Source organism: Onychomys torridus, chromosome 2 (genome assembly GCF_903995425.1).
Source record: "Onychomys torridus chromosome 2, mOncTor1.1, whole genome shotgun sequence".
In the NCBI taxonomy this organism is placed as follows: domain Eukaryota; kingdom Metazoa; phylum Chordata; class Mammalia; order Rodentia; family Cricetidae; genus Onychomys; species Onychomys torridus.
In genome coordinates this window covers 6,178,012-6,250,100 of record NC_050444.1, presented here as the reverse complement: position 1 = coordinate 6,250,100, position 72,089 = coordinate 6,178,012, and the positions used below count along the sequence as shown (strand labels likewise).

Below are 72,089 nucleotides of genomic sequence, written 5' to 3'. Positions count from 1 at the left end.
GCCTCTTCAAACCCAAGACTGACTCCATAGAGTTGTATTCAATTTTCAGTACAATTATGTTTCTGAGATTTTTTTTTTTTATTTTTTTTGAGACAGGGTTTCTCTGTGTAGTTTTGTGCCTGTCCTGGATCTCACTTTGTAGACCAGGCTGGACTCGAACTCACAAAGAGTGAGTCCCAGGAAAGGTGCAAAGCTACACAGAGAAATCCTGTCTCCAAAAACAAAAGACAAAACAAACAAAAAACAGAAGGTGGAATATTATCAAGTATATTTAGAGGTCCTCCTCTGCCTGACTTTAGCAAATTGTGTCTCCCAGCTATGCAGGGTAAATTATAAATGCCACAGTACAGGTGTACAAATGAAGAAGAAGCACAATGGATCTGACTGGGGATATTATAAAGACTCAGAAAATACCTGAGAGCTGAGCCTGAGAAAAGAGCGAGCTGAGGGCAGTGGAGTACAGACATTCAAGATCAGAAAACCGTGTGTGATTGGCAGTAGTGAGTGAAAATGGCGCCAAGCGGGGTGGCGCACGCCTTTAATCCCAGCACTCGGGAGGCAGAGCCAGGTGGATCTCTGTGAGTTCGAGGCCAGCCTGGGATACCAGGTGAGTTACAGGAAAGGCACAAAGCTACACAGAGAAACCCTGTCTCAAAAAACCAAAAAAAAAAAAAAAAAAAAAAAAGCAAGAAGTCACTGCATAAAAGGTATTTTAATAATTTCATGCTTCATTCCTGAAATCTAAGGTCACTGGGCACAAGCACTGGAGTAACTTCTTCCAATCTGCTCCCTTCATTTCCAGATTGCAGAGTCTAGTTGCTTGTTTTTTCACTCTTGCTCTATTTTTTTTTGGGTGGGGGGGCTTCCACCCAGCCTTCCATAGGCCTATTATTTCTTATGAATGTCTGGCCTTAGCTTGGCTTGTTTCTAACCAGCTTTTCTTAAATTATTCCATCTATCTTTTTTCCTTTGGGCTTTTATCTTTGTCTATTTCTGTATACCTTTCTTTATTTCTTTCTCCATGGCTTGCTGTCTAGCTGGGTGACTGATCCCTGGAGTCTTTCTCTCCTCCTCTCTCATTCCTTGATCCCTCTTTTCTCTTTCTATTTATTCTCTCTGCCTACCAGCCCTGCCTATCCTTTCTCCTGCCCAACTATTGGCCATTCAGTTCTTCACTAGACCATCAGGTGTTTTAGACAGGCACAGTAACACAGCTTCAGAGTTAAACAAATGCAACATAAAAGAATGCAATACATCTTTACATCATTAAACAAATGTTCCATGGCATAAACAAGTATAATACACCTTAAAATAATATTCCACAAGAACAGAAATTTTGTAAACCATTGGAAGGAATTTGGGCATTAGCCTAAGAGGGTGGGTATGTTCCTACACTGTTAGCCTAGCATCCATGCGCTCCTGCACTGTTAGCTGAGCATGTCACACACCAGAGGCACTTGGCAGATATTTGTTGGGATAACTGAACTGGTAGCAGTATTTGTATTTGTCATTTAGTAATTTCAAACTTCAAAAATAAGAAATAAAATGACCCAGTTAGTTACATGGTGACATAAAATACTGTACAGAAAATTATTTTTAAAATTTAAAAATACATATTATAATAAATAATACAAAAAGCAAAATATATACAGAATAAATATGATAAAGAAATAATTTCCCAAAGATACCCAGAGACTTCTAATCCATTTATAGCAACAATGTTAAAAGATGGGGCACAAGAAAAGAACATATCTGTTCTGGCATTGCTTGTCAGATTGGTAAAGATGAAGAGTTTTAAAGTTGGGTTGAAGATGCCAGGAAAGAAATACTCCCAGTCTTTATTTATAGGAGTAAATTGATGTGCATCTTTTGGGAAGGCAATTGATTTATCAGTATCTACAAAATGTAAAATATAGAAACATTCAATCTAAAATTTCAAATCTTAGAAATTATCTGAAAAATAAAATATAACAAAAATAAAAAATAAACAATTGCTATCACCTTGTTTCAAATTATTCCAAACTATTCCCATTAAAAGCAAACTACAAATGGAGTTTATATACTACAATATTCTTGTAGTACAAAGAAAATATTCAGATAATGCTTGTATGTGCACAGGAAATCTTGAAAAACCTTGGCATTGAGTGCTTCTCTGAAGATTTATTGTGTTGTCAGCCCTTTGACAGTGTTTGAACCTTGTACATTTTTCAATTCTAAAATCTATAACCTATGCCAAACACAAACATTTGTTGGTCATTTATTATACACTAGGATATCATACATTATGGATATAACCATAAGTTATATCATTTATGGCTCCCAGGATTTTGCAAATACGGTGGTTTCTCAAAGGATTTTTACATATTACAGACACAGAATATCATCCTCCCCAATCCACTGAGAGCCTGATGCTTCTATATTAGATGAACAGAACTGTGATAAATGCATTATATATGCATACAGATTGTTCTTGGATAGTTGATAACTTGTCTTATATAAAACTTCTTGAAGTACTCACTAACATCCTGACACATTTAATTATCAACTTAACCAGTGGCACTTATCACAAAACATGATGTTGGAGAAATGTAACAGTGTCATGTCTAATAGTGGTGATGACACTCCCCCTCCCCTCCCCCATCCTTTGTGAAACAGCATCAGGAATGTTGACATTAGTCCTTCCTGAGAGGTTTGGTTCAACTTGATACATCTGTTAGTCCTGGGATTTTCTGTGATGAGGCTTTTTAAAACACTATTTTATTCTCAGTGCTTGTTGTGGATCTATTTAAGCTATTTATATCTTTTCTAATTTTAGTAGTTCATATGTGTCTAGGAATACATTAATTTCTTCTGGATTTCCCAGCTTATTGGAAAAAGTATTCAAGGTATTCCTTAGTGTCCTCCAGAATTTATTGGACTCTGCTGTATCATCTCTCATTTTAACTGAAGCCTTCTCTTAAATATGGTACAAGTTTGTCAATCTTGGTTGTCTTTTCAAAGAACCAAATGTTTGAGTCTATGTATTATTCTTTTAATCTTTGTAATTAATCTCTGCCATGACCTTTGTTATTTCTTGCTGTCAACTGCTTTGGGGTTTGGATTGTTCTTGTTTTTCTAAGACGTTGATATGAGGCATCAGGTTATTCAGGAGATTAATTGATTGGTTTTAACTGTAAGCACTCGGAGCTGTAAACTTTCCTCTTGTAACTAGCTTAGCTGTATCCTCCCCCCAGCCCCTACTCCCACCAAGAGATTCTGGTTACTTTTTGCTTTTATCTTCATTTGCCTAAGAATTTTAAATTCCCCCCCCCTCCCTGATTTGTTCAATGACCCACTAGTGTCTTGGTTCTGATGTCTCTTCTAATTTTATTTGGGGATCTCCTGATTGAGCAAGCCAAACTCTTAGAGGTATCCCTAGTACCACTTACAAAGGAGAAAAAAACCTAATAGCTGCAACATCAAATTGTGCAAGACATAAAGACACATTGAATCAAGTAAAGCCTTCCAATATATAAACAATGTCCGTGAAACTAGAAATGGTAAAACTAATGCAGAATAGATTTAAAATTTATTTACTAGAAATAGTAAATTAGTAAAATGAAGGAGTGAGAGAAAGGAGAACAAATTAGAGGGAGCAAGGTTAAATAAGTGAAAGGAAAAATAAGAGGAGAGAATAAGAAAAGATTGAGAAATTAGAAAAGGAACAAGAAAAGAAAAACAACAATAAAAATCCCTAGTAATAAGAAAATTCAAAAGCAAAATTAAATAAAAGGGGGATTAAAAAGGACATGTTAAAATGACCCCGAATTTTTAATTATTCCATCCCCATAGATGAGATCATCTCTCAACCATTATCAAGAAAAACTTCTCCTTGCAGTAGATGGCAATTAACACAGAGATCCCAAACTGGCCAATGATGGTGGAGCACTCAGTTCCATGTAGGTTTGTTATCAAAGCACTTTACAGAAAATACACTTAACAGAAGCCAGTCATCAAAAAATAATGCTACTGATACAAAACCAAAATAATCAAGATAATGTGCTGGTCCAAAGACAGATATATATGCATCCCCATAATAGAGTAAAGAGAATAAACCATTCACTCATATGTATAAGCAATGCTTTGCAAACACAATGCTAATTCAATGGGACAAAGAATAGACTTTTTCAATAGATAGTGTTGAGAAAACTGGAAAGCCATGGGTAGAAGGTGACACAGTAGACATTTACCTAAGACCATACATAAAAAGTAACTCAAAGTGGAACAACGCTTGGATGTAAAAACATAGACCTCTTAGAAGAAAACAGGCCTATACATGTAAATCTTCATACCTTACATTAGGTGATACTTTCTTTGATGTGGTACAAAAGGAAAAAAGGCACTTCATAGGTAAATATTCTAACATAACTGGTTAATGTTGTTTAGTTTACATTCACCAAAATTAAAAATGAAAAAGTATACTTCCAAAAAAATACCATAAAGCGGGGCAGTGGTGGCACATGCTTTTGATCTCAGCATCCAGAAGGAAGAGGAAGGTGGATTTCTGTGAGTTCAAGGCCACTCTGGTCTGCAGTGTGAGTTCCAGAACATTCAGAGCTACACAGTAAAACCATGTCTCAAAAACAAACAAACAAACAAAAGAGTGAAAATCAACCCAAGGATGGGGGAAATTACAAACCCTTTTATCCAGTATCTTACATCTAATGTATGTAAGAACTATGACAAGAGTGTCCTGTGGAACTGTATCATTCTCTGATAACATTTGTATGGGACAAACCTTAGGACTCCTCATTCCGACTTCCAATGTCCCTTCCAATGGCAACCTCTGAGACCCATTTCCTCAGTGGCTTTGGATTCCAGGACCAGCTTATACTGGTTTGTCTTTTTGCCTTGTGGTTTGATTTACAGTTAGGGCCATATTACTAACCAGCCAAATTGTCAAAAATTATTTCAGGAAGGTGGAGCTGTCTGGTCAATTTGCACCTGAAGGCCTCCTACCACCTTCCCCTGAACTATTTCAGGAAAGACTGGACAGTGTGGCTCTGTAAGGTGCAGACAACTTCTGTGAGTTGACTGACTAGTGCCAGAATGCCATGCTCAGGATACACAGTAGCAGCTCTCATGTTAATGGTCCATGCCTGTAAACCATTTGGGAAGCAGACCCAGGGGTATTAGGAGTTCAAGATCAGGTTGGTGGACCACTAGGCTATATGGGGCAAGTATCTTTTCCAACAAGAGCTCATCACCCTCAAGCACAACTAGAGACCCCAGAGGCCAGCAGCTTATCTGCATCAGGAACCTCCCTGAGACTCTTGCATTAGACGTCAAGCAATCTTGTAACCACATCGGAGCCTCTCCCAAGCCTTGGGTACACAGCCAATGTCTATATGAGAAGACACAACCCCAAGGATAGCAAGCCATTAAGATGGCTGGCATCGAGGGCAAAGGTGTTGAAGATGGGAAAACTGGAACTCTGACTGGAGTCTATCAGATACTTTTAAAGTTAACAGTCACAACATAACTCAGAAATGCAACTTGATAGCAGGCAAAAATGCTCAGATGAGGGCACTGGGGGTTAAGAGGTAATAAAAGTAGTAATAAAGCAGAAATGGTAAAAAAAAAAAAAAAAAAAGTTAATGAAAAACTTTATATCAAGACAAATAGCTGCAAAATGAGTACTTATAGTATTGTATGAAAAAAAAAAAAAAAGAAAGAAAATAGGAAGGGCATGACTGCATATGGTAGGGGAGAAACTTTATTGTAGATAAAAGGGAGAACTTAACCAGAGGAGAGAGATCTAGGAGAATTCAGAGTGAACGTGACTAGACTGATCCAGGCCATGTGAGGAGAGAGGAGAGGAGCAGAACCAAGAGGCCATGAGGGTAAAGGGGAAACCAAAGCACAAGGTAACCAAAATGGTTGGAAAGGGCAGATGTGGGGAGAGAAGCCTAGCAATACCTTGGTTGGAGTTCAGGGTAGGCAAGGTTTGCAAGCCAGGAGGACCCTGTAACAGCTGGGGACTGAAGAAGAATGCTAAGAGAACACAGCATCCAGGTTCCCTTTGATATGTTAAGTAGACACCTCAGCCATTTGTCCCAGGTTTAAGAACTAACATCCCAACCTTTTTGTTGATAATAAATGATAAGGAGTGACTTAATTTTCTATGACTACTTCCTGTTGACATTGGAGCATTGTTGCTGGGACCCCAAGGAAGGGGGAATGCTGGCCAAGTCTAGGAAGAGCAGGCTGTTTCAGCCACTGTCCAGGCTCTGCAGGACCATCTGGGGTTAGGAAAAGTGCAGGTCATTTTGGAGCAGTCTGTGAGGCTGGACTACCTGGGGCTAGCTGCTCTGGAACAATGTAGGATGCAGATTGTGAGGGAAAACCTGGGGCTGGTGAGTGGCTGGAGCAGTCTGTAATTGACTTGAAATCTGCTAGGGAGAGAAGTAAAGGATTTAGGATAAACTTTTAAGGGGCTTAGGGGAATTTTTTCCCTTTGGTGTACATTTGAAACTTTTGGGCCCATGGTCTTGGCAGTTGGGGGAGAGGAATCCTAAGACTAGGGAAATGGAAAGAGAGAGATCCCACCCTTAGGAACAGGCAGGTGGGGAAACTTAGGCTCCTGGTTGACAGGAGTACTTATCTGGATTTCATTTGACCAGTAAGAAGTGGATTCAAGTCGATTCACTGAAGCTTACAAGAATTTTTTAAGTTCCTAAAGAGATAAAAGTTTTACATATGCTGGCATTACCATTGTTTTCAATCTGTACTGAATCCACAGTATAGAAAAAGCAGTAGACCCACACCTTTCTGTCATAGTAAAAGCATGGGAAACCAAGAACAATTCTGGGTTAAAAGTACGAACACTCTCCTCTATCCAGAAAATGGGTATATATAGACTGAACTGATGTCTGTAGCACAATGAGAAGCACTTTAAGTCTGTACTTGAAAAACAACCAAAGGATTTCTAAATTTTTGAGTTTGTTAATATGCTAATAGTAGCCAGTGCTTAAGAACAGAGGAAAAGAAATCTGAAACATTTTATTTTTTATATACCTTAAATCATGTTCTTATACCTGTACAAATTGTACTTACATACCTTAAAACACCTTCTTAGAACCTCACAACTTACTTAAGCTTTCACATCCTAAGACCTTCACAGCTTGTATTTATATACCTGAAACACTTTCTTAGACCCTCAGAACTTACATAAGCTTTATGCAATTATTTATCATGAGACACAATGACTGCTGTCATTGTAAAGCAAGTCTCTTGAAACAAAAGAATAATAAAAGTTACTCTGAAATCTGTTCTGCCAGTTTATCTCCTTTTAGAGTCTGATAGCAAGGTAAACTGTCTTTCTCTGCTGGAGACATTGTAGCTCTCCAGTGAGGCCTGAGGCCTGATCTTCACATGTGAATTAATAAGGTGGCTGCAGCCTTGGGAAAAGGAACTGGTTAGCTTGCTGTTGTTAAAGCTACAGTCATTCAATATCATCAGAGATCTGAGGATAAATTATAGCCAACAGTGTAATCCAAATGGCCTATTTATTAGTTAAAATGACAGAGACTTACCAACTACCTAGATGATTGCCTTAGGCTTCTGTGGTCTTGATGGCTGGCCAATAGTGGTAGGGCATCAGCTGTCATAGAGGACAGCATTTGATCTTTAGCTGCCACACAGAGCATCATGGCCTTTGGCTGACAGACCCAGAAGGTCTGAGAGATTTTTTCCCTGTAGAAGAACTTGAAAGACTGACCTTACCATGACCAAGCAGAGTAGGGTAATCAACACAAAGTATCTACAGTTTGTGTAGGGCCCTGGCAGCAGGAAAAGTGTGAGGCAGTTTTGTCCAGTGGTTAGTGTTACCACAATTCAGGTGAAGTCTTTGTGCCCCATCTGTCTTCTTTGGAGACCATAGGTTCCTGCTAGAAGAGGGGTATTTCTTTCTATAAGGGAAATCTTAAACATTTTAAATACCATATTCAGCATTTTAAGTTTGAGGACCATTTATTAAGTATACCTGAGTTTAGACTTAACCCTGAAAACACATATAGGAGGCTAAATAAAGCTTGTCACTAAATGATTACATAACAGTTTCAAAGTCAGTAGCTTTTATAAGACTAGGAATTTACAGATTTATCCCTGTTAAGTTTGAGCCTTAAAATTTTGAGTTAAAGATTTAAATGAATATCCTTTAGCATCAAAATAAACCATAAATAGAGTAAATTTTAAACCATGAATACAGTCCATAGGGAGACTGGGAACTTTTCTGATCCTTTCACAGTGTACCATTATAGAATCAGGTGTGTGTGTCTGTGTGTGTGTGTGTGTGTGTGTGTGTGTGTGTGTGTGTGTGTGAGAGAGAGAGAGAGAGAGAGAGAGAGAGAGAGAGAGAGACTAAGTTCATCTAAATAGCTAAAGCTTAACAAAGTAAGAAAAGACAAAGAAGTTAGACAAATATTACTGTGAACCTGAGTAGATCTTAGGGATTTATAAATCTTATTTATCAAATATACCTTATTTATCAAACATATATTGTTACTTATCTCAATTTTTTAGAAGCCTGGTGTTGAACAGAGTTAGCAAAGATATAAGTAGTTAGACATACAACTTAGATCAACTTTTGTTAATCTGAGTAGACCCTTATAACCTTACATTTTTATCAGCATACAAAAATCCACACCAATCCAAAATATTTGAGACCCATTGTTGTTTCCTTAGTCTAAAACAGAGATACAACAATAAGCAGAGGGCTCAGTAGGATTGAGCCATATGACTGCTATTTAAAATCATCTATTTTCTTAAGAGTTGTATCTAAGTTACACAGTATATTCCAAACAAAATTTTAATTGTATAGATTTTAATTACAAGCCTTTTGTTATAAATTTAAAGCCAAATTGCTGTGGGATGTTCTGTATGTTAAATGTGTTACTCTGATTGGTTAATAAATAAAACACTGATTGGCCAGTAGCCAGCAAGGAAGTATAGGCAGGACAAGGAGAGAAGAGAATTCTGGGGAGTAGAAGGCTGAGGCAGAAAGACACTGCCAGCTGCCGCCATGAGTACCAACATGTAAGATACTGGTAAGCCACGAGCCATGTGGCAAGATACAGATTTATAAAAATTGGTTAATTTAAGATATAAGAACAGTTAGCAAGAAGCCTGCCATGGCCATACAGTTTGTAAGCAATATAAGTATCTGTGCATTTACTTGGTTGGGCCTGAGTGGGTGAGATTTGTCCTGACTGTGGGCCAGGCAGGGAAACTCTAGCTATGCCAAATTTTTATTATAGACTTTTTAACAATACCCAATGAACTTACAAATCCTGAAATAGAGTTCACAGCATAATCTTTAAAAGATTTTGTGAGAACAGATTACAGAGAAATCATAGAGATAAAAGATTTTTAAGAGTAGGAAGTAAAACCTTAGAGATAAGAGACTTTTGGAAGTGCAGAGTGGAGCAAGTTTTAGATGTGAGAGATTTGGTGATCATTTGTTTGTGCAGTGGCAATTGTCATGATTTGAGGGAATTTGGGAATCAAGTGTGCTAATTTTTGGCCATTGATCTGTATTGAGGCCAAGCTGTTGTAATAAAACCTGAGTCCATGGAGGAAGAGAGGAAGGGCTGCAAAACAGAACACCACTGGGAGCGGGGGTTACAATGTGGGTGTGTTCCGATAAGCTCTGAGAGGAAACTCTGAGTGGAGGCTGCAGGACTGGCAAGCAGGAGCTGAGGGATAGTTTAGTAGGCCTGTAGTTCCTAGGGGAAATTGAGAGAGGTGAGGTGGATAAGTTATTGTTGTGAAAAGAATTTCCGTACAGGGTGTCCCCAGGTGGAATGGGAAACTCATCAATCAGAGAGAAAAAAATGTTCTAAATCACAGAGGAAAGGTGTTCATCTACCTTGTGATTGGAGCCCAGTGGGGCAAGAGGAGCTTCCAAGCACAGCAGTGTTGTTTTCATAGTAAAAGCAAACAAAGCAGGGAGCTCCATAGTGGCACTTATGCAAAAGAAGAGGAGAAAAGGAAGATGGCCACATTGGTGTAGCAGGCTAGAGGCATACTAAGCTGCATGAGCCAGAGAAACATGTAGGTGCCCACATGGAGGGCATAACAGGCCAGAGCCCAGAGAGACACTTAAATGAGAGACAAATGGTTAGAAAACAGGTAGAGGGAAGCAGCAGCTGAAGAATTGGACTCTAGAATTTGGAACTAAATTTTGTGGGTAGCAGAAGTCAGCAGAAACAAATGATCGATACACCTTATGGGAGTCAAATCAGCATCTTGGTTTGAAGAGGCCAAGTTCCTTGGAAGGGAACTCATTTATAACACTACTGGGTTTCAGCACCAGATGAATGAAAAAAAGAAATAAAAAAGGAAGGACATGACTGTGTATAATGGAGGAGAAAGTTTATTGTAGATAGAAGGGAGAACATAGCCAGAGGCAGAGACATCTGAGAGAGTCTAGAGTGAACATGACCAGATTGAGCCAGGCCGTATGAGGAGAGGGGAGAGAGGAGAAGAGCAGAACCAAGAGGCCATGGGGGTAAAGGGTAGACCAAAGAGCCAAATAACCAAAATGGTTGGATTATATAGGAAAGGGCAACTTGAGGAGAGAAGCCCAATCCAATATCTGGGTTGGAGAAGTTTAGGGTAGGAGGTAGGATATGCCAGGCAGGAGAACACTGTAACAGGTAGGGACTGAGGGATGCTGGGAGAACCTGGCAACTAGGTGTGTTTTGATATGTTAAGTAGGTAACTTAGCCATTCCTCACAGGTTTGAGATCTAACAACTATGTAGAGGTAACATTAAAATTCTAAGTCAGGGAATATGCTTACATGTTGTGGATATCGCTCTGTATGTTGTGAATGTCTTGTTCTGATTGGTTAATAAATAAGGCTGTTTTCCTGTGTCCCACCTGGCCCAAGGTCAGGACAAATCTCTCTCACCTGCCAGTTCTGCAGCTACTTGAACCCAAGTAAACACACAGAGGCTTATATTAATTAAAACTGCTTGGCCATTAGCTCAGGCTAACTATTGCTTAGCTCTTACACATAAATTAATCCATAATTCTTATTTATGTTTAGCCACGTGGCTTCACACCTTTTTTCATTTTTGCCTTCACATCTTGCTTCCTCTGTGTCTGGCTGGTGACTCCTGACTCAGCCTTCCTCTTCCCAGAATTCTCTTTTCAGCTTGTCCCACCTATACTGTCTGGCTACTGGCCAATCAGCATTTTATTTATTAACCAATCAGACCAACACATTCACAGCATACAAAGTGATATCTACAGCACTATATATAAGATATAGATATGATAGGATAAAAAAGTAGATTGTTGAACCTACTTTTAAAGAGCAACAACTTGTTTGAAATGTTTTACATTGCTATGGATTTTAGTTTATTGATACAAATTTATGTTATACTGTGTGTATATTTCGACTCTTGTCTGAGGTATGTTTATGTAACTCATTTAGATTGCAATGGGTAATTAAAAATACAGATTAATAATTAGTCTTCTATGACAGTCAAACTTACAGTCATGTTTGTAGGTACACACAGATATAACTCAGATAGATAATCTTCCAACACTTCACAGACCTACAAAACAAGGCATTTAAAATGTTTTTAAAATTTAGACTTTCTGGACAGTGAGACATCTGCTCCTGGCAGCACCAATTTACTTCAGAGAGGAGGATGGGCATCGAAGACACTCTATATGGAGTTTATCTTCTTCTTGGCAAAAATAGCCATTTGGACAAAAAACTGTTCTTGCCTAGACTGCTTGACAAAATATTGCATCGACTGGACATTCAGGACCCATAGGTGTAACATGAATCTTAAAGAGTCTTATTAATAAAACTCAAACCCGAGGCCAGTTATTGGGGTGAATGCTGGAAGATCAGAGAAGCAGAACAAGCCACAGCTATCTCACCTTGCTAGTTCCTCAGGTGATCCTGTTTCCTCAGGCTGGAAGCTTCTGAGTCCTCCACATGAATCTCAGCTGAACTGTGTTGCTCCAAAGCCTAACTAACTACATGCTTTTTCCTCTTTAGTTCCTGGTCCTCACGCCTTATATACCTTTTTCTTTCTGTCCCCACTCGCTGGGATTAAAGGCGTGGATCACCCTGCTTAGCTGTTTCTAAAGTGGCCTTGAACTCAGAGATCTGGCTAGCTCTGTCTCCCAAGTGCTGGGATTAAAGGTGTGTACCACCACCGCCCAACTTCTGTTATGGCTTACTCTTCCCATGTTCTAGCCACCATTTCTGGCTCTGTTCTAGTGGCTGTCTGTTCTCTGACCCCAGATATGTTTATTTCGGGGAACACACAATATTTCAGGGAACACAATACCCACCACATTTCCCCTGTTTTTGTCTAAAATTTAAAAAAGGTTATAACTAATACAAGAAAAATCATATCCAATAAGTATATACACTATACATAGTCAAGATTACATTAATGATGTCTAGTCCATTAACATTTGACAGATTCAGGTGAAAAACTCCATTATCTATAATAATGTCCAGTCCAGTAACATTTGATAAACTCAGACAAAAATTTTTCATTACTTATCCTATCTTTTCTTTTCATAATAGATTCAGTAGTCTACCTTTTGTCATTTTTATATCTTCTCCTTTTTCTTTTTAGAGTAGATTCAGTGATCTACCCATTTATCCTATTATTTCTTTGTCTTTTTTCTCAGGGTAAATTCAGTGATCTACCTCATATCCATTTTCTCTTTTTCCTTTTCTTTTTTTAACAAAACCTCTGAATCTAATCTTCATGTTCAGCTTTTTTCCTGACCATTAACAATTAACAACTTGTAACCAATCATCATAAACCATAACAATATCCAAAACTCATTAAACGACTGAAAACCTCCCATCCCACTTTTTGGGGATGTGGGCGTCGTCTTCTTAAAATTACTTTCATCTTACAGGATCCTGAAAAATTAATTGTCAAGTCCTGTATCATTTGTCCCACCGCTGCATAGTGAGAAAGTGCAGGGCTTGTTTCAAGTCCTTGTTCAGGTAGTCTGTTAGGCTGTATCATCTCAGCCAGTCATCTCGAAATTGTCCTGAGCAGTTTGTAGTCCAGAATCAATCTTTCCATGGTGTTAATGGCTTTACCATAGTCCATGTATGTGGCATCATCATTGTGGAGTTCCATCATCCTTTTGAAGATTTCAAAGTCACTGTTAGGCATGATCATGGTTCCCTTTTTTTTTGTGGGGGGGGGGGCCTCCTCTGTGGTTTGGAGTAATCACAGTCTGATAAATGTCTGTCTCTCGGGACCATGAACATTCTTCCCTAGAAGAGAAAATCTTCACAGCAATTTCTCCCCAGCATTTCTCTTGCCAACCTTTTCCAAACTGACCTTTGCCGATGCTTTCTTGTAACACACTGGTCCTGGCAGTTCTTCTCTGAACAAGCAGCAGTAAACTATTTGTTCCAGGTAGCAGCATCACCAAAGTCACCAACACGATGAGAAGCAGCCGGTAACTTGAAGCAGCAGCTGCTGCCTCCATAGTTCCACCACTCTGTTTGTGCCCCCCCCCCCCCCCCCCCCGCCAAAGCTTCTCCTAGGCTGGCCTCAACTCGGGATCCTCCTGCCTCTGCCTTCTTTAGTAAATCCTACCGGCATGTGTCACCACAGCCGGCCCAGTGTAGCTTGGGCCTGAGCTAGGGCTCACAAGGCCACAGGCAAGAGGCTTTGTCATGAATTCGAGGTACCACAAACGTTGGGCGCCAATTGTAGATGTAACCAGCTTGTTAAATAAGAAACACAGAACCGATTGCAGAGTTAAAAACCACGAGGTCAGAGCAAAAGCGGAAAACCTTACCCTTCACTGCTTCTGCGGTTCCAGAGTGCAAGATGGCTCGAATGTATAGGTCCAGAAGGACAGAGAGGCAGATTAAAACCATATGTGGCTAACATAGCCATGAACCTGTGGGGTCGAGACCTGTTACAACAATGGAATACTCAGATTAACATCCCTCCAACCTCAGAAATAAATCATAAACTAGCACGTTTCTGAGAGAAATATTAGAAGGTATTATTCTAATGAGTGGTCACCAGTCATCCATATTATACAAGAACAGGGCACAAAAACTGATGATCTTCCAAAGGCACCAACAGCTCTACCTTTAAAATGGTTAACAGACAAGCCTGTATGGGTTCATCAATGGCCTTTAACAACAGAGAAACTCCAGGCTTTAGAAGAGCTGGTAGAAGAACAGTTAAATGCTCAGCATATTGAAGAATCTACTAGCCCATGGAATTCTCCTGTATTTGTTATTAAAAAGAAATCTGGTAAATGGAGAATGGTAACAGACACCTTAGAGCAATTAACAAAGTAATTCAGCCAATGGGCTCTCTACAATCTGGAATTCCTTTGCCTACTCTGTTACCTAAAGGATGGCCTCTCATAGTTATCAATTTAAAAGACTGTTTCTTTTCAATACCCCTACAAGAAAAAGACAGAGAAAGATTTGCTTTCACGGTGCCTACTTACAATAATTCTCAACCAGGTTAGAAGATTTCAATGGAGAGTCCTCCCACAGGGAATGTTGAATAGTCCAACCCTGTGACAATATTTTGTACAACAGCCCTTGGAAGTGATACGTAAAAAAATTTCCTAAATCTATAATTTATCATTATATGGATGATATTTTACTAGCTGACTCAAATGCAGATACTTTAGAAAGAATGTTTGAAGAAGTAAAGAAAATATTGCCTTGCTGGGAATTACAAATTGCTCCTGAAAAGATACAAAGAGGAGATTCTATTAATTATTTAGGATATAAAATAGAGCTATAAAAAATTAGACCTCAAAAGGTACAAATTAGGAGAGATCGCCTACAGACTCTTAATGACTTTCAAAGATTATTTGTGGACATTTCTCATCTACGAACTATTGTTGGGGTAAAAAATGATGAACTGAATAATTTGTTCAAAACCTTAGAAGGTGACAAGGACTTAAATAGTCCAAGAGAATTATCACCTGAAGCTGAGAAAGAATTGGCCTTGGTAGAAAAAAAAGTACATGAAGGACAGATAGATCGTATTGATCCAAAGCTGGATTGCATTTTCGTTATTTTACCTTCTAGGCATTCTCCTACAGGAATATTAATGCAGAGAGAAGATATTATATTGGAATGGATATTTTTACCAAATAAGCCAAATAAAAAATTAAAAACTTACGTGGAAAAAATCTCTGACTTAATTTTGAAAGGAAAATTGAGACTTCGTCAATTAGCAGGAATAGACCCAGCAGAAATTGTTGTACCTTTAACTAAAGAGGACATTGAAAAATTATGGACAGAAAGTGAACCTTGGCAAAGAGCTTGCAGTAATTTCTTGGGAGAAATTAACAGCAAATATCCTAAAACCAATAGAATTGATCTTATAAAGAGAGCTGATTGGATCTTGCCTCGAATTGTACGTGAAAAACCCATATCTAGAGTTCAGACATTTTATACAGATGCCAACAAACAAGGAAAGGCAGGTTACAAATCAGAAAATTTAAGTAAAGTGGTTCAAAGTCCTTATAATTCAGTTCAAAAATCAGAATTGTATGCTATTCTGTTGGTATTAATGGATTTTTCAGAACCTCTCAATATAGTTACTGACTCTCAGTATGCTGAAAGAGTGGAATTACATATTGAGACTGCAGAATTTATCCCTGATGCTTCAGAATTAACTTCACTATTTATTCAATTACAAGATACAATCAGGGAAAGGAATCATCCTTTATATATAACTCACATCCGATCCCATACTGGTCTGCCAGGCCCTCTAGCACAAGGTAATGATGAGATTGATAAATTATTGATAGGAAATGTGCTGGAGGCCTCAGAATTTCATAAGAAACATCATGTCAATAGTAAAGGTTTAAAAAAGGATTTTTCCATAACCTGGCAACAAGCCAAGGAAATTGTAAAGAAATGTCCTACTTGTTCCTTCTACAATCAGACACCATTGCCAGCAGGATGTAACCCAAAGGGTACTCAGAGGAATGAAATCTGGCAGATGGATGTGTTTCACTTTGCAGAATTTGGACAATTGAAATATGTACACCATACTATCAATACTTATTCAGGATTTCAATGGGCAACTGCTTTGAGTTCTGAAAAAGCTGATTCTGTAATCACTCATTTGCTAGAAGTTATGGCCATCATGGGTATACCTGTGCAAATTAAAACTGACAATGCTCCAGCATATGTCTCTATTAAAATGAAATAGTTTTTTGCTTATTATAATATAAAGCATATTACAGGTATACCACATAATCCTACAGGCCAAGCAGTTATAGAAAGATCCAACAAAACTCTAAAGGACATGATAAATAAACAAAAAGGCGTAACAAAAACCCCCAGAAATAGACTGCACAATGCTCTATTAACTTTGAATTTTCTCAATGCTAATGAGAAAGGAACAACAGCTGCAGAGAGACATTGGTTAATAGAAAAAAACAACAGAATTAAATCAGCCTATATACTTCAAGGATGTGCTGAACTCAGAATGGAAACCAGGGTATGTGTTACGTTGGGGACGAGGTTTTGCTTTTGTTTCTGCAGGAGAAGATAAGCTGTGGGTACCATCAAAACTGATAAAGGTTCGATTTGAACAAGAGAGACCTCTTAATTAGAGGAGGTGATATAGTTCATCAACCAACATGACCATCCAGTTTAAACTCACTTATACCATTAATACATGCCTTTTCATTTAATCAGATGTAACTTGCCAAAAGGGGACCTCCCCAAAATTAGTCTTGGGGAAGGGTTTTTGTTTTTGTCTTTTAGGAGAATGAAGGCTAAGGTATCTGAAGAACACTGGACAAATGAGACAACTGAAGAAAAAGGACAAATCATCTGTCCCAGGAAAAAAGAGTAAAATGGCCTATTGGTATATCATCTACAAAATTTCATAAATCTTTCTAAATGTTTATTTCTGCTCTTCTCTAAAAAATTAATACTCTTAGTCTTCTTGTAGTCCCAGTTCAATTAAAGCTTCAAGCTGATTTTGGGGCTGGAGAGATGACTCAGAGGTTAAGAGCACTGACTGCTCTTCCAAAGGTCCTGAGTTCAATTCTCAGCAACCACATGGTGGCTCAGAACCATCTGTAATGAAGTCTGGCACCTAGGACACAGCCAGCATGGCAGACACACGCCTTTAATCCCAATACCAACCATAGACGACTTGGAGGTCTGTACAAACAGGCAGTGACAAGGAGGTCATGTGGCTGGGTTTACAACCAATGAGAAAACAGAACAGAAAGTCTTTAAATAGACAGGATGCACAGAAGTAGGTCTCTTGCGGAGAGGAGGAACTGCAGAAGCAGTGAAGGGTAAGGTTTTCCGCTTTTGCTCTGACCTCGTGGTTTTTAACTCTGCAATCGGTTCTGTGTTTCTTATTTATCAAGCTGTTTACATCTACACATAGGAAGGTGACCACTGAACTTTACAAGACAAGATGGTCCTTCAGGTTCCTGCTTTGCAAAAGAAACTGCCAGACATTCTACAGGACACAGACACACACACAAAGCAACTGAAAAACTATAGGCCTGTGGACTGAAGATGGATGCCCCAACATTACAGAACTTTGGGTGACTGTCCAGGCAGCCAGCTGTCTCTGTCATTCTAGATTTTTAGAAGCTGCTTACAATGCACTTCCTGTTTACTTGGGTAATACTATATCCTTCTGAGGTCTTTGATGTAAAGATGAAATAATTATAATTTTCTTTGGTTATGATAAGAGATAAGATAGATATAAAACCTTAGACTCACAAATATAGGATGGATATTTTCTTTAATTTTACAAAATATAAATAGACTAGATATTGTAACTGTAATTCTTGCTTGATATATGTTAAAGTTAAAACCTTCCTTTTTAAAAAAAAAAAAAGTGAGAGACAAAGTGCTGTGGATATCATTCGGTGTGGTGTGAATGTGTTGCTCTAATTAGTTAATAAATAAAATGCTGATTGTCCAGTAGCCAGATAGGAAGTATAGGAGGGACAAGCAGAGAGGAGAATTCTGGGAACAGGAATGCTGAGTCAGGAGTCACCAGCCAGACAGAGGAAGCAAGATGGGAAGGCAAAAATGAGAAAAGGTGTGAAGCCATGTGGTTAAACATAAACAAGAATTATGGATTAATTTAAGTGTAAGAGCTAGGCAATAGTTAGCCTGAGCTAATGGCTGAGCAGTTTTAGGTAATATAATCCTCTGTGTGTTTACTTGGGTCCAAGCGGCTGCAGGACTGGTAGGTAAGAGAGATTCCTCCTGACCATGGGCCAGATGGGACACAGGGAAACTTCAGCTACACTTACATGTACTGAAATGCTTATACAAGTATGTGGTAATCTTCTGAAATCCTACCTGAATTCATCACTTTCACAAAAATCAACCTACAATGTTCTTCTCTCACAATACATAGCAATCACATTTGCCCCTCCTTCCACCATTCCTATCTCCCCACCCCAACCTCCTCTCCTCCAGATACGCTCCCCCTGCTTCCTCTACAAAAAGAGCAGGCCTCCAACAAGGTGATAGCCCCCATATTGAGGATGGACAAGGGAACCCAATAGGAGGAAGAAAGTCTCAAGAGCAGACAAAAGAGCCAGAGACATACCCAATCTGCTTTTAGGAGTCTCACAAGAACACCAAACTAATAGTCACAACATATGTGCAGAGGACGTGGTGCAGACCCAGTTGGCCCTGTGCTTGCCATTTCAGTGTCTGTGAGCCCATGTGAGATGTGCTTAGTTAATTTGGTGGGCATGCTCTCCAAGTGTCCTCCATTTCTGTAACTCTTACCCTCTTCTACAGCGTTCTCCAATCTCTTAGGGGAAAGACCTGATGGAGACCTCCAATCTAGATTTTCTCTCCTTGTGTGTGGCTATAGGTCTCTGCCTCTCTGATGATGACTGGACAAGGCACAGATCCTAGGTCTCTGGGCTATCTAGTCTCTGGTTCCTAGCCATCCAGGCAGTGTAGGACATGGGCTCCCTCTCCTGGTATGGGCCTCAAGTTAAACCAAACATTGGTTGGCCACTCCCACAGCTCTATGCCACAAAATATTTTCAATCCATTTTTTATTCAAATAGAATCTCATCCAACAATCAGGTTAAGCCAGATGTCGTAGCTCACATGTTATCCCAGTGTTCAGGAGGCTGAGGTGTGAGGACCACCAAGTTCCAGGCCAGGCTGGACTGCATAACAAGACTTTGTCTCAAAAATAAAAAAATAAATAAATAAAATGTCATCTGGTTTAAACACTTCTGAGCTGGGTTTTCAGTTGGAGAGTTCATTGAAGAGTCATGGATACTCTTGATTCAGGACCAGGTGATGGAAAGGGACACAACAGTTTGCCTTGACTTCCTAGAACACATTATTATTAAATACAAAACAAACTATGAAAAAGCAGTGAGAATAAGGAGAGCTCCTGTACCATCCATCTAGTCACACAGCAAACATTCCCTTTGTTTCCTATCATTACATGAAATTGAGCTCCCCGACACTGATTCAGCTAATAAACCCCATATGCAGTGTGTACTGTCATCGGAAACTAGAAACTCTAGTTCTACAAGAGTCCATTTCTCTTTTGACTATTACTGTGGTCCAAGAACTGGTACTATGACTTTAGGTGATACAAAAATTCATGAATTTTAGCCTCAATCATAGAATCAAGCTTTCCTTAAAAGAAGTAACAGTTTTGTATATGCCATTTACTTTGCAGTGCTCTTGTGCCCATTTGCCTCCTAGTGAATGCACTAACCTTAAAGATGGTGGATGCAGCAGGATGAGGACTTCAGGGAAGAACCCCAGGTCTGCAGCCCACTGCACATCTACCCACAACTCACTCACCCATCATTCTCCACTCATTTTAAACACAGGCTATTCTTCAACACAATCACAGTTTCCTTTCTAAGAAACACTACCTTGGTAAGAGCCCTAGGAGTCTGCTCTCGGCCCAGGAGAGCTCAATTCCTACAGTCCTTCCTCACGTTGCTGTCCTTCTGAGGGACAGCATGGTAGTAACATTCTTGCCACAGCACTGAGAGCAAACACCAAAGACCTAAGGCTAGCCGAATTCTGTCTCACCTTGCACAACTCAAAACTGCCTGGGATGAAACCAGCAAAGTCTTAAGATTTCAACAGTCACTGATTTAAAAAAAAAAAAAAAGAAAGAAAGAAAGAAAAAGAAAAAGAAAAAAAAATCCATCTGCTTTAATTTATAGAAACAATTTTAATGCAAATACTCAATAGGGCATCTTTTGCATTGCTCCCAAAATTTCATCTCTTTCTGCTGCTGTAGGCATAGATGGCTGAACTCCATTTTGTCTTCTTTGGACCATGACAGAATTCTGTGTATAGGAAAAAAAAAAAAAAAAAAAAAAAAAAAAAAAAAACCACATCAAAACCAGTCATGTATTAAATGGCAATAATTTGCCAGTAATTTTCTATTGTTTCTTCAAAAAGAAAATTCTAAAATCTACTTCTGGAACTTCAAATGTTTCAATCTATTAACATTTACACTGACATGATGTGATTATCCCCACAGAAAACATTATTAGCAGGAGTGGGACAGGAATATGCCATGAAATACAGACAAGAGTCTGTACAGACAGTCTGACTAAGAAAGCTATGCATGATTAAGTGATACTAAGTATCAGAAAAGGAAAAGGAAGGAGCTGGACATGGTACTCAGGGAAAGAGAAATGAATTATCAATGTATTAATCACATTGTAACAACTGTGATTGCCTGTGGGAAAGAAGACAGAAACAAAGTCTAAAGAGATCTATGACGTCAGGGTAAACTGTACTTTCTCTTCCTCTTCAGGAAACACAAATTTATAACAAGGCTATTTTATGACTACAGATACCTCCCTAGGAAGACATATCCATATTAAAACCTAAGCATTACCCTTAGAATAGAATGAAAAATCTCTCAAGGACCCCATAGAGTTGAAATACCACACAGAAGATAAGGTTGAAGGTTAAATTTGGGTTACTGACTGATATCAGCTTCAGTCAAGAGCCTAAGAACAGAGTTCTATAAGAAGTGTTCTAAGAGGAGCTTACCCAGAATCGCCGGCAGTTTTTGTACTTCAAGAAGTAATTGGAACACCTTTCCCTGTCATAGTTATTTTCATCCATACATCTGGTAGAAGCATCAGATTCCTTAAATATGTAAGAGAGTCATCATTTAAAATGTGGAATGTGGTCTATGAGAGACCCAAACACAAAGGCTTCTGAAGCTGCTTCCCCTCTGAGCAGATGTGAAATGGTTGATTTTTGTTCATTTTAGTGGGTAGACTTATAAAACCCAACTAATAAAGCCAACTATTCCAGAAATCACTCAACTTAAAAAGACATCTTTTTTTCCCCAGTCTGGGCTAGTTTTCTAAGTATCTGATCACAAGAGTTCGATCCAAAGTACTGATTGTGGTCATGTGTTCCAGAAGCTAAAGCAAGGTATACCATGTTGAGCATTGCTCCACAGCAAGAGAGAGGAACCTGTCTCCCAGCTCTTGGTTCAGTTCTCCCTGCTTTCCCCAATTCTCATTTTGACTTGATGTTTGATCTTAATGCTCGTTTTGAGATTCCAAGTAAATTATGCATGTGAGTGATCTACATCAAGGAAACCTAAATTAACAGCATTCATCTAGGTGCATTTTTGGCTATCGTTCACTCCATTATGCAAGCATACTATTACATATGCAATTTTAATAGTTATCATTAATGTACTTCAAAAAGAAAGTTAGCAACAAAAGGCCATGAGTTTAAAATGAGGTAGGTACCACTGGTAATTAAATTTAAGCTGTCTGAACTAAGCAGTTTGGACAACAAGCTTTAAAGTGAAAGGTTTGACTGTGAAAAGTTAAAATAAAGTTTCAAACAGGCAGGGAATCTCCTTCACAAATCTAAGAAACATACCTTATCTAAACAATACTTTCTTATTTAATAAAGCTGTTGAAAACAGAATATACAGACCAACGGATATAAACTGTATAACGTGTGTTTTTGAAAAAGCCATACAGGATGGTGAATTAGTGCTCCAAATGGCAACAATATGATGATTCTTATATTGTATTTCTCAGGAGTGGCAAGGCCACAACAAAATGTTACAAGCTATACTCAATTAATGTCAACAAAAGCTTATTATTTCAACACAACATTGTTTAAAAGATACCTTGGTGAGAACCATTAAGCTTAAAACAAGCTAATAGTACTGTCAACCCATGACTCAGCCAGGTTGTCTCAAAGAGATTAAATAATTGCTGTGATTAAAACCATTGTTTTAAATTTGCTGTATTATATCATGTTTAGACTCAAGATGTTCCTTAACGTTACATATGCTTATCAAGTTTTACAATAACAACCAAACACTGCTTATTTCACAACTAAGCAAAGGTGAAGAAAAGAGTCTTTGTTAGCTACATTTGGTCATTTTTAAATGTTAGAGTGAAATAAAATACACTGGCCAGGAATATCTTTTTCACAGAATAATAGTTTATTCAATAACTGTATAAAACAGATGCCCACAAAATTAAGAGTGGTTTTCCCATGTTAGCACTCAGGACAATGAAAATCAAGTCACCCTACCGACAAGCAAGGGTTTATGTCAGGATCTCTCAGCCGCCTTGTGACCATAGGCATCTTGTCTTCTCACTGAAGGCAGAAGGGAGAAAAACAGGTCAGAAGGAAATGACCAGAAAATGTCATCAGCCCCAGAAGCACAGAAAACTTAACTCTCAAAAGTGTAGTAAACAATGGAACACACCACATCTATCAAAAAGCCGGTTACTGCTTAGTTAACATTCTAAAAGGCCACAGTTGAAAAAGCAATTCAAAGTTTATTCCACCACTACCTTCTACTTAAATAACACTTCCCTGGGTTGAAGGAAGTCAGGGAATGCTACTGTGGTTCAGTAATTTTCCAATCCAAGTCTTAAAATATAGCTTTGCAAAAAGTCTATTGGTTAAAGATAGCCCATTTCACTAAGAGCCAGTTAGTTATTCCAAGTCAGGGAATACACTTCATGAAGTAAGTCTATCAGTCATGGTTCAAGACAACTAACTGCTCTTCAAACTCCAGTTCAAGTGAAACTGGTGACGATTCTCTTCAAAGGAGGAAGCAGGGTGTAAAAAGCAATAGTCACAGTTATTTCAGAATGGTCTTTATTTGTTTCAGTATATTGATATGGCATTGATGAGCTACTTATCTTTGAAAAATCCCTATAATAAGCATAAGAGGCTGATCTGGCTTATGTGCCCAAATCTTGTTCTAGTATACTCTTAACTAAAAATCAAAGTATATTCCAGAGAAGTAAGACAGTATTATGGGCAGAACTCCACTGAATTAAAAGAAAAAAAAAATGCATGGCACTTTTCAGAGAAGTCAGAGTTTTTGTATGAAATGTCACAAAAATGTTAAAAAAAAAAATAAATATTCCAAAAAAGTAATTAATTCAAGCCCATGAACTCCTGATAAGTGAACATTTCTTAGTCAATGGTCACCCTGTCCAGTTCCTTCTATACTGAGAAAGATCAGGATGTCTAGGCTAAAAGATGGATCTGCTTATTCTGCAGTCCTTTAACTTTCAATAATCACCAAATAATTATTTGATTTCATGACCTTCACTGAAAACATCCAGCCAACAGAAGCTCAGTGCAGAGTCCAACTGTGTCTAGAAGTTTCTCCTCCTCAGAAGACAGGATTTTACAGGATTGCCTCTTCCTAACAGAAATAACAGAACTAAGAACACTTACAACCTTCTCTTTTATATCTCTCCTGTCATGTCTTCACAGAACTCTGCTTGATAGTTCATACACCAGGCATTATCATCTCCCCAACAATCAGATACAAACAGAAGTCAAGCTGTGTCCTAATCATGAAAGAATTCTATTCTATTTCATTATCATCAGCCAGATATGCTTTAAAAATACCTACACAATACAGTCATTAAATTTGCTGCTTCAAGCTATTCCCATTTCATTATTTTTGTGTGTGTGTGTGTGTTTTTATTCTGGATTCTCAATGCAACTCACTTTAAACATGGATTTCCGAATGCCACCTCCTTGGTATGAATCCCTGTGTCAACTGTTCAGGAAGAGGAAATGGCAATTTACATGGAGGAGTGGGGCTGAATGGCAAGATGGAGTGCCCTGCTAAAGAGGCCTTATCTGCTTACTCTTTGAAGAGTCGGAGTGAACAACTGTTACAACTCTCTACTACTTCCAAGAGGACATCAAAAAGAAAACCAAAGGTTTGAGGGAAGGCTGCCAACCTACAACACATCTGAAATCCCTAAAATCTACTCTAAAGGGCAAATGGCTTACCCAAAGAGTTCGATTCCCACTCTCCTTGTAGCTTTGATCCGTGGTGGGGGAAGGGCAAGTTACTGAACACGTCCAGGCCCCTAGGCTGCTCAGAGCCGCGTCTGAGGGTTAAATCGGGAAGCAGAAACACACCACGCCGTAAACCTGGGTGCAGAGGAAGAGGGACAAAAAGTCAAAGTACACACTAACGGGAACCGAGAGATCGGAGGAGAATCCCAAAGGATGTGACTCCCAGACCGCAACGCCTTCCCAGGTGCCGCTCTGCAGTATCCCACAGTGGACAGCGGGCACAGGTGAACACGACACAGGGGCTGGGGAAGGGGGCGCAACAGACCGCGAGGACCCGGGAAGGGCAGGGCGGGGAGTGACACAATCCGGGGTGCCCAGACCTGCCTAGGGTCACCTTCCGCTGCCCGGGCCGGACGAATCGCGTAGCGCGAGCAGCGACAGCACGGCGTGCCGCGGACGAACTGGCGCCGAGAACTAGGGTAGGCGTCTCCGGCTAGTGTTGTCCAAGGTCTGCCGTGGAGGGAGGGAGGGGCCGGAGACCACTCACCACCGGTCGCCACTCCGCCAGCACCCGAGCCGGCGGCAGCTCCAAACACGTCAGTCGCTCACGCAGCAGGACCTTAAATAGCGCACACCCCAACGTGCTGCCCCCGCGCCCCCCGTTTCAGTCCGTCCAATCCGCGCGCGCTGCTGCCGGATTGACAAGCGCGAGGAACACTGTGCGGTGGGGGAGGGCATTGTTGGCTCCGCCCCCGGGCAGCGGGAGGAGGGCCCAGGCAGGGGGAGTGGGTGGGGCGACATGAGACCCCGCCCTCGTCCCGCCCCACCGCGCCCCCCGCCCTGCAGCCTCGCTCTTAACACTTCGGCCTGACTGGCAGCTGCGCCGACCAATGGACCCGCCGGAATCGGCGGCGGCCGCGCGGACTGGCCGGCCCGGGAGGAGCGTGAGGGGGGCGGGCACCGCGGCGGGCGGAGGCCAGGGCGGGCCGGCGGGCGGGCGCGGGGCGGGGGCGGCGGCCGAGCGGGCGGGGGGAGGCGGCAGTGGGCGCGACGTCGGCGGCAGCGGCGGCGGCGGCGGCGGCGGCGGCGGCAGCTGCAAGTTGAGCTGCAGGGGCAGCGCATACACTACAATGGCTGCTGGAAAGAGGCGTAAGGAAACAATTTCCAGGCCCGCCGCGTCCAGCCCGAAATATGAGAAAAAAATTATTAGAAATTCCGCGGGCGGTGTAAAGGCGGCGGACGGGCCGGAGGGAGGATGTTAAAGCCCCGCGGTGAGTTCTCCCGGGGTCCGGGACGGCGGGGAGGCGTTTAGCGGGAGGAATATCAGGGTTATTTAAATTATGGGACTAGCCGAGGGGGCAGAGGAGCCGCGGCGGCGGCAGGAGGAGGAAAAGTTTGTGCTACTCCCAGCCCCTGCTCAGGACCCCAGAGAGAAAAATAATAATAAAAAATCAAATAAAATCCTGCGGCGGGGCTAAGAGGACTCCCGAGGTCGCTGCTGACAGGGCAGGGGGCGACGCGGCTGGGGACCCGAAGGTGAGGTCGGTGGGAAAAAAAAAACCTTTTATTCAGGGTCTGGAAAGTTTGAAAAGTTTTCCTCCTCCTCCTCCTCCTCCTCTCTGGTGCTGTGAATATTGTGACAGCGGCAGCGGCAGCAGCGAGAGCGGAAGACATTAGAGACCCGAAAAATAAGGGAAAAATTAATATAAATTCGGTTTTGAGAGGAAACTCTCCGCATTTTCCACCAAAACATCCCGGGGGAAGGTCGCTTCCCAAAGGGCCTGGCGGAGACCCGCGGTCGGCAATATTTGGGGGGCACTGGAGTGACTTGGGGTAACTTTGCCCCCTTTTCCGAAGAGGTTTTTCTTTTCTGGAGAAATGCATTTGTTTTTTGCCCTCTGCCCAGGTGGGATAGCCGAGTCGGGGTGCGGGGTCCGTGGGGCGCCGGACCGAGCAGGGTGGCGGCGGGGGCGTAGGGGGAGGGGGTGCTAAATGAAAGCAGGAGATCGGGACGGAGCAGGGACAGCTTGTTGTCAGTATCATAAACAACCAAAATGGAGGGAGAACTCAGGCATATAACCAAATAAAAATTGTTAAAAAATCGCAAAAAATCCCTAAAAATCCGGGATGCTCCCCCCTTTCTCGCTAAAGGTAAAAGTGTGAACCGCCTTTCCCCTGAAGTCCATTTTGACTTTACAGGGACCAAGGAGTTAATATTTATTTATTTTTTAAAACTTTCGAAGAGCAAAAGCCTTTTATAACTCCACCGACAATGAGAAAACGTGAAAATCCAATGCAAGAGAAGCAGGGGGAGGGAGGGGGAGGTGGTAGTGCAGAAACTGCTAAACTTATTGGTAATGTGGACTGATCTGAGATAAGATAAACACTATATTTGCTATTTTATAACTCCCTTTTAGTGATCTTTGCGGGGCTTGCTTTTTTGGTAGAAAAAAAGTGATGCCATTTTCTTAATAGAGTTAATGTGTGTGATTGGAAGAATAAACCTTTGCGGCTTTAGATTGCATTTTCGTCGCATTTATGCCCCAGGTTTTGTTAGTGGCTCCCTCCTTTCTTTAAACTGGGCTCTCCAGAGGAGGGGTAGAAAGGTGCTGTTGCCCAGAGAGACTGGAGGGCGAGACTGGCGAACCTTCTGGGGAGGGGTGGGGAGTTGTTTGGCTTCTCCCTTCCTGACACGTTTGCTTCACCTGTTCGCCCTCACTAAGGAATGTTGAACTGAGGTTTTCTGGCTTTATGTATATAACAGGATGGTGCCTCTTGCATCACATTGATGTTAGTGGGAAAGTGCTGCTGATGTTGGTTCCACGTGGGATCAGGGACAGAGCAGGGCATTTTAAAGAGACAGCTTCTCTTTTCTTAGGGTTTTCATCACCTACGGAGACTTACTGTCTGAGGACCAAAAGCAGAGGTGCTGGAAGTGTGCGGTGATGGAAGAGCCTTCTCTTTCCATTACTCAAGTGCACCCACGTTTAGGAGTGATGGAGGGAGAGGAGGGGTAAACAAGCCCAGTAGAAGATGGATACGTGTGTGGCTTAGTTTTCATCCACGCTGTTCTTTTATGTAACAAGCCCTCCCAGAAACTTTTCATGTTACATTGCTTTGCTCAGGAAGCTGATTTTGGAAGGAATTGTGGAAAAATGGAAATAGTTGAAGGTGTGTGGTGTAATGGTATAGCATTATTGAACAGTTATGAATTCTGTGCAGTGAGATCAAAGAGCCATATATGCCCATAATGGGGGTTTACAGCCATTTTGTAAAATACCTAATATTCAGTTTGGCTTCAGGTACATTGAGGACTTCTGGTTGAAAATTACAGGCAAAGAGGTGAAGATTCCTTAACATTGTAAGCAGTAGGCATTTCTGGGGAGTCGAGAGTGGCTCCCATGAAGACCATGGAAAAGTTTACATATACATCCATTTTTAAAGTTCACCCTATGCATATGTTGTAACTTTACACTTTGGAAATGAAAATGCTTGAAAATCCAGAAGCCTATCAATTTGCATTTTTTTGGCTGAAGTGATTTGTGTTTAACAGGAAATGTTTACTAATCGTTAGCTACTGTGGGCTCTTGTGTCTTAGATGTCCCCAGTATTTTTAAAAGGTAAAATGTATGTGTACATTGTTAACTGTACTGTATTTGAGATTAAGATTAATCTGGAATGGAAACAATTTACATTCAGTTTCCAGAGGCAGATGGAGTTTAGGAAATAAATCTCTATTTTGCTTTGTCCTTACAATTTGTAGAAATGAATCAGAGTTAGAACCGGAATTTTAGGCTTCTTAGGCAATGTTCTATTTTGCCATACTGTATAAAAATTATTTTAAAGTCCATTGTGTGTTAGTTCCTGTTTCTAACTGAGCCTTTCTCGGCACCTTTCTGTAAACGCCTCCATGAGAACACTATCAGTGTCCTGTGAGCACATCATCCTGTAGTTTCCCACTTTGGAAACAACTACAGCTTTCTAAGAAGTCACTAAAGAAAACACAGTGTCACAGATCACTATTAAATCACAATGAGTTGGAAAGAGATTAAAGAACCAATGAAGAAGATAACCTCTCTCCACCATAATCTTCTGTCCAAAGGTTTCAGAATTCCATCATTACTTAAAAAACCTCTGAAGTTTATTTTGCATTTTCATTGTGTTTTTGGCTTAAGATAGTTACTTTGACTACAAGTAGTCAGGATTATGCTTTGTGCTTAAAATACATGAGACTTGGATACTGAACAGTTGCCACTTTGACAAACCAAATACTAATACCAATAAATTCTGTGTCAGTCAAAGTCAAGGCAAGTTTTGAGATTAGTTGTTAGCTCATTGATCCATTTAAGTTGTTTGGGCACTTAAAAATAGGATTCCATTCTTTATTGTCAGCCTCAACAGAAGTTCTCCTATTAAAGGTTATTCTTTCTCATATAGGGTGACATAAACTTTTATGTTTGGGCTTTGTACACCAGCTACTTTTCTAAATTAGAAAATGTACTTAGAATGCCCAACTTCAAACTGTAACTCCTCGAGTCTTCTTTAGATAGGGAGTGCTACAGTAGCTGGTTTGAATTGGTTGCAGCAAGGTGTTTTGATGTCTTGGAAATCTTACCTGTTGAGCTTCCTTTGTCTGGAAGTCCTATTAAATTATACCAATTTACAGAAATCATCTAAGGATATCTCCTGCTCCACATTCTCACTTCACTTAAAGTCAAAGAAATCTCACCGATTTAGATTCCTATCTGAGACTTAGATGCCCAGTGTTGCTGTTCAAAATTCTGAAAAGGATTTTTCTGCTGTGGTGGATGATTTAGTGAGTGTGGGCTAATACTGATAAAACTCCATATCTGTGTATTTATTATAATCAAAATATTTCAATAAACAGACATTTTATAGCTAAAGTAGTGAATTTGCTTTTATCAATGAAGTTGGAAATTTTAAGAATGCTGTTTATGTTTTATTATCAGTCAAATATGGGAATTTTCTTCATTATTATCATAATCTTTATTGTTATTAAATACGTTTTCATAAGATATTCTGGAAATTTACCTAAGGATTAAATTATTGTTTTCTAAATTAAATGTTCTGTTCCTGTTGTAACTGGGATTTTAAAAGACAGACAACTAAAACCTATGTCCATGGCTGTCTTTGAAGTTTGCTAAAATAATCATTTTTCTCAAGTTGTGTAATCAAAATGTTCATCCTTCTAGAAATGTTTTAATATTATTATTTGTTATTTTATTCCTTGGGAATTTAACATGGAAAAAATTAACCTGTTACACATGAGGAGAGAGTTTCAGAAGAAGGAAAGTGTGTCTGTTGAGGAGAAGCTAAGCAAGTGGATCTGCTCAGGGTGAAAGGGAGGGAAACTCGTGCTTGAGCCGTCACTCAAAATATTTTAAGAACCTGATAAACATTTTTTTCCTGAAACACTGAGTACGTTGAAAGCATGTCAGTCATTGCTTGGAAACAAAGGTATACCTTTATTTCTTTAATTTTAACAGGAATTAATGTAGGCAGCAGCATATTTAAGCTGTTAGTAAGTGTTTAGGTAGCCTTAGAAAAGTGTTTACAAACAAGTTCAATGTAAGGGCAGGGTCCGTGGTCACTGTGATTCAGAACTCAGGCAGAAGAGTTCTTTTCCATTCCAACACAAAGACACCAGAAGTGATTGATTGTCGCCTTTTTTGTAATCCTATCATTGCTAACTTTTTTGAAACTCTTAAATCCGAAACCTACTATTACTGCTTTTCCTTTCCTTCAAGGCAGCTTTTATATCTCATTTGAAAATTTAATTTTAGGTTTAATTTGAGAAAATAAATGAGTATTTCTAGGTTATAAATTTTCATGAAAGGTTGGTATGTAATTGTTAACATTTGACATATAAGAAATACATCTGTATAAAAGCCTAATAGAAATTATTACAGAGGCATAGTTTGATTTTTACTTTTCAGTTTATTGGCCTATCTTCCTGAGGTTTGCATTCTGCCTAGTGTGTCCTGTCTGTCTGTCCTCCTTGTAGGGGAGAGCTGACCAGGACATGGTGAGGCTGACTATCAGGATATTTTTGTGTTCTGATTTTGTGTATGTATTGTGTTTGTTATTAGTAAGAATTTTGCTTTTTTAAAATGCATATCAAAGTACAAAAAAGTTATAAAACAAATAATATCTCATTTTTAAAAATGAAGTAGTGTGATATTGCATTAAAATTATTAGTGTTTAAAAGTCCCTGCATGTCTTGTAAACAGAGTTACTACAGTATCCTGGTATTAAAACTAACCGAAGTATGTGTTGGGAATTTGAGATGACTACCTATGAAATGTATGTGCATGTGTAGAGTGAGTGAACTTCTGCACTTATATCCGAGGTTGATAGGAAAAACAGTTTGCCAAAAGTATTCCTTTGCCTTGTTTTTAAGTGGAACTTTTTCCTAATTTAAAATCATAGAAAATCTAAAAATGTGAGGATATTAGAGAACAAAAATGTAGTTTTAATGCTTTTTGAATATAAGACTTTTGAACAATGGAAGTGTACCACAACATCAATGTAACTAAAATGTCCAAAAATAATGATGAGAGACCAGAGAAATAAGAATTTCATAATAAAATAGTAATTATGATAAATTTAAAATTCAACTTACATAAATAAAGAATAATCAACTATAAAGCAAAAATCACAAGTTTACAAAAAAGGATATCTGAGTGTTAATTTGGGGAATTTTATCAGAGAATATTTTTAGTGTAACTTGCTGGATTTGTAACCACCTTTTAAAATTAGACCTCCAGAGCCTCTGGTCCTTCTTTCTTTAGATTTTGATTAAACTAAATTCTAAGAATGATTTGTAGTGATGATTTGAAATTCTTTTTTTAACAGAAGGAAAAGAGAAAGTCATTTTCTGATGTTTTTAAAAAGAGATTTTAGGGAGTATTTAAATATGTAGTATGTGAAACAGTCTGAGAGCCCGAGGAGTTGCTGAAAATCGCCTTTCTTATTGTTTATTAGAAAGCTTAAAACTTCTTTTGTAGGATAGTAAAATAAATTTCAAAGCCCCATTCTAAGAATAGTTTTGTTCTGTGGATTTTTCAGGGCAATTTGAATAATTTCTTACAGTCTTAATAATACTTTAAAAGCTTTATAAGGTATAGATAAGAGTATTTCACCAAGAAGACTTAATTTTCAGGATATTCTAAGGTATATGCTGCTTATTAAAGATATTTCTCTTTCTCATTTACTAATTAGCAGTTGGTTTTCTGAAGGAGAATTGAACCTGCTCTTTTGTGATATCTGGAGTAGAATATACCTTTAGTTTTGCAGCCTTTCCCAGGGAGTGCAGGAGTCCTTCCCTGCAGCGGGTGGTAGTGCATTTCAGAGTCTTCAAATATACCTTTTTTGAATGAGAGTCTCATTTTAAGCTTTTCTGTTGTTAAGATTTAAATTATTGTCCCATACCAGTGTTGGTGTATTGCATGTAGGTTGTTTATGGTTTTCTATGTTGCAGTTTCTGAGTATGAGACTATTCTCAGAGTAAATGTAACAATTAAAGAACTATCACCTGACATCATAAAAAACATCTAGTGTCTGATCAGTGGGCATTAGAATCTTTAAGATACATTTTTTTGGAAACTGAAAATCAGTTTTTGAAAGAGGACTATAATCTTTTGTCCGAAAGGAGGGATCAGAATGTGTTACTGTCGATTCTGTTTTTCTGAAGATCCATCAGTTGATTGTTCTGGATGAAGAGAATTTTCAGAAACCAAGGTTGGAAACTTAAGGTTGTTTAACTTTGCAGGTTCAAAACAGCACCAATTGAATTTTAGTCTGATAGGTTTTCTCAGTAAATTAGTTTTATTTTCTTGTATTGTCTTAATGCTGTAATTACAGAGCCCAACTTAGTTCTCATCATGCCCAAAGGAGTTACTATAAGATTCTGTTGTACCATCTTAAGGCAATGAAGTAAAATAGCATTTATATAAGAGAACATTCCCTTTCTTAGGTTGCCTTTTACATTTTCTAAATACCATTTCTGTGAATGTTCCATTCTGGAGAAGGGAAATTATCTCTATTACTTTGACATGAAACTTATTGTAATTTTTATAAGTATATGGAAAGCTTGTATAACTCCACATGTGATGATTAAGACCTATCATATCCTTAAACTAAGCACTGATATATCCAGTATACTGGATTGCAAGCTCAGCCTCAGCTATAAATTTGCTCTCCTAGTACATTTAAAATTGTTAAGTAAATGTTAGAAAATGGTTCTCCTGTGTTTTGGTAATTTGTTATTGTCTGAGGTAGTTTAATTGAGTAAAGTTCTATCTTAGTTGTGTTTCCCTTCTAATATTAGTATTTCATCTGGAAACTGTTGGAAAGGCATATGATCTCGGCATTAAGGTAGAGCTGGACAGACGGTACAGTAGTAGTTACACCAGGAGTGGAGGAAGCAGCCCTTTGCTCGGAAGAGTTAGAGGTTTTCAGAGAGTGGAAGTCTGGGTGAGCACATTGTACATCTGTAGGGCTCCGTGACACTGTAAGCTCTGCTTTCCCTTAACAAAGCCTGTGCATCCTCAGGACTGACGTCTCACAGAGAATCAGTTTCATTCTGCTCTGTGGACAGTGCGTGTGTCAGCTTCCTAGATTTCTTTCAGACTTCTAAAATAAGGTGTAAGACACTCCTCAAAAGAAATGTGCCATGCATCATATTTTAAATGGCTGTATGTAAAGATGTACTATCATAATTGTTTTACCCAAATTTAGATGAAAATGAACCATCAAATAATAAATTTAATTGGGGAAAAAAGAGAGATTTAAATATTTATGTGAATAAATTGACTTACTGTTGAAATAAATGGAATTTTAACCGAAAGAATTGTTTTTGTTTCTGAATCTGTTTTTAAGTCCCAGAAGTTTGTAAACAAAGTAATTGTCAAAATAAAATAAAGTCTGGCAGTCTGCAAAAGGTCTTAAGCATTTGTCCTTTGACAGTTAATAAACATTTTAAATGGCCAAAATTACATTAAAGATCTTAGTATCTTTAATATATTAATTGTTGTTTTTTTTTTAAGAAAAGTGCTCACAGATAGCCTAGAATTTAGCTGCGTGTCTGCTTTGTTTGGGAGCTTTAATTATTATGTGTTGACTAAGACAGCACTACTTCAGTCGTTTTTAGAAGTACTATTCTGAATGTTTTCCTCAAAAGCCCTCTTTGTGAATATTATAACTTAATTCAGTCTTATTAAACTTTTATTTCTTAAGCATGCCCTTGTTCTCACAGCATGCTGTTCTATTCTGAAGTACCTTTAACCATAGTTCAGGTTATCTCAAAGTAGGCACTACAGATATAACTGCTCTGCTCCACATTGGCCCAGGGTCATACTTGAATGAAGTTATACTCAATTCACCCTTTATTGGTTACAGCAAGAATAGGAGAAAACAGTTTAAAAGTCTATAACGGATCCCGTTCTGAGGCTGACTCATAATAGCCTTTCTGCAGTCCACGATTCCTGTGCCAGAATTAAAAGGACTTGTTAATTAAAACCAAAATGCCCGTGTGTCTACCAACTTCTTTCCTGATCAGGATTCAGACACTGGTGTGTTCCCATTGGCATCCAGGGTGCTTGCTGTTGGCTCTGCTCCGCTCAGTGCTGCCACCCTGTGTATGGTAGTGCTGCTGCGGCAGGCACGCGGCTGTGAGTGGTGAGTTCTGGAGCACTTGTGAAGAAGAGGCGCACAGGCTGAGATGAGTGTGGACGCTGTTGTGTGTGCCCTGCCTCTCTGTGTGTGGTGCTGTGCTCCAGCTAGGTTTCAAAAGTTATGCAGCTCAGAAGTACCGTATTCAGCTGCCAAAAATTAGAATTTGGAAAAACTTTAAAGGTAAATGCTGTTGTCTGTCTAATCTGCCGTTTCATTAAAATAAAGCAGCGCTGGACTAGTTCTCCAAATGTGGCTCGAAACTGGTAAGAAAGGAGAGGTTCTGAGCATGTAAAGATGAAAAATATCATAAGGGGTTTTTTTTGTTGTTTTTGTTGTTTTTTTTTTTTTTTTAATTTTAGCCAAGTTGTAATTACAAGTTCTTCCTAGTAAAAGCAAAACCAAAACGATCACACACAAAAAGAGACTGTTTCTGCTTAAAAGGAAAGGAAACTTAAATTGATTGGTTAAATTCTGTGAATCACTGACCAACATGACTTTTAAATTATATCATCATCGTATTTAAGTATTAATGCTGTGCTTCAGCCATAGAACACTGGGGTTTGCTTGTAACTGGCTCATCATTTCATTTCCAAAGCAGCCTGGGAGATAGGAAGCCTCAATATGGACAGACTATAAAAGCCAATTATAAATTAATTTGTTAGTGTAAACCTAAGTTAGGCTAAAAGTTTACACATACTAACTCAAGTTAGAAAGTGTTATATGAATGCTTATTAAGCTATATATTTATATACATATATATATATATATATATATATATATATATATATATATATATATATATGGAATTTGGTGGAAAAATATATCTGCTTTCTAGGTTAAAGGAGATTTTAAAACATTATAAATCTAAACTTTGTTTTACAGGAAGGATCTCAGACATAGTTGCCTTAAGTCAGATTTATGGCCAAACCACCTGATTTCTGAATGATCACTGTTTCTTTCAGTTTTGAATGGTTTTGCTTCAGTAAACAGTGTAATTCTATATGGTAGCAGTGGAAAGTATTGCTTAGGTTGGTTAATTTTAGATATTAGGCTTCTAAGACCAAAGGGTCCTGATGGCCCTTCCCTCCCAGGAGACGTAGAAGAAATGATTGCAGTGTGTGTGCTGTCCCTGATGAAAAGGCCACAGGCAAGAGCTTCACTTTGTTAGTCCTATAATGTTCCCCATGTGGAAGGGTTGGGAATTTTTCTTTGAGCTCCATAAAATACCATTTTAAATTTTTAAAAAATAACCGATTGAAATGTGTTTAAATTTTGAATCAGTAGTGTAGTATTATCACTTTCAAAGAAACTTTTTAAAAGTTTATTTGCTCTCTTGTTTATTACTCTTCATAGCAACTTCAAGGTAAGACTGGATCAGCTGACCTTATTTTAACAAAGCAATGTTAACAGTTGTACAGATTTATCTAAAAATCACAAATCACAAGATTTTACACTATTTTAAAATATAGACTGCACCTTTCTTGCCTTCACTCAAGTGCAGAGAGCCATGCCACTGCCCAGGATGATCATCGTTATCTGACATTGATCCATTCTGTAGTGAGAGACATGATTGGCTTTGTTTTTACTTTGTATCCTGACAACTAAAACTTTATTCTTGTGCTAAGTAGGAGTTAAAGTATGAAAGGTACCCATGCCACTCTTTTAGGGGACCTATATTCACTGCCTTAAAATGCCATTTGAATGGTGGGTAAAAGTACAAAAGGAACACCAAGATAGTATATTTTTAAATGTCCAGAGAGTAACATAGATACCAAACACCACCGCATTCATGGGAGGGAGAAACTTGAGAGAGGCTTTGGGAAAGGCCTGAGTCAGAAACAGGCAAGAAAAGAGAGGGAGCGACACTTAGGTGAACGATGTGGTTTCAGTGGGGTAGGGACAGAAGAAGTATGCTTCTTCCATGGTGCACCCAGACAGCCATACTGGAGAGCTGTTTCTGAGGGAGCTGTGCAAGGCAGGAGGAGATGGGTGTGCCTGGGTCTGACAGGAGGGCAAGCTCTCATGGCCAGCCTCACAGTTTGCTCCATGTGCTGTAGCTGTCTTTGAGCTGTTCCAGCAGAGGATTTGGGGTTAGGAAACTCAAGGTGCTTCTTAATTCAGAGTAACTTGAACAGGAGGATGTGTGACATACTCCCACTTTGACATGGGAACCTCTGCTATGTGAAAGGCTCAGATATTCCCCACTGGGTCCATGTTCATCAGAAAGTTCTGAGCATTTATTTTCAGTAATGCCTGATCCTCAGCACCCCTAGAACTTGCAGTTTAGACATCAGCCAGGACTCAGGCTTCTAATCATAAAACTGCCCGTGGTCACTCACTTGGAACCAGAATAGCAGTTCTGCACTCCAGTTGTAGGTGCATAGTCACAGTGGGCATGTGGAGGAAGGACGGGAGCCAGGCTCACAGAAGAAGAGGCCTAGAGCAAGGGTGCACAGCTCAGTGGAGTTTTGACCCGTGGCTGAGTATTAGGATGGCAGTGGGCAAAAACATAGCAGGGGAGGCTAGCCAGTGAGACAAGGGCTGTGCTGTATCAACTCTTCAGTGGTTGTTTTCTTTGTTTGTTTGTTTGTTTGTTTGTTTGTTTTTGTCCTAGTTGAGAGAGACTCACTGAGCTTCAAGCTGGACCTTTGGTAATAGTGATACTCAGTCCTTGTGCTCAGTCCTCCCCCTGCAGCCTCTACCATTAACTTCTACTGACACCTTTGTCTAAGACTCCCCAGGCATCCTGCTGCCTTTCCAAAGCAGACCGTGCCCTCTGTACAGTCCCTGTCTGGCATGCCTTTGCTTCTGGATTTCTGTAAAGTTGCCCAACACTTCTTCAGAACCCTGGGGAGAGTCTATCTAGCTGTTAAGCTATTTAGCTGAGGTGGCTGTACCATATGGCTATGCATAGCATGAGGTGAGCTGCTGGAGACAACCTGTTATGTCAGCCTAACTTAGGCTAGCCCTCCCATACTCATACTGGAATTCCCCATTCTTCCTCTGTACCTATAAACTGTGCTCAAATTGTCTTCCATCAACAAAGCAAAACTCAAATCTTAACCTTCATTCCAACCCCTCAAGTATCTTTTTTCCTCAGCAGTGCCAACTTCATGAGAAAACAGTTTGTACTTGGTATGTGGTCTTGTTTACCTCCCCATCTCTTGCCATCACAAAAGAAAGTAGCACCCCTCCCCATGAGCCAGACACAGTGGCATCTTTCTGGTGTCACCGTGGTGGATCTTTAGTGCCATCACTCTGCAGATTTCAGCCTCCTGCCTCCCTACCTCCCTCGCTTCCTGTGGTGGTGCTATCCTTCCAACTGTCCTTGCTCACCCGCGGGTTAGCACTCCCTGACTGACGCTGGCAGGTCCGTTGATCTCCTACCCCTCTGTACACACTGGCACTGAGCACCGGGTCCCTCCCCCATGGTACCTTTCATGTGCAGCTTCACTCACTCATGGTCCTCCATGCTGCTTCTATATAAGCCAACTCCCTACATCTCTGTTTTCCTCCTGGGTTTTATTCAGACTGCAGACTGCTCAGTACCTGTTTTGAGTCAGGAACTAAGCTAGATCCTCTCCTCAGACTGCAAGCAGGGCTTCCTCAGACTAACAGCTGATAGGAAGGCTATAAGAAAGAATCCAAGGATGAATAGTTCTGAGGGGCTGAATAAACAAGGACCCTTGGAGACAGCAGCAAATACAAAAGAATCTTTGTATAGTTGCTTGAATAATGAGGAACAACCTGGAAAGGCCTGGCAGGATAACTACACAACAGTCCTGCTTTAGTTAGGGAACCAGCTAGAGGTCCACCTTCACGAATTCCTTGTGTTCTCCTTGGGGACTGCCAGTCCAGAGGTAAGTGGAGCTCCTGAGCCATGTGTAGATTGCCCTTTGAAAGACAACTGAGCACTGTCCTCTCACTCATCGTGTGTCTGCCCTCTGGCTAGAGGCAGGGCCACCTTGAAAGCTCCACTCCAGGCACGACCCCATGGAAAGCACAGCTCCTTGAGGGAAGTAAGTCCTCTTCTATATATCCCTGGCCTGCTCTGTGAGCTGCAGTGACATTACCTTGTGTACAGCCACCTTGTTACCATGCTGGCAGTTCTGTCCCATCCTGTGTGTATCTACTTTTCCTCCTGATCTGTCATTAGAGGGCAAGACATGTACCACCAGCTTTATCTTTCTTTGAGAACTGGGCATATAGTGAATGTCTGGTGCAATCTGTAGGATCTATTGTAGTGAAGAAAAGTCTGACAAACCTTGTGCAGCAGTTAAGAGCCATGTAATGAAAGTCATCTGCCCAGGAAGACATTCCCCAGGAATAATTATTGCCCACCACCACCAAAAAAAAAAAAAAAAAAGCTTCTTTTGGAGGAAGGCCATGACTCCTGAAATTGTGTATTATAATGTTACTTGTATATTCATCTCATGCTAAGAAAACAAGTGTTTAGCTTCAGTAGAGTAGAATATCAGGTGACTGGCCTGAGGTCCTCACAGCAGGGTCAAAGTCTCAAAACTGGTTGTAGGCATTTCTCAGTTCCTGGAAGCAGTGGATATCGTACATGTGAGTAAATTCTCACTATCCGTCACCTTCCAGGACAGAACCACAATGTTTGTAACATGTAGACACACAGGCTGCCTGTACAGCATTAAGGGGAATGCTGCCTTTATAGGTCATTTGAACTCTTTATTGTAGGCCAATTTAAAGATAGAAATTAAGAAAGTAGTAGAATTAATTCTTGTACCCAAAACCACTTTTTCCAGCAGTGCAAGAGTTCAGCTTGCTTCAAGCACACCCCACCCAAATACAGCTCTGTTGGGGACGATTTGATGTGAGATTGTTTCATGTTGTTTGTGTCTTGTTTTTGGTGTTCCCCAAAAGTACAGACTCTAAAGGTGTGACTACAATGCAACTATTAAATTCTGGGAAAACAAGAATTCCTCAATCGCAGCAAATATCCTTAATTCACCAAATTCACATCTTCTTGGCTAGCATTTAATCCTTTTAGCAATTGCACGATTCGAATCTAGTAAAGCACAGGCCTACAGTTACCTGTCAGTTCCCTTGTTTCTTTCGGCCCACACATTACTCCTTCCCCACTATCCCCCTTCATCGTTGTTGAAGTTATGTTTTTGGTTTTGTCCTGAAGCATTTCCAATGCTTTTGAATTTTGTTCATTGGTTTTGTGGTGGGTTTTTGTTTTGTTTTGTTTTTTTGTTTTGTTTTGTTTATTTGGAGCTGAGGACCAAACCCAGGCCTTGCACTTGCTAGGCAAGCGCTCTACCGCTGAGCTAAATCCCCAACCCCTTGTTTTGTTTTTTTAACAGTGTGATGGCTCCTCTATGTTCGTAAAATTCAGAGGCTGTTTTGTGCTTCCCAGTAATCTCTTATGGGGAAAAAAAGTTTAAAAGAATGACTTAGAAGAGGTTAATGTTAAGTGTCATAAGGAATCAGGATACCATAAATATGAATAGAAAGTGATACCTTATTCCTAGTGCAACACTGGGGTCCTATCATAAAGTGTATGTAAAATGTGAATGGGTATTTCCTTTGCATTTTTCTTTAGAAGCTTATAATAGTTTTTAAAACTGAATTGTGTTCTTTTGTATAATGCACTTTTTGCAAAAAAACATACCTCACATTGTATAAAGTTAGCTTCCTATATCCTTATGTTTCTTCTTTTGTTTCTCCAAAGCTAGATCTTTGTGAAAAAACACAATTATTTAGCTTTCTCCCACTTGTTGGCAGGTAGGTTTATAGTTTTTAAGTGGCCTTGTGCATAAATCATTGTTTACCTCTCTGGTGATTTTCTTCAACTAAATTCTTAGGTATGAAATGAGTGGGCAGAAAGGTAAGTGCATGTCAGTCGCATGGTCATTTGGACCTCTAGGAAAGACTCTTGGTCGTGACCGTGTCTGTGTCTTAACCTCCAACATGACCCCATTGTTTATGCTTTTGCTTTCTCACCCATCACTGTCATTGGTTCCCCTTAACAGTCACCTTGGTGTCATCATTACATTTGCCGTTGGTCTGGAACTGCTGATCTTCCCTGTTCCCCAAATCCCTTTGTCCAACTTACTATTTTTACCCAAAAGACTGACTCAGAAGGTGCATGGTGCATGCTTTAACACCGCAACATTGGATGATGTGTGTGCATTGGTAGCATGCTTGGCTATTCAGAACCCATTTTTCTCCACCATATTCAGGGTCATCACTATCATTGTTGTACATTGACATTATCGGTTCATGTTAAGGTAGAAAAGGACTCTCCTGTCAAAGCAAATTAATTAGAATTTTCAAAGCAGGTAAATTAAAGAGAGATTATACATATTACCAAATAATCATTTTAAAATAATAATTTAAATTGGCATTTCAGCTATCTGAAAGATTTCAGTGGAGGAATCTGAAGTATCAGGACCATCCACGAGTCATGATCAAGATGCTCTCAAGTTACAGTCCTACAGACATACCACACATTCACATGATGCTTTCTTTGCAGCCCTCGCTAGTCCCTACCTGGAAGACCGTTCCGTCCTTTGCTTTTCTTGCCCCCTCCCCGCCATCGCCTGTGACTAAGGACAGTGACATTACTATGTGATACAAAAGTGCAAAGTGACGGTGAGTCCAGTGCCTGTCAGGTTTGGGCCTGAGTTGCTCCCCAGCTCTGTCCAGAACATTCTCTCCCCTCTCAGCTCTGGACTCCACTACTCCCCTAAAAAAAGCTCTTTCTAAGATACTAGCAGCTCTGGAAGGCCAAGAAAAGCAAAGGAGTGGGGAAGAATCTTCTGGGGGGGGTCAGGAGGGCTACTGCTGGAATAGAACTTCTGGAACAGTAGCCAGAGCCAGTTTGGTGGCAAGGAGTGAGCGAGCCCTGAGGGAACCTGCCTTGAACAGCCCTTTTTTTCCTCTGAGGCAGGACAGCTTCCTGGGTTCATCTTGTGTAGTAGCCCTTCTTGCACCCTCTTGCCTGTCTCTCTGTCCTGTTTATTCCCAACATTGGGTTCCTTCCCACACTCCTGAGGTCTTAAGTGTCTCTACCATCACCCTTCTCCATACCCACTCTGAGCTTTGTTTATTTTTATTATATGTTTTTGTAGCACTGGCTAATGAATGCAAGATCTCACCCATGCTAGTCTACTACTGAGCTACATCCCAACCCTCACCCTGCTCTTTAAAACCTTCATGATAGTATGGCCTCAGGCTAGGACCCAGCATCCACACATGCAGTCTGACTGCCCTGAGCCCTCTCGTAGGCCAGGCCCCAGCCCAGGACTGCCTCCCTTGCTTGGGGTCTTACAACCTCTCCTGAGCCCCCCCCCCCCAAATAGTTTCCCTCAAAGCCCACCAAGAGGAGGAAGAAGAGATAACCTGAGGTCTGATAAACCTCCTACATACACCTCATTGGCTGTGATTGCCTTGATAATTCAGGCCGCATACTTCCATCCACAGGCGGAAGCCGGCCCAGATCATCCATCAGGTCTGGTGGTATTCCCCTTCATCGGGGACAACTATGAGGGCTGGAAGGACTCTATCCACCACAACCTTCCCTCTAACCCCTGCTTCCTTACAGTGCCCAAAGACCATGTGAAGCCCTAGGTTAAGGGCCTGAGTGGTGGGCATGAGCCTCATACCAGAGAAGTGCTGTGCCTTCAGAATACTGCCCTGTGCCAGCAATGGCAGACCCAAGGCACACACAGCTTTTGCCAAGGACCTGAGCCCCTTCATGCTCCATGGCCAGCACTACAACCATCCAGGAAGGGATTTCAGCATCAAGTTCCTGATAGAGGACCCTGAAATCAACATGGTCCCAGCATGCTGATCCATGGGAGAACAGAGGCAATGCACTATACCCACTAACTCTTCTGAGAACCCTCTGTTGCCTCCAGGACCCACAAGAGTGGCGGGTGGACTTTCCAGAGGAAGTCATCAGGCCTTTCCCCCTTCCCTCATAACAAGGGACCTAGCCCCTTCACTTATTTCAGGTTTCCCTAGATCCTATGGAGTGTCCAGCAGGGGGTGTGGGGACTCCCTGTGAGGACAGCCACCTACATCTCACTTACCTTTCTCATCCCCAATGTAGTAATGCCCTTGACCATACTACCTCCCACCTCTTATCCACAGGCCCATTTTCAACCTCCTGGACAGTAGGTACTGAATCCCCAGATCTGCTCTGCAATTTAGATTTCCTCTTTCAGGGAATAACACCCAACAAGAGCATCTATGATTTGTGTGTGTGTCAGCCACTCTTAGGTCCTGGTTGCCCTTGCTTCAGGCTGACTGTTCTCCTGGGACAGCCTATGATACTTCAGGGTAGGCAGGGACTGCTTCTCCTTCCCACCTATGGATGCCAGGTTGATGGAGAATCAGAGCTAGGAACCTATCCACAGCTATAAAACACCAGCTACAGCCTTGCTGAAAATCCACAACTTTAATTGGGCTACTCCAGAAAGGGTTGTGGCTCTGCTAGGTATGATAGGTCTGGCCAGTCATGGCTTCACCTCTCCCACATGTAGGGACTGAGTCTGAAGAAACAATGCTCACCCTAGAGTGGTGCTTCTTTTCTTGATCTTCTTAGGCTCTTTTGCCATCCATCTGCTTCTCTGTCACCATGCCTTCCTGTCTCTAGGCTGGGGGAGGAAGAGGCAGAAATGAGTCCAGCCTGAAGTCTTACCCTTGCTCAGTTGCCTGGGAAGGAGTAGCAATTTGAGGGGACAGGGTTAGGAAATGAAAGACTGGGGCCTTACATGATTTGGAGGTGATAGAGGTAGGAGAAATAACAGCAATTTACAACATTAAAAAATAAAATAAATAAACTTGCTAGTTTTCCAGGATCTATTAAGTAAGTTACCATTCAGTGTCTTCACCTTACTAACTTTTGCTCAACTTATGTAAAATTCCACCGGCTGCTACTGCCCCTCATTATAGGATGAGTCTCCTATCCACTGTCACTTACTGCCCACAATAGGCCAGTACAGTCTGATCTATCTTGCTTTATAGCTGAGGAACCTGAAGCTGAAAAAAGCTGAACCCTTTACCCAGACCACAGTGCCCTGTTTGCCTCAGATGAGATTGCTTTCACACACACTGCCAAACCTAGCTGCTGCTTCTGCTTTGGCCTTTCCAGCCTTACCTGACACTCCCTAAGACACCATGGCTCCCACCAAGGGAAGCTTCGTTCCCATCATGCTCAGCACACACCAGTTCTGGTCCTGTTCTACTGTACCTCCTCTCAGCAGCAGCAGCAGCAGCAGCAGCACCACCACCACCACCACCACCACCCCACCCCACCACCACCCCACCCCACCACCACCCCACCCCACCACCACCCCACCCCACCCCACCCCACCCCACCCCACCCACATGTTCTTTCTGTGAATTTTCTTTGTACCTAACCTGTGTTTATTTTGTGTTTTTTGTCTTCTGTTTTTGGTTTTCAATAAGGATAAGTCATCAGTGCCCCTTTGACACACCTTTATATGTAGATTATAGAGTGTTGTGTTCCCAGTGACACTTTAAGACTTCACTGGGATGATAAGCATTGATTGTCTCTAAGTTGCTTCTAGTGTATTCCTTGGTACCTTTGTGCAGGGGTGGGGGCTCTCTGGTCCATTAAGGAAAAATGAACTTTCCAGTCATGACCACAAGGTGGCACAGTGACTACAGCTTCCTGGTATTCCTTGAGAATGGACCAAGACAAGGCAAAAGGCCTTATCTCCTTAAATGCTAGATATGCAATGGAAAGTCCAGAGAATTTCCAAATTTTCAGTTCTCAGTCATTTGTAGAGACAGCTGTTTTCTTCATCATCTGGTGGGCCAACAGGGTAGAAAGAGCCCTCCTCTTCCTGTTTTGTTTTTTTGTTTGTTCAAAGAATACTTGAGTGTAAAGAAATGAGCAGTAAGAAGCAAGATCCTTACTCTGATAAAGCTTATATTTTGTGACCATCCCTGGAGCCAACTGAAAACATTGTGGATAGACCCAAGAGTTCCTTTGCTGTTTCATGTTACTTCTGAAGCCATTGTTTTCCATGTTCCCCACACTGAATCAAACCATAGGTTTTTATATCTTACACCAATTTTTGTTCAGCATGCAAAAGAACCACCAATAAGTGTCTATCAATAACTAATTTTGGTTTATTCATGATTATCTCTGACTTTTTCTGCTCCCCATTTATCCAGTTAGTCAAGAGTTATTGGTGTGTTCCTTACAACTTTAGAAACAACCAAAGTTACATTCAGAATTATTATGTATTCAGATATAGACATAGAAATGCTGGGTTGGGGATTTAGCTCAGTGGTAGAGCACTTGCCTAGCAAGCACAAGGCCCTGGGTTTGATCCTCAGCTCAAAAAAAAAAAAGAAAGAAATGCTGAAGTCCACATAGCATTTCTTTATGATCAATGCCAATAAAACTATTTCAGAAGATAAAGAAGACCAGTAATAGGGCCAATATGTAAAGGTATTATAGATTTGACATACACTATATTGGTACTAAAAGTGACTTTTTGACACTTTAGAAGTGTCTTTTGCAAGGAGTAAAAATGATAAAAATATAATTTAGAAACATCAAATGTCACACATCATCTGTTTGAAAACTAGAAATTACTTTCTGGTAGAACAACCCTCTTCATAGTAGAAGTCTTCATTGGAAATTCACACTTTTCTAGTATTGGACCTTACCTCTCCCTGTGACTTCCATCCATATGTCACCTCCACCAGCCTGAATGTTCTAGATGGAAGTTAACCTACACAGCTCTGGCCATCTCTTTCCTTAGCCACAGGATAATCATGGGTAGTTAACCAGGGTGTGGGGATGAAAGGAGGAGGATAATGGGATTTGTCAGTTGTTCTCAACATGGCAGTTGTGACCCTTTGGAGGATGAATGACCTTTTCACAGGGGCCACCTCAGACCTTCATGCATATCAGATATTTACATTGCAATTCATAAAGTAGCAAAATTACAGTTAAGTAGCAATGAAAATAATTTTATGGTTGGGGCTACCTCAACATGTGGAACTATATTAAAAGGTCCTAAACCTTAGGAAGGTTGAGAACCACTGGGCTATGTGAAAGACAGACACATCAGGTGTATGTTTTAAAGGGCATAATGGTCCTCTCCCAGCCACAGCTAAGCTACAAGCAAGGGTAAGTTCATCTCTGAATAGGCAAAGCTATTGCCCAAGTTGTCATTCCATTTCACTAAAAACAGTTTCTTTAGTTGTGATTTGGGTTTATCTGTGATTGCCATTACCATAAAACCCAAGATATACCCTGCCTGTTTACAGACATGGCATCATAAGCATGGTACTTCACTAAATACCACTTTACTCTTTGAATTCATAAGCCTTTCATATGAAATGTTCTTTTTGTTTCTTTGTTGACTGTGATCAGTGTAAGAGCCTGTACTGGGAGAAGGGGGTATTGTGTGAATGTGTGTATGATATGGGAGAGAAGAGACATACATACATGTATCATGAGACACATGTGGAGTCAGAGGACAACTTTGTAGAGTTGATCCTCTGCTTCTACCTTTTTTTACATGGTTTCCAGGGACTGAACTCAGCAAATACCATTACCCACTGAGCCATCTCGTCCTATACATATCAGGACATTGTGGGACAGCACTGATTGCTGAGTAGCACACTGAATACAATAACTTTATATATTGAGCCCCCAGGACTATGCTGAAGACTACATTAAGTTTTCCTTGGCTGCCACCAATCCTGATGATCTGAGTTCAATTCCTGAGACACACATGGTGAAAGGAGGGAGCCAACCCCCACAAGCTGACCTCTGACCTCTACAAGTGCCACATACATACATACATACATACATACATACATACATACATACATACATACAACTTTAAGAGAACAAACTGTCCAAACTTTATTCCTACTGGTCAGGTAGGAATGTTTGTTGGGGCCATCTTCAAGTAAGTTTTTAAAGGAGCAGTGTGCAAAGGTGAATACCAGGCATTCACTGTCTAAGATTATGAAATGACTCTCTGCAGCATGCCCCATGTCACAGTAGGAAAGGGGCTGAGACGTATGGAGCAAACTGAAGAGTTTGGGGGTGCTGGAAAGGGGCTGCCCTTAGCTGCTGCAGCCCCAAGCTTTAGATTGGTGACTTTGATTATCACCTATCAGCAAATGCAACAAAATGAGTTTACAGTTTTATATTTTAAGAAAGTTGTTTCTTTAAAAGGGAGGGGAAAGAAGTTAAGCTAGTTAGAAACCAGGAGGTAATGGCCATTCAATTCTGTTTCAAAAAGCAACAGAGACACATAAAGATTAGCTCATTCTCAACAGTCTGAGCTTGGGGCCAGTATGCATGCATCAGGAGGAAGTTGGGTAGGCACCTATGTTTGGAGCAGTTTATAATTGGTCAGGATAATTTTTAAATGTTCAGTGTCTGGTAACATGACCCCTTCAGCCATTTAATCACATAGCTCAAGACTCCAACTCTTTTTTTTTTTTTTTTTTTTTTTTTTTTTTGCCAGAGCTGAGGATCGAACCCAGGGCCTTGCACTTGCTAGGCAAGTCTGCTACCACTGAGCTAAATCCCCAACCCCAAGGCTCCAACTCTTATACAGCAGTATTTAGAAACTGCACCCAGATTCAGCAACAGGCACTTCCTTGGTATTTAATAAATGGAACAGATCCTAGAACTATTTATGATCCACAGCTCTCAATTCCAGTTAGAGCTCAATTCCTGGACCCTTTAAATCATGTGGTATGATAGGCCAGTTCGTAAGCAACAGGTGAGCCATAGTGGCTCCTCCGAGGAGAACAGCTGAGAATGTGGCTCTAAAGCCACTTGGATGTGTGTCCTTCCTACTCAGGGCTGAAGGCTTCTCACAGCTCTACTGAATTTCCTCACTTTGTCTCCCCCTCTGAATGGGAAGGAGAGATTTTAGTCATTTTGAGCCATATCCTTGTAAAGATTCCAGATTGTCCATTCTTAGAGTGTTTTCTCTTGAGATTTCAGTGAATTCATCTGAAGATTTATTTTTTTCTCTTCATTGATATTTTCAGTACAAAAACACCATTCTGTTTTCTCCTGGCTTTATTGAGGTGTAGTTTGTGTCTATAAAAGTAGACAGATGTGAAGCACACTGTATACCATTTGGACCACTGTGAGGCCATCACTGCAGCTCATATTGAATGTATCTACCATCCCTACTGGCTTATTTACAGTCTTTGTGATTGATCCTTCCCTGTCTACCTCCTGTCTTGTCATTGTAGTGTATTTCACATTTCCTAGACATCTGTTAATATGAATGGAACCACACAAAATGTACCTTTCCTGGCCTGGTTTGTTTCAACAAGCATAATTAACTATTTTGAGATTTATTCATGTTTCTGCAAATATCTATTGTTCATTCCTTATTGCTGCTCACTAGTGGATTGTGTCCACATTGATAAGCATTTGGTTTATATATACTTTGACTATTAAAATAAAGCTGCTTTGGATATGCACAAGTCTTTGTAAAGATGTATGCTTTTATCTCCTGTGTGAGTAGATAGAAATGAAATGACTGTCACATGGCAGGCTCATGTTTGACTTTTTAAGAAGCCACAACTGTTCTCAAAGTGAATTGCATCATTGTTACCTTCTTTTCATTACGGGTGTGCCCACTGAGTAATACAATTTCAGAGAGGCCTATTGCACAACAACTGCCAAACCCAGTCAGCCACTTATGACCCATGGTATGACCTCACTGTTATAATTTACATTTCCCCGATAGCCAGTGGTGCCAGACAGCTATTTATGTAGGGTTAGTTTTTGCCATTTATTTATTTTTCCTTTCTAAAACGAAGTATTTTACTTTCAGTTATCTGTGTTTATCTATGCAGGACTATGTACATGTGAGTGCAGGTGCCCACAGAAGTCAAAAGAGGGCACAAGATCCCCTAGAGCTGGAGTTACAGGCAGTTGTAAGCTACCTGACATGGGTACTGGGAACCAGACTTAGATTTTTTGCAAGAGCAGCAAGTGCTCTTAATGGCTGAGATATCTTTCCAGCACCCATTTATATATTTCATGAGGAAATACCTACTAATGTCTCTTATTCTTTTTGTTTGTTTGTTTTTTGAGACAGGGTTTCTCTGTGTAACATTCCTGGCTATCCTGGAACTTGCTCTGTAGACCAGGCTGGCCTCAAACTCCCAGAGATCTGCCTGCCTCTGCCTCTCAAGTGCTGGGATTAAAGGGGTGCACCACCACCACCTGGCTTTTTTTATTATTATTATTCATTTTTAATTGAATTATTGCCATCTTGTCGAGTTTTGGAAGTTCTTTATGTAGATACAGGTTCTTTATCAGACAGACACTCCACAAGTTTCTGTTTGTCCTCTAGCTCCCTAGCTTTTCCTATTCTTGGTGATATCTTTTGAAGATCATTTTTAAATTTTGCTGAAATCCACTTTACCAATTTGCTGTTTTAAAGGGTTGTGCTTTTGTTGGTGTTGACAATTTCCTCCTCTTCACAGATAGTTTTAGTTCTAATATGGTCTTCTAAAACTTTTATAACATGTTTACAGAGACTAAATCTTACATTTCAGTCTGTGATCCTACCCAGAGTATAGTTCTATATATGGTTTAAAGTATGACTCAGTTCATTTCTTGGGATATGGACATTAACTTTACCAGTGGCATTTGTTGAAAACATAGTTTTTGGTAATAATAAAATTTTCTAATTATAAAAATAAGACATTTTGGTAATATAGAAGAGTATTCAGTCTTTATCTTACCAGTCTTTTATTTATAAGTTACATAAGTACATGAAAGGGTTTGAGTGGGATGAGGTAGCTGGAAGGATGCCTTGGAGGTCAAGAGGCCATATTGTTCTCATAGAGGACCTGAGTTAAATTTCCAGCACCCACATTGGGCAGCTGACAACTACTAGTAGTAACTCTGGCTCAAGCGGGGAGCCTCGCTCTGGCCTCTGAGGACACTTGTATACACACACTTAAAAATAATAAAAATTAAAATTGAAAATTAACATTTTTATGTTTTCCCATGTGACCTAATATATTCAATCTTTAGCTGCTTTTTCCATGTAATTTTATGATCTTACACTTGGTAGGTTTTAATAGCTGCATATTTATTCTGTCACATGTACACTGACTTCCATCCATTTTATTAAACATTATCAGTTTTATTCTTAAAATATACTTTGACTCTATGCTTAAGTTCGAGGGGGGGCATTAACTTTCAAAAATAGTTTATCAAGTCTATGTATTTGCCTACATCAGGTCTAGTGTATATATCTTAAAGAACATTATTTATTTCCACATGTATTCCAGGGAAGATTCAACAATTTAGTCTTCCACCAGCAGTAACTTAAGAGATTGAGTCCTTTGTACCAAGTTCTGTTTATTGTTTTATAAAACTGGAGGATGTCCTGGCTCGCCCTGTTCTTCCTCTGTCTACTTGTTCTTTGCTGTTAAGCTACAAACAGGACCCTTCTGTTCAGCCCTGGCCAACATGAAGAAACTGAATTTTTTCATTCTGGGAGAAGAAAAGCTCTGCAGATGGACATATATACCCCATGTCAGTATAGAGAAGCCAGTTTTCTTACTCCAAACCAGTACCTGCTAGACTTTTCCCATTCTCTTTCCACAACTCCTTTCCTATATTCTGATCACTTTCAGACACACACCCAGCCTCCTGATCTTTTTGCTGACTCTCTTTCTCCTTTTCCTCCCTCTCCTCCCCTTCTGGGATGGTTAGTGTTGGTTATTAACAAGACCTGAATCACCCAGGAGACAAGCATGGGGCACACCTGTGAGGGGTTATCTGCCCTCTGGACACACCTGTGAGGGATTAGCTACCCTCTGGGCAAACCTATGAGAGGTTAGTTCCCCTCCAGGCACACCTGTAAGCAGTTGTCTACCCTTTGGGCACACCTGTGGGGGGTTATCTACCCTCCGTGCATACCTGTGAGGGTTATCTGTCCTCTGGGCAGGTAAGGAATCATGTTGCTTGGGTTAACTGAGGTGGGAAGAACATCCTAAAAGTGGATGACACCATTCCCTGGCTTGGGTCCCAGAGTATATAAAGAGCAGGGATTTATGTACAGCATGCATGGAGAACTGGCTCCTCCCTGGGGGTTCAGTGGGACCAACCTTTTCCAACTCCTGCTGCCATGACACCCCCATGGAATGGATTGTACCTTCAAACTATGACCTAGAATAAACCAGCCTTAAGTTGTACTGTCAAGGTAGTTTCTCATAGCAACAGAAAGAAGCTAAAACATCTTCCTCCCTTTAGTTTCCTCTCCCCTTCTCCCTCCTCCTTCCCCACCCTTTTTGCCCCTCTCCCCTTCCTTTTTCTTCTTTTCCCTCTCTTCTCTCCTCTTCCCCCTCCCTTCCTGCCCTCTTTCCTCCACTCTTCCTCTCTCTTTTGTTCTTAAATGCTATGAAAGAAAACATTATCTTGCTGGAAGCCCTTCACCACCAAGCAACTAGTCTTCTTTTGTGCTTCCTTGCTGCCCCTCCTCTCATTATTTACCTCCCTCCCGCTGCCCATATTTCTTATTGCTAACATTAGTGTCCTTCTCCCCAAATGGCTATTGCTTGACAATGTTTGAGTTATTCTGTAGCTCTTAGTACCATCATTTTTTAGTTTTACCGCCTTTTCCTTTCTTGTGAAATTCTGAGGTTTTATCTCCTAGTGGTAGCCATTGGTGTCTGTTGGTTGATTGTGTCTGAGAGCAGGCTGCACTACCTTGGTAGCCGTTGGTGTCCATTGGTTGATTGTGTCTCAGTGCAGGCTGCACTACCTTGGACTCCCCTCTTACTTACCTTACTGCTTTGATAATGCTGACACAGAAGTAGTCTTTCTTCTGGGGAATGACTGTTTTGCTGGTTGTCACCTTGTCTTTGAGCTGCTACTCTGGTTACAGCTTTCATTCAAGAGAATACCCTCTCCTCTACTCCTGCCTCCCCAAATATTTGTTGTTCTTAGGGCTTCCATTGTGTCCATGTTTTTCTGAAATCCCTGAAAAGTCCCTGATTCTTTCATTATTACATGCATGTGGACATATCCACAGCATTGGCCCTTCACTGTGCTTGTTTCAGCCCTTGGAAAATATGTAAGCAACATTACACTACAATCAGAGGTCAGAGGTCATCTTAGAATCCAGTGACTGGTGGTTCCAACCTGTCAGTCCCCAAATGCACATAACTTTTTTTGAGGGGTGGGGGGGCGATGGTTCTTAAGGGAGCATTCTTCAAGGCAAGTCATGAAAAAATGAATAGTATTCTTTTCTTCCTGGGACTTCCTTTGGCACTTGTACTATATTCTATGTTTCTCACTGATCTCACCAGTGCCACCTCCTGGCAGTTTGCACACTTCTGCAGAACAGAGATCATGTCTGTTAGTACCCAGGTAGATCAGATCAGTGCTATGTATAATGGGTGTTGGTAATATTTACTACATCAGTGTCAAATACTCATTTGAATGGAGTGGTAACTGTGGAAGTGGGCATTGGCTCTTATTTCCAGATAGGAAGCAGATGATTTTCTATGTAGAATTTGGGGCCTCCCTTTTCTGTCTTGATTATGCTCCTAGGGGTCTGTCTTCATAATTTGCAATCATGACTTACTAAGGCTGACTGCACAGGTGGTGTACTTGATTTTTCTTCCTATATTGTTGAAGGAGGGTCTGGCCTGAGGAAGGGCTGTGTATCCTTATTCTGCCCCCACCCCTGGGTATCAGCAGTTTGTACCCTTTGTGAGCTCACTCACGGGACATGACTCTTCCTTAGTCTGTGCTCACAACAAGAAAGACGTGACAAAAGGTTTTTGACAAAGTTATGGAGAAGAGTGGATATCTTTAGAATATAAAAAGAAACTACATGATCAATTTGAAAAATACCAGCAAACTTATAATATAGCTGAATGGAACACAAATAATCTAGTTAACTGTGGTTCAAAGATAACTGAATAAGTTGTAGATACTCATTTGTTTACTTTTTACTTTCCAATATATTATATTTGGTTTTACATTTGCCTCTAGCAGGGTTTAAGATTGATCCTCCCCCACAATAAAGCACAGAGTAAGTGATAATGAAAGAAAAATCATCTGGTCGTATGCCATTACCCAGATGAGCCTGACCTTTGGAATTTCAAACTAATTCTTCTTTTCTTCCTAGGTTGCCTCTCGGTGCTGCCTTGGTGGGATTGGGCACCCAGAATGCTTCACTCTATGATGGTCTATTAATAAGGTGGCCTTGCTAGAGTTTGGAACAGGGCCTCAGGTAGGTGGCTTTTATCATTATATGGCATGATTTTCAAAGTCATTTATTCCCTGTCCTTAAGTAAGTAAGCTAATAGTAAAAGCTTTGAAAAGCATGCCACATAATAAGCATGCCACTTAGGATCTTAGGGCTTACAGTATACATTGTGATCTATAGGACTTCAGTAAACCTGTGGTAAATACAAGGCAAAGAACAGCTTTCTTGCTTTAGAATGCATTGCCTCTGTACAACATGATTGTTTCTCCTCTCAGAGAGCCCACAGATAGTAAACTACCCTGCAGAAACACTGTGTATCCCATCTCCTGAGAAGCTCTTGTAAACTGTGGGCAGGTGAATAAGCAGATTAGGTCTGCTCCCTGGAATGGAGCAACTGCTAGAGTACAGAGCCCAGTGTGACCAGAGCCACTTCCTACCATTGTTGAGAAGAGGATACATGAAAGTATCTAGATTTCGAACTGTAGTTATACCTGTGGCACAGAATCAGGGTACAGCAATCTTTGGAAACCCAAGCACAAATGGATTTGAGCAGGTAAGTCAGTCAGCAGGGTCTTAAGCACAAGCTATAGTTTAGAGGCCAGGACCCCATAGCTCCAGGGTAAGGAGCTTGGAAAAGGCAGAAGTGGATACTCAATAGGCTCAAACTCCTAATCTGGTCATCTATGGCTGGCATGCCTCCTGGGAAAACTGGGCCTTGAGCTAAGAACTAAACAGAGCCTTTCAGAAAGGTGGGAAGAATTAACAATCAAATTAAAGAAGCATTAATCTTTTTTTTTTTTTTTTTGAGCTGAGGATCGAACCCAGGACCTTGTGCTTGCTAGGCAAGCACTCTACCACTGAGCTAAATCCCCAACCCAGCATTAATCTTAATAAGAACAACATTCTATGGAGAATAAACACTTAAGATTGAGTTAGCATAAAATTTTAGCCATCTCTACACTGCAGATATTTTTAATAAAATTGTTAATAATTATTTTAGTTTTGTGGGGTTATCTTTTAAACTTATTAATGAAGGTGTTTTTATTTTATTGGTAATTATAGAGGCTTTTTAGTTTTTATTTTTTGAAAATTTTGTACATGTACACAATGTATCATCCACCTACCACCCCCAATTCCAGTTCCCCCTAGAACTTTGAATCACATCTCCTTCCCTAACTCATGTCCTCCTTTTAGAATTATTTGTTATTTTAACCCACTGAGTCCAATTAGTGTAGTATTTTTAGTATCTAGAAAAAGGAAAAATACTTACTTTTTCTGAACCACACTCCATGCAAATTTTACTTTTTGACTTTCCTGTATTGTAATCAGTTAATTTTTTTTCTCTGATATTTTCAGTGTCATCTGTAGAGACCCACAGAGGTTTCCTAGTGAGAACATACTCAGGGTCCAAGAATCTGAGCTTGTTTTACCCAGCAGGGCTGCATAAGAGGATGATTTGATCATGGGCATGGTTACCAGGTGTTTGGAAGGGTCTACACTTGACTGTGCGGTGTGTTTTGATCTAGTAAGGGGGAGGTCCTTTGGCATTGTTATAAAAAGCCCTTTTGAAGAGGCAGAAGAGGTCATTGGGTACTGACCCAGGTCTTCCCAAAGCTATCCTGTGTTTCTGTCTTTCCTCTCGTTATCTAGATCTCTTTATACCTAATATTTCTCATAGAAACCCTGGAAAAGGTGGGAGCTGGCCTCTCATAGTCATTCTCATGTCTTAACCTTACATGAAGATTATTCTTTGTAAAGGATTTGGAATTTTGCTTTAAATAACTTTTCTTACTGTAAGACTCGTTTATTTCCAAACAGTGCATCATGATCAGTACAAGGCACATGTGCTTATGGGATTACTAGGACAGAACATGTGAGGACAGATTCTGGAATGCCCACCATTTAATCTCCAAGCCTGTCTAGTCTGAATAGCATGTGCCTGAGTCCTCTGCTTTCACTTTGTCTCATCAGGGCCACCTGCTGGGATGCAGAAGCAGTATGGCTCTCCAATGGCTTATAGCCATCCTGGGCCCATCAAGCTGTCCCTTCTGCCAGAGCACACTAACCATTTAACTGCATTGGGTTTTCTCCGGTCCTGCTTTACAACTGGTTGATGTTTCCAGAGCTCACAACATGCTTGCCTGGTTGCTCTGATTCTTGAAGTCCCATTACCAGGGACTGCAGTTCTTCTCAACAAATACTTATCAGATAGAGCCAGGTAATAGTGGCACACACCTTTAGTCCAGCAGAGGCAGGTGTATCTCTGTGAGTTTGAGAAACCCTGTCACACAAAAAACTCTAATTAATAAAATTTATCAGATGACTATAGCATGGTAGGACACTGGCTAGGTCTCTTGACAATGTTCCCTAAAACTAATCCTGTTTACCTCAGAGATGTGGGAATAAAGAGAAGTCTCTAGATGTGACTTTTAACCTTGATAGTCATACAGTGTAGCACATGGCTGACAGGCAGGTGGCAGGTGCAGAGCCTTCCCTGAGGACTGGGTTCTGTGTCCATGAATTTTTCCTGTTCCTTGAGCATCAGCATGCAGCTTGGGCAGTATTTATACCTTTTCATACAGCACAGGCCTACATTTACAGTGAATGCTACTTTGAGATAGCTTAAAACTGATTTCCCACATGAACTTTTGTAAATAAGATTTTACTTAGCACTTTTCTTACATTCCATCTGACTGCTACATTTTCCTGAGCTTATCTACGGATTTGGTGTGAGTGCCTGAGAGTTCAGATATGAACCCTGGGTTCTGTTTCTGTGATTTGAATTCTAGGTAACTACTCATTCCAGATGGCATACTGTTAAGTGTGGAAGGACATCAATGTGTGAATGTGAGTTGATCAGTACCCACCCCAGCAACTCATGCAGTTAGTGATAGTAAGAATGAGCTCATCACATCAGGAAAGTGACCTGTGGGTCACCTCCCTTCTAGTGTAGCTGCCTGGCAAATATGGAAATGTGTCGTGCATTTTTAGAAGCCCAGAAAATCCTCTTAAAAATAGTTTACTAGTATTGATTAAACACTCTTTCTTTGCATTGTTACAATTGCAGTTATCTGCTCCTCTTGCTCTCCATTATCACTTCTTCTTTCACAGTTCTTCTTTTGTTTCCTGTTTGCAAGTACTAATTTTCCTATACAAAGTGAGAAATTCCTAGTATTCTCTGTGTGTCTTGGTTTTCATTTTCACAAAGATGTCATGAGGATCATAGAGGATCTCCCATGTACGTAAGACATACGTGCTGACTCCTGTGTTACAGCCCATTAATCCTCTTTAATTCAGTGGGCTTTTTGCTCCATAATATAAATAACCAAGACAAGTATTTGTGAATTAAAAATCACATTTGTTTGACTTCCCCATGTTTCTGGATGGCTGGTGTTCTGTGTGGGCTCTCTAGAGCATGTGTAAGCAGAACGCAAGCATTGAAAACTAGAGGTAGAGTTGCTGAGAACTTCAGGGTGCCAGGTTTGAAACCCGGGCATTTCCCTACCTGTCCTTAAAAAATAAAAAGATAAGCCATTTCCTTCACTTCTCTAAGTTTTTGCTCTATATTAAATATAAGATGCTCCTAGATATAATGAGGGCTAATTTTGTGGTAGAGTTAAAAAAGATTACCGTAAAACTACATTTTAACAAATTACTCAAATTGAAAAAAATCAAATGTAGAAAATTTTCAAAAGGCATCCTCAATTTGACTGATTACTTAACTGTTACCTAATGTAGTAAAATAAGTACTGTGATTTTGCTGAAGTCACAGTGCTGAGTTCTTGAGAGTCCAGAATTCAGGTGAGTTAAATACATCTCTTAGCCATGCTTCCTGCTTTGCAGGGCTTTCTGCTTCTCTGTTCTCTGTAGATATAATTACTCCACCCAAGTGTCTCACCATCTTTTCTGCTTCAGGCCAGGTAGCACAGGTACCAGGCATGTTTTCACTCTAGGAATTTTTATTAAAAGTGGGACTGGATTGATACTGTCTGCACATGCCAGTTAGTTCTGTAAGAATATCATCAGTCAGATCATGCTGGCAAAATGAATGTTTTGAACAGCTTTTAAATTATTATAAGTGCTAGTTATTTATCTTGGACTGGAATATGTATTTGCTGTCTTCTGTCTGCTATGATGATGAGCAAGCCTTCAGGTCGTTATGTTAGTGGTAAGCACTTACCCTGTTTTAATCTTTCTTGTTCATTCAACAGTTACTTTACTGTCATTTATGGGAAACGCAGTGAATAAAACTGGCCTGACCCTGCCCCGAGCTGCCTACAGTTGATTGTTCATTCTCTGAAGGTCTTTTTTGTTTGTTTGATTGATTTTTTTCATTTGTTTTCTCTTTTTAATTTTAATTTTTTGACAGTTTAATATATGTATAGATTGCATTTTGGTCATACTCACCCCATGACCCAGTCTTAAGTCTTTGTAATTGCAAGATCGTTTTTTATTCTTCACTAGCAAGGGACTCTAGACTGAAAGCTGACTGATAAGAATTTCCAAGTTATACAGGATTAATGACGTTTTGAAGCAATGTTCCAAATACAGTAGTATGCCTCCTTGAAAACTGTATTCAGTTGTGTAATCTAGTTCATCTTCTTCATATTATTCAAGATTTTATTAGTGTTTATATATATAAAGTTTTAACACTACAAAGTTTCCTGCTGTGATCTATTTATTCCTTATGGAAAACGTTTTAAGCACATGTTGACATCTTTCTGAATTGTGAACTAATGGTTTGTTATGATTAGTATAAGTGAGAGCAAAGCTTTGATGACTAATAGCATCTGCTCTTAGCAAAATCTACTTGACTTTTTTTAATGAAAAAATTATTAATTCAGGTAAGTGTCGCTCAAGCTTCATAACTTTTAACAAAGCAACTCTCAGAACCATGGGATTTAAAATAACAAAATCTATTTCGACATTTCATAGAAATCAATTTCAGTAAGCCATTTGATGTACAATTTGTTTGCATCTTATTTTTCTTCATGAGCCACTGTTTCCTACAAATAAAATAAAATATAAGAAGAAGAACCTTTGTATCCAAGCATATAATCTTTCCCCTAACTGATGCTACTATTGAATGCAGAATCGCCTTTGGAGGGGGTAGAAGAAGTATGCCTGCTGTGGCTGAGGGTGTGTTCTGAAATGTTTTGCTACCCAGTGTAGCATGGGTAGATGTATTCTCCACCTTCTTTTACAATTCCTCAGACAAAGGCAAAGCAGAATTTCCATCATTTCAAATAATGTAACTATTCTTTGATAAATTATTTTAACTCGGAAAAAAATATGATTGTAAGGTTTTTGTTTGTTTGTTTGTTTACAGACTTTTTAGAGCAGTAATACTACTACTTTTCCATCCCTTGGGCCCATGAAAGAGAATACACAGATCAGTTTAGGTAACGTTTTAGTTAGGTGTGCATAAATATATAAGCTGTATTTGTTTTTTATGTTTATTCTGTCCAGTAATTCTAATCAACTCTTGATTTCCTTTGTTTGAGAATATAACGAGCAGTTCTTTGAAATTATTTGGCAACTAATAAAAATTCAAAGTAGGGTAAAATTTAGAGAAATTAACTAAACTTAGGAGTTATATTTTAAGATAAACTACATTACCATAATAACTTTATTTATAATTTTATTTCTGGATATAAGATATATATATAGTGGGGGTAATTTGTAGACAATTATATTTGTGGGCTGTTTTAAATACTTAGCTGCTAAAGCATTTCTGTTATAAAATGCCACTGCACAATTAAGCATAGCTAGAATTTTATGAAAATGTTTAGAAGGCAGTAAAATTTATAACAAAAAATACACAAATTTATTATTTGCTAATCAGCTTTGGTCTTAGATTTAATTCTTCTACTCAAACCATGCACTCAGAAATGCTAATTATTTTAATAATTAATTAAAGTACTTAAAATTTACCTTGCAAATTGTCTTTTAATTTTTTTTCTTAATTCATCCTTTTGGAGATTTTATTTGGTAGTTCTCATAGAAAAAAAGGTAGCACTGACCTTTCTGAACTCTTAAGTATAATGACAGGATGTATCCACATGCAGGCTGGCCTGCTGTCTTGCCTTATCAAAGATCACAGTAGAATGTAAATGGAATAGGAGTCTGACCAAACAGACACCATCACATGGTTCAGTAGCAATGGCAACAGATGTAAGCATCTTGGGTCATGGATTACAGGGACAGGATAAAGATGAAAAGACTATTTAAGAAGCATTTACCTCATTCAGATAATAGTACATAAAATGATCTTTTATATTCATAATTACCACACCAAATATTCAGTGGGTGTCCTGGGCAAGTAAGTATTGACAAAACTAATTTTGCAATTTTGATGTTCTTTCACTTATGCATGTCCTTTGCCTTATAGAAATGGGGCTTTTGCTTGAACTATTAAAGATATCTTTATTTGTCTAAGAATTGTTTTTTGTTTAAATAATGAGAATAACTGGTTTCTTATATACCCTTAATAATTTTGTAAGGATGCTTGAATGTCCTCTATTAAATATTTTCTTTGTATATCATCTTTACATATCATGAAATTCTGAAAGTATGTGAGGATTTTAAGAAATATTATTAGATTGTTATACAACTTTAAAAAGTTTTTAACCTAACCTGTCATTGATATATCCTTTCGTTCCTGGTTTTTAAGTATTTGATTTTTATTATCCCTCTCAAATTCTTCTAATTAATACTTCTGTGTACTTAATTAAAAATAATCACAGCTTACTAACCACTTTTGCCTTATATTTTTTAAATAAATGTAGGTCTTTTTTTACTTTATACCATTGTTATTCTTGCCTTTTCTTTCATTCATAAATATTAACGCAGTTTGTATTTGTGCTGTCAGTCTGCTGAAGACCTTCTACTAACAGGCTTCTTTAACATATCTTAAGTGTTTTCAACAATGGTCTCATGCAACAAATATTGCCTTTTCCCTGATACCTGCCTCATATAGCAAACCTAGATTTAACTTCACTTATATGTACCTGGAACCTGAACAGCAGAATGGTTGCTACATTCCAGCCATCTTTACACCATTCTTTAGTTTAAATTGGCAGTTCTGCAAATAGAAGTGTGATTCTAAGAAGCCATAGTCACAAGTGTGGGCAGTGTGGGTGGTAGTGCTGAGATCAGGTTTCCAGAGGCACTCTCCTGGAGGAAACTGAGTTTGTGTCTTCCATTATATTAAACTTAATGAATCTTCACCAATTTTGTTTACCGTCAGTAACCTTAATAGCCATTTCTTTTGGTTAGATTTCTTTTTTATTAACAAGTGGGGAATCATTCAGCATCACAAGTTGGCATTTTGTTTCTAGGTAATACTATTTTTCTTTTTATTTGTGCATTTATTTGGTCATGTAAAGTCTGCTTACAACTAACCAAAACAAGCAGTTGGTGGGAATTAATGCACGATTCAGCAGTGTGGAATGGAGCATGCGCTATGAAATTGCAGTTCATTCATGCTTTATTTTGTGTCCTTTATACTCTAGTTTCATTTATACCAGAATCCATTCATTTTTTACTTCTTCATAGATTGGCCAAAATGGAAAGGGCTGGATTCTGCTCTCTTCCACGAAGAGTTAATGGGACTGGCTAAGATCAAAGTCTGAGGATTTTTCCATCCTTAATCAGGTATGCATTGAACAAAAATCACTAGTTCTATGCATGTGCCTTTAAAGTACTTGGTAGATAAACATATTATTAATATAATTTCTATTTGATACTAAGTTTGCAACTTTATATTTATCCTAAAATTTTAAATGTACCTATGATAACTAATTTGAATTTTTTAATGGATTAAAATATAAAAGCATTATCAGCCATGAAAAATTTCAGCTGGTCTTAGAAAAGTGTAATATTTGGTATCAGTGCAATTCCTCATTGCTCAGTATGTACATCTAGAAACATCCATTTGTTACTTCATATTGAGTTTCATCAGTTTAATATGATAATGCTTGTGTGTTGTTTCATGGTGCCCTTTTAATGTTTTGGCAGGGAGGGGTTACATTAAAGTTGCTTTTCTCTTCTGGAATTCTCAGCATCACAACTGTATTGGTACAGTGGTAATTATGACCAGTTTTCAGACCTAGTTAGACACCTTGCATTCCCTTTTGATTCTGCAGTTGGAAAATGATTGACTTGTTCATAGTCTCATAGTTTCATAGGTCTATGAAGGCATCAAGTGAGGAAATCACAATGAAAATTAAAGCTTTATACTAATATACTGTCATTACTGGTCTGCAAAGTAGCTATTTACATCTAATGTGGAGGGAGGCAAAGCACCTGTCTTTTGAATGATCTCATAAGAAGAAAAGAACAAGTCTTTGAACTCAAAAAATCCACAGGCATAGCTAACAGCTGCATCCGTGCTGTGATGTCAGAGCTAACAGCTGCATCAGTACTGTGATGTCAGAGCTAACAGCTGCATCAGTACTGTGATGTCAGAACTAACAGCTGCATCCGTGCTGTGATGTCAGAGCTAACAGCTGCATCAGTACTGTGAAGTCAGAGCTAACAGCTGCATCAGTACTGTGATGTCAGAACTAACAGCTACATCCGTGCTGTGATGTCAGAGCTAACAGCTGCATCCGTGCTGTGATGTCAGAGCTAACAGCTGCACCCGTGCTGTGATGTCAGAGCTAATAGCTGCATCAGTACTGTGATGTCATAACAACTGCATCCGTGCTATGATGTCAGAGCTAACAGCTGCATCAGTACTGTGATATCAGAGCTAACAGCTGCATCTGTGCTGTGATGTCAGAGCTAACAGCTGCATCAGTACTGTGATATCAGAGCTAACAGCTGCATCTGTGCTGTGATGTCAGAGCTAACAGCTGCATCTGTGCTGTGATGTCAGAGCTAACAGCTGCATCAGTACTATGATGTCAGAGCTAACAGCTGCATCTGTGCTGTGATGTCAGAGCTAACAGCTGCATCTGTGCTGTGATGTCAGAGCTAACAGCTGTATCAGTACTGTGATGTCAGAGCTAACAGCTGCATCTGTGCCGTGATGTCAGAGCTAACAGCTACATCCTTGCTGTGGTATCAGAGCTAACAGCTGCATCATTATTGTGGTATTGGTTGCATCATACTAATATCATTTGTAAACTTCAAGAGGAACTTCCTGATACTTAGAACAATGCAAAGACCTGCATCTGTCTTAAAAAGAAGAAACTGTATTTGCTTAGCTTACCTGAATTCTATATTGCTTTAGTCAAAATAATGGCTTACTGCTGTTTAGTCTGCTATGGACAGCCTCTGTGCTAAAGTGCAAAAAGATGTGACATACACTTATGTGTTACCAAATATAAGTGTTTAGAATTCCTGAAAAAATCTAACTGGAATCTGTGAAAGTGAGTTTTAACACACCAAATTGTGTAAAGGCATGTGTCAATCTAATACCAAAACACAGGTGAGATAAGGAAGTTGTTTCTTTTTTTTAAATATACAAGAGAATGGCAAATTCTTTTAACTATGTTTAATAATCAGATCCTTTTAAAAGACGTGACAGATACTACCATTCTGTGGTCTCTTGGAAGAACCCTTCTAAATTACCTTAAGAAACCTTGAGGAAACCTTTAACTCAGTGGTTCTCAACCTGTGTGTCACAACCCTACCAGTGTCACATGTCAGATATTTACCTTACAGTTCATAGTAGTAGCAAAATTGTAATTCTACAGTAGCAATAAAATAATTTTGTGGTTGGGGTCACCACAACATGAGGAACTGTATTAAAGAGTCGTGGCATTAGGGAGGTTGAGAACCACTGATTTAACTTACATAGTAGTAAAGTCTTTGAGGAGTTGATTTTCCTACTCTGAGAAATAGAGTTAATTATATTAACTTTTTTATCTATGGAGGTTTCTATTTAGTTTTAATTAGTTCATTTAAACTTAACGACATACTCTTTGTTACACAACATGTCTACTTCATTTTTTCTCACAGCACTGATAAGGAAGTGAAACACCTATATGATGATGCATTTGTGCACAGATGTGCACCATGAGAACTCAACAGGTGTACCACAGTCAGGTTCACTTGTGTCAGTCGCTGACTCCTTCAGCTCTTAGCAAGGCCTCTGGCTTCTTATTAACATTAGTGCACCCAGTAAGAATAATCTCCTCTATGAGGCAGAAACAGTTGAGGGAAACTAACTGTCCCTCAAATGACAAGGATCTGCAGTTTTCACCTCATATAGTATCAAAAAGATTTACCATTTAATATCTGTTATGAAGATAAATCATTTCCACCCGTGACTCAGAAACTCTTTAGAGTGTTATAGTACTGGTTTAAAGGGTCAGTTTTGACTCAGCATGGTGCTTTCTCTTCTTGTAGTATCTGGCTTTGTGTGCTTCCTTCCTTGGACTCAGTGGTTTGCAAAGTGCCAGGTGCTCTAAGTGCATATGTGTTCCTGTAATCCATGTGCACCAGAGTGCTGTGCACAGAGTGCTGCGGTGTTCAGCTGTAAGATGTGTTTTCTAAAAGCAAAATGTCTGGTGCCACCTTTAGAATCATGCTCTGAGAGTTCCTGAGTTCACTACTGTTCTGTGTAAGTCCAGCATTGGTCAGGTGCAATTTCAGGGTATGTATTAACTGTTCATTCTGAGCAATGCGTTTATATCTGTCTGTTTTGGAAAATACAAAGAAACCTACAGATATTACATTGGACCAGCTGAATCCATTTTATGGTTTCTTCTTTAATTCAAAAACATCACAAAGCAAATAATTTTTAATTGAGTTTAGTTACAAACTAGTTGTTTCTTATTTTTTTTTCCAGTCCCTTTTTGCTTTCTTTTACGACCACATGAAACTTGAGAAGCCACCTAAAGCTATATCACTTAGTGGAGTTGGGCAGTTCCCAGGTGTCCAACAAGAAGGCCTGGTTTAGGCTGCGATGGCCACTGTCATTCCTGGTGATTTGTCAGAAGTAAGAGATACCCAGAAAGCCCCTTCAGGGAAACGTAAGCGTGGTGAAACCAAACCAAGAAAAAACTTCCCTTGCCAACTGTGTGACAAGGCCTTTAACAGTGTTGAGAAATTAAAGGTTCACTCCTACTCTCACACAGGAGAGAGGCCCTACAAGTGCACACAACAAGACTGCACCAAGGCCTTTGTTTCTAAGTACAAGTTACAAAGGTACTACACTCTATTTGTCTTTCAGATTATACGTTCTCTTGTGTTGGCCATCTGAAGCCATTGTAAGTGTGTGTATCTGTATACACATTTCTCAGCTGATTTGCAGAGAGGAAATGTTAAGTAGATTAGACATTGGCTAGCTTGAAGTATTCTAAATCACATACTTCTGTGTTAGTGTCTTTGGATTTTTTTTTTTTTAAGTAAAATGCTTAATGAGAGTAGAATTTCCATTTGTGAAGAGAAATTTCTACATGAAAAGGGTGTGAACATTACATGAATGTGTTCAGTCTTGCCTGTTTACTTTTGTAACGAGAGCTAAAAACCAGTCAACGCTAACGTGGCAACTTAGATGGCTCAAGTTTTGCAGTGTGTTAACTATGCTGTGGTGTGTGTTAGTTAGGTATACCCTTTATTAAGAAAGCTGTATGTTAGCATTAGTAGTTTAGCTTCCCGTTTGAAAAGTGAATGCGTACCTTTTTGCTAAGATAACCACTCACAGAATATATCTATGTTTAAAGGCACATGGCTACTCACTCTCCTGAGAAAACCCACAAGTGTAATTATTGTGAGAAAATGTTTCACCGGAAAGACCACCTGAAGAATCACCTCCATACACATGACCCCAACAAAGAGACCTTTAAATGCGAAGAGTGTGGCAAGAGCTACAACACCAAGCTTGGGTTTAAGCGACACTTGGCCTTGCATGCTGCAACCAGTGGTGACCTTACCTGCAAGGTGTGTTTGCAGACTTTTGAGAGCACGGGTGTGCTCCTGGAGCACCTGAAATCTCATGCAGGCAAGTCATCTGGGGGTGTGAAAGAAAAAAAGCACCAGTGTGAGCACTGTGAGCGCAGGTTCTACACCCGGAAGGATGTCCGAAGACACATGGTAGTGCACACGGGAAGAAAGGACTTCCTCTGTCAGTACTGTGCACAGAGATTTGGACGAAAGGATCACCTCACTCGACATATGAAGAAGAGTCACAATCAAGAGCTTCTGAAGGTCAAAACTGAACCAGTAGATTTCCTGGACCCATTTACCTGTAACATGTCTGTGCCTATAAAAGATGAACTCCTGCCGGTGATGTCCTTACCTTCCAGTGAACTCTTGTCAAAGCCATTCACAAACACTTTGCAGTTAAACCTCTATAACACTCCATTTCAGTCCATGCAGAGCTCTGGATCTGCTCACCAAATGATCACAACTTTACCTTTGGGAATGACATGCCCCATAGATATGGATGCTGTTCACCCCTCCCACCATCTTGCTTTCAAATGCCCATTCAGTTCTACCTCATATGCAATTTCTATTCCTGAAAAAGAACAGCCATTAAAGGGAGAAATTGAGAGTTATCTGATGGAATTACAAGGTGGTGCACCCTCCTCATCCCAGGATTCTCAAGCATCATCATCTAAGTTAGCGTTAGATCCTCAGAATGGGTCCCTAGATGATGGTGCAGGTGACCTCTCCCTGTCAAAGAGCTCTATTTCTATCAGTGACCCCCTCAACACACCAGCATTGGATTTTTCTCAGTTGTTCAATTTCATACCATTAAATGGTCCTCCCTATAATCCTCTTTCAGTGGGGAGCCTTGGGATGAGCTATTCCCAAGATGAAGCACATTCTTCTGTTTCTCAGCTGCCTACACAAACACAGGATCTTCAGGATCCTGCGAACACTGTGGGTCTCAGTTCTCTGCACTCACTCTCCGCGGCTTTTACCAGCAGCCTAAGCACAAGCACCACCCTGCCCCGTTTCCACCAGGCATTTCAGTAGCATCTGGGCCATGGGTTTGATAGGGAGGTGCATATCTAGCCCCACCTTTGATGACCATTTTTATTTTAGTGCCTACTTTAAGACAAACAAAACTTCTGCTTTTGTATAATATCACATTTCACGAAGCCAGTAAATAATAGGAACTAGCATCTTTGATAAGCTTTGAAACCATTCATGTTTAATTACATTTGCTGTTTCTCCTGATTTTCTGCCAGTTGTCATAGTCTCAGAGTTTTATTTCATATAAGAGCTCCATTATTATCACTAAATTCTACAAGTCCTGTGTTCAAACTACTATTAGACCTTAAATTTTTCATTTTTGTCTAATAGCAATGGGCATTGGACAGACATTTGGCTCATCTTTTTTGCAAATAAGCAGTACAATGTAAATCTTATGAAATATGTGTGAATAATTGAAGTGTTTTACATTTTTTTACTAGCCACTAAATGGATTCATGATCAAGTGTTTTAAATGAATTAAGAATCCAGTTTGAGGAGATTATAGTGGTTTCTTAAATATACCATCATTTCAGATTAATATATTTTGAAGACTGCTATTGTCTGACTAAAATATTGTGAGCATATGACAAAAAAAGAGAGACAGAGAGTTTCAGTATCTGTATCTAAAAGAAATCTAGAGAGGTCGCAGGGTGTTCTGTGTTAGCACTGGCCCTTAGGCTGTTTTGCCACATTTCAGCCATCTTTACATTAACGGTGTGTGGCATCAGTCTTTAGGATCAGTGTAGAAATGTTCTCTTGTTCTGTTTTATGTCCTTCACCTTCCGTACCTAGGATGGCTTCAGTGTACCAGCATTCTTATGTTACATGTTGGTCCATACTCTGGTCCAGAGTATCAGAGCCATTGTGAGACAGTAGTAAGTATGGGAAACCCAGAGTAGGCTGCTTCAGTCAGCAGAGTGACAGACCCCTCAACAGGAAGATGGATGTAAAACATACAGCCAAACCTCAGAACTTGTCTAGAGAATTTCCACTGTTGCCAGAACTGAAAACTGGACTCTTTGGGGGCAAAGTAAAAGCCTATCACGTCACTTCTAAGACAGCAATCCTGCCCCTGTGTGCTCTTGCTCAGTGTGCATCTATCTTTCCCTGCTGTGTTGGGATGGAAAACTTAAAATTAAGCACATTAAAAAGCTATGTGAGGAGTTTCCACTAGGTTTTATACAACCCAAAACAGTAAAACCCCACTTTTACAAATCTTAGGAAATGGGAGGAATGTTACAAATAAGTTGGATTTGTAGAGGAAACAAAGGAAAACAAAGTAAACACCAAATAAGTGCGAAAGCACCAAGGATGCGGTGCTCACTGACATGGTAGTGATGGGCTTCCTCTTGCCAACCAGGGGTCTGATCAAAGGTTCCATGTAGATTTTCCTAAGGGTTGTTTGTGTCATCAACCTGTAAGACATATCTGTTAAGCACTTATTAACACCTTATTCTGGGACCCCTTCTGTCTGGGCAGGGGCAGGGGGAAATTTAGAGAAGAGAATGTATCTCTTTTAAAAAAAAAAAAAAAATTCTGAATTTCTGAGCACTCATTAGCCTTGTATGGGGAAACTCATTCCCTTTGGTAGGGCCAACTATCACGTCAGATTGCATTGTTTATCAATAATTGTAAACATGAGTATAGATTACTGAATATGATGCATTATTTAAAATACCTGGGAGTAGTATAAATTGAGAAGTGTAAAATGTCATGTGAATGGGGCTTTCACTATATGTTACATACACATCTAGCGCACTTCGTAGAATCAGAGTTACTCGCTGGAGGGCTCTAGCTCCTGGTTTTAACCCTGGAGCAGTAGTTTTTATACTTATGTATTTAAATTTTATTATGAAAAATTACATTTTATTAAAAAAAGCGTTCCAAAGGCATTAAAATATATATGTTAATAAGGAAATACATTTTTAACTCTTCAGGCTGCTCCTGAGCTGTGGTTGGGAGCACACTCACTCTCAAAGTGGGCTCTTTGCTCTGCTTCAAGACTGCTTCCTTAGTTTCTATGAAACAGATCGCTTACCTAAAGCTCTAGTTGAATGATTAGTCTTCAGTATTGCTTTAATCACCATTAAAAAAGGAAAAGAGACTTGGTGACAGAGCACAAATAAATAGAAAGCCTATTTTTATGTAGAGGTTGGTCACAAACACCACATATGAAAGCACTAGTTTATTCTGTCTAAAATTTGCTTAAGAAGAAATCACATTAATGACCTGAGACACTGGCCTTCATAGGCTGTATTTCACTGCTAATTGAAAAAAAAGAAAAAAGGGAGTTGCAGGATATATGAAATAAAGCATTTTGAAATGGGAATGGCGCCATATATGTATATATATAAATATATTTTTATCCTAATTCTTGCCCTGCACAGAACTCTAATACAAATCTTCCAGGGTACCAGTGTTAAAATGTAGAGTCTTAATTTTCTTCGTAAGTACACCTCTTTACCTATTGCTGCCCCCACAGACTTGAATAACACTTCAAAGTAAGAGGGAATTCAGCAAGTTGGGTTGGGTTTTTTTTCTTTGTTTGTTTTGTTTTGTTTTGTTTTGTTTAATTGACTGCAGTGGTCACTAAACCCTTTCTTGATAGATTTTCTATTAAAGATCAGGCAGCTTTTAATTTAATTGCACAATGTTTTAACAAGGATGTAACACAGAATTGGCTTTCCCCCCCTGGAAAATATTGTCACTTGTTTTTATTTGAAGTAGGAATGATTAGGGATAGTTCTTGCCAACGCTGTTTTCATTCACCAGTGGCCAGATTCATCATCCTTGGAATTTCTGATAGTGCCTTAGATTGGCTGAAAGAAAAGGGATTAACATTAACTAAAATAGTTTAGTGTAGAGTTTGGACCTCAGACAAGATACCAAGCAAGCCTCATTCAGTTTGACTTCCACATGTATGTGCAGACTATAGCAGCAGCAGCAGCAGCCTGATGGTGGAAGGACTGAGGCGCTGTAAACACGATAACCCGTTGATATTTACCAATACCACCCTTACAGTTATCGGTCACTGTTAAGCTTTCATTTAAAATCCTATTACCTAGTTAAGGTTTCTAGAACTTAAGTTGTCTTGGTGGATGATGTACCATTCTGTATGCAACTTTTTTATTTTAGTCAGCATTTCTTTCAAGCTTTGTGTTTTTGCCTATTTGTTGCTTGTGCTTTTATTTTTCTAGTCATTTGTGGAATATAGTGATATATTGTGTTAATTTGGACAGTGACGGTTTTTTAAAACCATATGCTGACTGAAACATGAGCCAGAGCTGATTGCTTTATTAAGCTAATAATGAATGTTATAGAGTACATATTTCAGGATTATTCATCTAGTGAGCAGTACACATATAGGCCAATTAAAAAAGTAGAGCTTGGTCAACCTCTATACTTCACATACTACAAGATATAGCACTTTCAAAATGAACCTAAACTTTCACAGAAACTTTCTTATAGTTATGCCTTTTATTTTAAGACTTATTATATTCATTTCAAGTGCCATTAGATGATATATATGTAGGTCTTTGATATATAATGCTTTGTGTACAAAAAATGGTAGATGGTATTTTAAACAGGTACATTTTTACAGTGTTTTCTTATCGATTTGCTATATTGCACAGAATCAGTGTGTGTCTTTTCATATGGTTTTACAATGGTTTATTTTTTTACAAGGTTTACGTATCTCAAAGCACACTGTCTTCCCAGTCCGTAAGTAAGTTAAAAGATACCAGTTCACCCAAGTTGCTTCTAGCCTACTGAGATCCATGTGACTTTGGAGGAGATCTTTTCAATGTTGAGTATTCGTCCTTAGTGAAGAAGGCAGACTGGTTTTGTTTTGTTTTGATTTGTTTTGACTAATGAGTCCCTCCGTGAGTCTGTCTTGTTTTATTCACGCTGTCAGCAGCCAGGTCTACAACATAATGTATCCTACATAAATACCTAAGTTGTATTGTACCCACGGAGCGCTCCTTTGAAATTATATGCAAAATAATGCTACCAGCCTTAGTAACAGCACACAAATCACCAGTAAGCCTTTCTCCAATGTTAGCAGCCCCTGGGGATGGAAAGCAGTATCTTTTGATAGGTTAGCTAGCTCTCCAGATGACACAGAATTATTGCTGATGTATAAGACACTTCTTTGTTATAAGCTTCAGTGGTACAGATGAACCAGAATGAATGTCTCTCTTCTCAGAACCCTCCTTCAACATTATATGGGATCATGCTGCTACTGTCACTTGGGATACAACTCTTCATGGTGCTACAAACTTCTGTCTCATTCAGTTGTATTTTTTTATCCATAGGAAAAGGACTACATAGGTGTAAAGGTGTACAATATATTTTTATACTGTGACTTAATTTGTCATTAACAAACTTTTACACCACCACAATGTATTCATGTGCGATTGCAAACGGAGATCTTGGATTTGCAAATGTTACCAGAACAAACCCAGCTTTTGTCCACAAGGTGACTGTAACTCAAAATGGAAAGTGGGCTTGACATAGGGTGTGGAGTGAAGAACATGCTGTAAGTTACTAACAGCCTTTTGAATTTAACAAAAACTGGGAATCCACTAGAAAAATTGATTGCATCATGCCTGAACATAAGCTGACTGCTGAAATTGTATTCTTAGCTAATGAAAAAGTGTTTGGACTCTAGTACTCTAAAAATATTCTAATGGTAAAGTTTTGAGTCAAATAGAAATGAAAAATATCTGCATTCCAGATTGAATTTTGTATATTTTTATTGCATTTTAAATTACTATTCTGTGATATTGGAAAATCAAGTGGCTTATCATGTATATCATGTACTTAAAATGTATTCACAAACTACTGTTGTACTTGTATAAAATATAGACAAAGGTCATCTGTGTGTGTGTGTGTGTGTGTGTGTGTGTGTGTGTGTGTGTGTGTGTGTAAATTCTGTAAGGTAGCTTCACATCAAGGCTACAGTGATTCTGTACTTCAGAAACTCAAATCCAAAGAAGCAGGCTGCTGCTTCTCAGGATACCCAAGTGTAAATTCTCACTCACTGCCAGTTATCACTGCAGTTTCTTATGACTTGCAGTGGAATTTGTTGTAAAGAAAAGGATTTATGAATTCTACAGAATATATGAATAGAAGTACAGAATGCTTTAAATAATGCAGGTCCTCCCGAATTCCCATAGATGATACCTTACGGTAACATTTCTTCTATTGTTTTTAGACAAAATTAATTCTTTGAGAATTTATATACATACATAATTTTTTGATCATATTTACCCTTCACTTTCCCAGAACCATCCCCCACCCTCTCCCAACTTCATACCCTTTTGTTTTTTAATAACCCCCATCATCTATTTTGTGGGGTCCATACAACCATACAACTACTAAGCCTTTTTTTTTTTTTTTTTTTTTTTTTTTTGGTTTGCTGATATAAGACAAGAACTGCAGCCTCCAGGAGGCCATTTGTTTTATGAATGAAATTGCAGGTTTCGGTATATGTAAGACTTCCAAGCTTTGGGGAAGGCTAGAGAGATGGCTCAGCCATAAAGGTTACCTTTTCTTGCAGAGCACCAGGTTCCATTCCCAGAACTCATGCAGTGGCCCACAACTGTCTATAACTCCAGTTCCTGGGGATCCAGTGCCTTCATTGGGCCTCCACAGGCACCAGACACACATATGGTGCACAGACACACAAGAGCAAAACATTCATACTCATAAAATAATTTTAAAAGATTTTTGAGCTTTTAGAGGGAGGGCAGAGAGTATTATTTTTAAAGTCAAACTTCAGGGGTCAGGCAGTAAAGTGCCTGCTATGCCAACTGGAGAACCTGACCCAGCAGGCAGGCAGAGACGAGAATACCTGGAGCTCACTGGCCCTTCATTCTAGCCAATCAGTGAGCTCTAGGTTCAGTGAGAGACCTTGTCTCAAGTGGGGATGAGTTAAGACACTAATTTTACATCGACCTCCTTTGGCCACTGGCACATTATTGCCAGTCATAGGAATTATCTTTTCACAAGGTCCTCTGAGGTTGGTTGATTTACTACCACCGGTTTTAGTAAATCAAGCTCTGACAATTCCAATAAGCCATGTACATCATTTCAGCTGAAAACGTGGTAGCCAAGAAAGCAGCTTCCAGTAAAGAAGACAATCCTGTGAATTTATTTAACACCTTCCCAGAAACCAGAAACCAATTATGGAAGTAACATGTTGTGTCTCCTAGCCACTTTCCATGTGCTTTGGTCAGGTAAAGAAAATAGGGGTTCTCATATTTATAATTCTGTTTTTCACTTAGTCTTATCAAGTATGAAAGTATCCAACATTAATCCTTAGAATTAACACTAGATACATTCCCATGTAAATCTGACCATGTGAAGTGCTTCAAGGGCGGCTTAGAGAGGGAAATGTTTTTTTATAATACCCAAGAGCAGAATACTCTGAGAAAGGACATTTAAGATTAATTTGTTTATGGTGTGAGCTCCTCTATGAAAATTTCATTAGATCTGTAGTTTTCTTGTGCCAAGTCTTTGGACCTGAATGAGAAATTCATACTCATGGCTTATCAATCCAAGGACAAGTTCAGTGCAGCTGTATAGCTTGAGCTAGGCTGCCAGCTCTTCTTAAGTGATGTTTACTCCAACATATCCTAAAGACAAGGGTTCTCACTGCCTCACCAAATCCTGGGACACAGCTTCATTAAAGCATGTTCCCTGGTGAACTATCCAAGGCAAGCAGAGGCAGTGTCTTGACTGAAGCCAAAGTCCAAACATTGTTTGGAACCATTCTGAGCTATCTTTTTTTTTTTTTTTCCTCCTAGAGCAAAAATAGTTAAGTATTTGAAATTTCAACCTAAAGCA

General features: G+C 39.7%; 2 protein-coding genes across 5 annotated transcripts; one reads left to right on the top strand and one right to left on the bottom strand.

Annotated features, from left to right (window-relative positions):
- Positions 1–20,234: 20,234 nt before the first annotated feature.
- On the bottom strand, positions 20,235–24,988 carry Chchd7 (coiled-coil-helix-coiled-coil-helix domain containing 7). Of its 2 annotated transcripts, none has more exons than XM_036179881.1 (5): positions 24,741–24,988; positions 24,352–24,495; positions 22,615–22,680; positions 21,091–21,189; positions 20,235–20,372 (listed from the first exon to the last, which is right to left on the bottom strand). In XM_036179881.1, the coding sequence occupies exons 3-5, from the start codon at positions 22,666–22,668 to the stop codon at positions 20,268–20,270; spliced, it is 258 nt and encodes an 85-aa protein (XP_036035774.1). In that variant the 5' UTR covers positions 22,669–22,680; positions 24,352–24,495; positions 24,741–24,988; the 3' UTR covers positions 20,235–20,267. The 2 variants fall into 2 exon arrangements, with proteins under 2 accessions (XP_036035774.1, XP_036035775.1); XM_036179882.1 differs by having other exon boundaries at positions 24,908–24,983.
- Positions 24,989–52,274: 27,286 nt separating this feature from the next.
- Plag1 (PLAG1 zinc finger) lies at positions 52,275–67,094 on the top strand. 3 transcript variants are annotated; one of them, XM_036179849.1, is made up of 5 exons: positions 52,290–52,328; positions 57,634–57,706; positions 59,862–59,960; positions 63,106–63,464; positions 63,983–67,094. In XM_036179849.1, exons 4-5 carry the CDS (start codon positions 63,223–63,225, stop codon positions 65,238–65,240), a joined length of 1,500 nt encoding a protein of 499 aa, XP_036035742.1. In that variant the 5' UTR covers positions 52,290–52,328; positions 57,634–57,706; positions 59,862–59,960; positions 63,106–63,222; the 3' UTR covers positions 65,241–67,094. The 3 variants fall into 3 exon arrangements, with proteins under 3 accessions (XP_036035744.1, XP_036035742.1, XP_036035743.1); XM_036179851.1 differs by lacking the exon at positions 57,634–57,706 and having other exon boundaries at positions 52,275–52,328; XM_036179850.1 differs by lacking the exon at positions 52,290–52,328 and having other exon boundaries at positions 57,624–57,706.
- Positions 67,095–72,089: the final 4,995 nt, after the last annotated feature.

Coding starts and splice junctions, on each gene's coding strand:
- Chchd7 (XM_036179881.1), bottom strand. CDS start 22,668: ATGCCTATGGTCACAAGGCGGCTGAGAGATCCTGACATAAACCCTTGC. Junction 21,190..22,614: donor ACATAAACCCTTGCTTGTCG/GTAGGGTGACTT, acceptor TACATATTTAAG/GAATCTGATGCTTCTACCAG. Junction 20,373..21,090: donor AAAACTGCCGGCGATTCTGG/GTAAGCTCCTCT, acceptor TCCTATACACAG/AATTCTGTCATGGTCCAAAG.
- Plag1 (XM_036179851.1), top strand. CDS start 63,223: ATGGCCACTGTCATTCCTGGTGATTTGTCAGAAGTAAGAGATACCCAG. Junction 63,465..63,982: donor TCTAAGTACAAGTTACAAAG/GTACTACACTCT, acceptor CTATGTTTAAAG/GCACATGGCTACTCACTCTC.